The sequence below is a fragment of the Coenobita brevimanus genome, chromosome 78 (assembly GCF_032717465.1).
Source record: "Coenobita brevimanus isolate Jiangsu-jjx chromosome 78, ASM3271746v2, whole genome shotgun sequence".
NCBI lineage: Eukaryota > Metazoa > Arthropoda > Malacostraca > Decapoda > Coenobitidae > Coenobita > Coenobita brevimanus.
This window is the reverse complement of record NC_137031.1, coordinates 30,081,780-30,153,868: the sequence shown is the minus strand read 5'-3', so window position 1 is coordinate 30,153,868 and position 72,089 is coordinate 30,081,780. Positions and strand designations below refer to the sequence as shown.

The window sequence follows — 72,089 nt, the reverse complement described above, 5'->3', positions numbered from 1 at the left end:
AAGAGTGCCTGTCCATCCACTGCCATCCAAAAGGTTGCCTATGACTTTGAGGGCTGCCATCTCTACGTGAAGACCCTCAAATAGCACAATAAAGAGCTCCTCACCATAGGTTGCTGGCCATGCCCACTGAATTTGCTTTGCTCTTGCATACAGAGGTTAATCCAGCGTGATGATGGGCACTTGTTTAGGATTGAGGATATCAACTGCCATCTTAACTACATCCATTGAGTGTCGAATCATAGCTACTGAATGGGCAGAGTCGTGGAAGAATGGTAGCAAAGAAGAAATCGCCACACTGTTTTCATCATAGCTGCTTGCTGGCTGACTGTTTACATGGGATGCAGCCCAAGAAATGGTTTCGTTCACGGGCAGTTCACCCATAACTATAATCCGTGTAGCATGATCAAACCACGTGAAAAAGAAAAAGCAGGAAACATTGTAATACATATTTGTAGATTGTCAAAGTGAATTTGACTTTCATTAATTTAAATAAAAATTCCATGAAGGGGGTGCAACGAACAGCATGGTGAAATGAAGAGATGAGACAGGCTGTGGCACAAAAGAAGAAAGCATACAATGAATGGATGAGATATAGGGGCTTGGAAGAAGTTAAGAGGCAGAAGAGAGAGTTATATGTAGAAAGGAAGAGAGAGGTAAAAAGATTAATAAGAGAGAGTAAGAAGAGAGTGGATGATGAATATGGAAGGACTTTGAGTGTAAAGTGGAGGGACTGTAAGAAAATGTTCTGGAAAGAGGTGAAGAGAGTAAGACAGGGTGGCAGTGAAGTCAGTAGGGGAGTGAAAAATAAAAATGGTAGATTACTAGTGGAGAAGGGAGAAAAAGTGAGCAGATGGAGAGAACACTTCAAGGAATTGTTGAACATAGAGAATGAGAGTAATGCGAGTATAAGTGGCTGGGGAATGGCTGGGAGAAGGAGGGAGGTGAGAAGACAGGAAGAAATCAATAGGACAGAAGTTGTGGAAGCAATGAAGAAATTTAAATTGGAGAAAGCCCCAGGAATTGATGGAGTGTGTGGTGAAATGCTGAAGCATGGGGGAGAGATAGTAGTAGAATGGATGTGGAACATGTGCAGATTGGCCTGGGAGAAAGGTAGAGTCCCAGAGGATTGGAAGTCAGATGTAATTATTCCCTTGTACAAAGGAAAAGGGGAAAAAAAAGTGTATGGTAATCACTGGGGCATGTGTCTTCTTAGTGTAATAGGAAAAGTGTATGGTAGGATACTTATTGACAGAGTTAGAGAAATAACAGAGGAATTAGTTGGAGAAGAACAGGGAGGCTTTAGGAAGGGAAGAGGTTATGTAGAGCAGATATTCATTCTTAGATCTTTATTGGAAAAGTTTCTAGAGAAGGGAAAAATGTTGCATGCGGCCTTCATGGATTTGGAGAAAGCATATGACAGGGTGGATAGACAAGGATTGTGGAAAGTATTAAGAATATATGGAGTAGATGGGAAGTTATTGAATGCTGTGAAGAGTATGTATGATGGTGCTAAAGCTGCAGTGCATGTGGATGGTGAACTGAGTGAATTTTTCTCTTTGAAGGTTGGGTTGAAATAGGGATGTCATGTCTCCATGGTTGTTCAATCTGTATATGGATGGGGTAATAATTGAGATACAAGGTAGGGCAGTGGATGTTGGAGTGGCCCTAGTGAGAGGGTAGTGTTTGGAAACTCCTTGTACTGTTGTTTGCAGATGATACTGTGTTGTTAATTGAAGACGAAGGGGAGCTGCAAGGCTAGGTGGATGAGTTTGGGAGAGTATGTAAGAAACAGAGTCTAAAGATGAATGTAGGGAAGAGTAAAGTGATGGTCTTTGAGAGAGGTGAAGTCAGTGAATGTACAGTGAGGATGGATCGTGAGGAAATGGAAAATGTGAGTACATTTAAGTACTTGGGGAGTGTGATGAGTAAGGATGGAAGTTTGGAGGGTGAAGTGCTTGAAAGGGTACAACAAGGAAGAAAGGTTGCTGGTTCCTTGAAAGCAGTGATAAGAAACAGGGAAGTGAGCAAGGAAGTGAAAAAGTTACTACATGATAGTATTGTGATACCAACTCTAATGTACGGAAGTGAAGCTTGGACGTTGTTGGAAGGGCACAAGTCAAGAGTGAGAGCAGTGGAAATGAGTTATTTAAGAGGAGCCTGTGATTTCACATGGAGAGACAGGTTGACCAATGTGGATATAAAGGAGCATTGTGGTGTGGATGTTGATGTGATAGGAAGTGTTAGGAGGAACACACTATGGCCATGTGAAGAGGATGGAGGGTGAGAGACTGATGAGGAGAGTGTATGTGAGTGAGGCAGAGGGGGGGAGAGGGAGAGGGAGGCTGATGATGAGATGGAGGGATGGAGTGGAGAGGTATATGAGAAAGGGGGTGTGTGAGTTGGAAGTAGGGCAGTGAAATGGCAGGGGACAGAGCGACATGGAGGGGATTTGTTTGTGGCCACCCCATACAGGATTAAGGCATCTGGCAATAGATAGATAGATAGATAGACATTAAAGTATCATCCACTAATCACTATGCCAGTGTGCAATCTCCTTTTGAGAACTTGTAAAGGTTTGTAAGTGTTTACACATACATTTCTCAATAAGCGGTCTAAAATCACAATCAAAATCCCATCGCTTACCATCTAATACACTCACCTATATTCCCTCTGTAAGGCATCCGGTACAAGTTGACAGTCTTCTCTGTTGGGACCCTCAAGCCTTTGAATTGGTAGCTCTCGTTTTCTAAGAGCAAGAGGTGGCACATTGGTGTACGACCCTGGTAGTTTGGAGACAGACTTTTTCGTGCAGGCAATAACCATATCTTGGTTTTCTGTGTGGACTTCCCGTTGAACTCCTCTTGATTCGCTGCTTGGGTGCTGGAATAATGATATCCCAGTTCCATGGAAGGAGTCTTGTGCACTTAAGGAACTTGGGTTGAGGTCAGTATTGTCTGCTGCAGCGGTAATGAAGAGGCCACCCTTTAGGTTTGGAGGGCAGACAGCATTCTCCCTTCATTGTTTGTTTCCCATATCAGTCGAGATGCTCCGCATTCATCATATGAGATACATAAACCCAGTTTGAACAAGTGGTCTACCAAGTCACGCTTGCGTGTTTTTGTGTGAGCCATCAAGCCAAGATAGACTGGCAGATGTGTTTCTCTATGTTGGCTGTGTCTGAGGTTCCGGAGGCACCCTCCCATCTGCGTATTTCACTGTTGTTCATGAGGAGCTGGGTTATGGAAGTTGTTGCATGAGACATTGATGACGAATCTGACCGTTCTTTTATGCCGGGACCATTCAGTACCATACCAACCATTGCCAGGAGTGATGATGGTACCGATTTCTCCTGACACTGACTGTCATATGAACCACTGAAGACAACTTTCATTTTGAACATGTCTCTTTGCAGAATGCATGCTGCTCTAGCAAGATGTACAGCATCGTCATCAGCATCATGTTCATATGCCTTTTTTAAAGCATGCCCGATATCTTGCTTCATTGAAGCTAAGAAATATTTCACAGCCTTGATTGGTGGCTTTCAAGTCTGGGAAGTATTTCGGTATGCGATTCTTGAGTTTGGTGGAATGCACCCTCCCAGTGACTTGGCACCAAGCTGCTCCATTCCCTTGCTGTACAAGTTGGCCAGACTTGAGAGTTTGAAAACTGGGGCAACATTACTGTCAGTGCGGGTTTCGTCAGTGTAAGAAACTAACTCATCAAGTGCAATGCTGTGTTTTTCTGTGTCACTATTTGTTTCATCAGATGGATTAGCCTTTGAATTACTTGCAGCTGTATGCCTACTGTAAAGCGCAGCCAAACACTTGGAATGGTTTTTGGCCTCTATGGCAATCATGTTTCCTGCACTAAGTTTTGTCAACGTTGGTTTGTCCCCCAGGTCAAATGTGTACTTTCGGACACGTTAGTCCAAGTCAAACGTTGAAGCAGCATGAAGAGAAAGGCTGCCTGCTGCTTTCTCACAGAAGAAACACAGAGCCGTTGAAGTAGAGCTGCAACGTTCCTTCCTTATCGGAGTATACTTTCTGGGAGATTCTGCACATTCAACATGTGGCATCTTTCTCTTTTCTGCTCTCTGCAGTTCCATCTTGTTGTACTATAGCCTACATCTGCCATGCCACTTGGCTCTGTACTTGTACAAAGTTTCCTCAATACCTTCTTCATCATCAAGATGAGAAAGTTATATGTGGGTGGCAAGCATCCATTTTTTTGAAACCCCTAATATATGCATTGTGAATGTCTTATACCCAGCTCCCTCAGTTCCCCGTTTGGATTCTGCTGGGCACTGCTTCAGAACTGTCTTTCTGACACAAGATGCATTTTTCCCACTCTGTGTCTTTGTTGTGTGAGCCAGAAGAACTAGCCATCTGCATGTCCATCACCTTGTAGAATTTTGCCACTGTTAGTTATTATTGATTAATTGGTACAAAACTCAGTATTATAGCCACCACCAAGTACCATCACCGTAATTGATACATGCAGCATGCAGCATTTAGTTTCTGAAAATTAAAAAGGAATCAGTTAGATTCTAGACCATAGCAAGATTAAATACACAAATGTTAACAAATATGTTAATAGATATCTGTTGCTGGCATGTTGGCAATTTTTTTTTACCCCTACTTTGACATTAAAAATGGCAGGTAAAGACTTGCAAATCTTTATTACTTTAGTGCCATACATGTAACACACTAGTTTTAACATGCTTGATGAGCTACAAAGAAAGATCATGCTTCAAGGAACCAAAACATGCAGAGTGCCAACACTTCCATCTGGACTGCGATGGCCATTTTCTACAATGGCTGCCAAAGCATCCACGGGTCAAATCTGAGATGCCCCTATAGCCAGATATAATCCCAATATCATACCCTAGCAGTGTGCCAAGTCTCATGCTTTTATGATAAAAGGCACAATTCTTCTGAAAATTTCATCTATCTGCTTGGCTATCAATACTACCATGATTTATTTTTTTTACATGATTATTTATGCCCTGTGGCATAGATGGTTTCCATGTTTGAAAAAAATAATCGAATTAATTGCCCTTTTGCACTTTGGTACGTTACCTTTTATGGGATAGTTCTCTGATGCAGACAGGGTGATCAAGTGTGGGTCCCTGTGTTGTGTACCTCTGTTGCCATCTTACAGTTTTTAAACACCTGGTGGTCGAGTGGGTTTGGTTGCAGGTGCTACAGCTGGATGTGGCCTAGAAGGGGGCATTTCCCGCTGACAGTTTTGGTTTATTGCCCGTATAATGTCGTTCAGGGATGAGCAAGTGGTCATGCCTTAAATACCTGAAATGAGTCGTCAGCCTCCCAGCTACTATGCTCCTTTTGGAGTAATACTGGGCTGAGTGATAAATGGATGGAAAGAAGAAGGAAAGTGGCCACAACAAAAAAATGGAGGGAAAATTGTAGATTGCAAATGTGTAAAGACCTGTTTAATGACAGGGCCATAGGTTTTTTTTGTGTGCGTGTGTGTCGAATGAGAAGACAAGTGATGGATGCAAGAGTGTGGAGAGGGTGGGGGAATAGAATCTCAGACCATCACTTAGTGACGGCCAATGTAAGGATGCAAAGAAAATGGTTGAAGAGACGAAGGGGAAGACAGGAGGAAACAGCTCCTGTGAGAAGAGTGGAGAAATTGCAAGACAGTGAGAGAATGGCAGAGTGTAAGAGCATAGTGGAAGAAAGATTGGGAAAGTATGATTTAGAGCAGATGGAAAGGGTGGAAGACGTATGTAAGATATTCACGGAAGAGATAGGTGCAGCGTGTGAGTTGGCTTGTGGAATGAGGAGGAGATGCAAGGGTGTGCAAGGGAGAGCATGGTGGAATGATGAGGTGAAACGATTTGTGGAACAAAAGAAGAAGGCATATAGTGAATGGCTAGCGAGTAGAGGTAGGGGAGAAGAGAGAGGTATATGTGAGCAGGAGAAGGGAGGTGAAGAGATTGGTGAAGGAGAGTAAGAAGAAAGTGGATGGAGAATTTGGGAGGAATCTGAGTGTGAAATGAAGGGAGAGAAAGAAATTGTTTTGGAAGGAGGTAAAGAAAGTAAGGCGGTTGTAAAAGGGGAAATAGTAGGGGAGTGAAAGATAGGAATAATAGATTGTTGGTGGAAAAGAGAGAGAAATTGAGGAGATGGAAGGAGCACTTTGAGGATTTGTTGAATGTAGAGAGTGAGAGCAGTGCGAGTATAAGTGGTTGGGGAATGGCTGGGAGAAGAAGAGATGTGAGGAGGAAGGAAGAGATCAGTAGGGCGGAAATAATGGATGCAGTGAAGAAGATTAAGTTGGGAAAGGCCCCAGGAATTGATGGAGTGTGTGGTGAAATGCTGAGGTATGGGGGTGAGATTGTAGTGGAGTGGATATGGAAGTTATGTAGATTGGCTTGGGAAGAGAGAAGGGTTCCAGAGGACTGGAAATCAGGTATAATTGTTCCTTTATGCAAAGGTAAAGGGGAGAGAGATGTATGTGGTAACCATAGGGGTATTTGCCTTTTTAGTGTGACTGGAAAAATATATGGTAGAATACTCATTGATAGGGTTAGGCATATGACAGAGGAGCTAGTGGGAGAAGAACAAGGGGGATTTAGGAAGGGAAAAGGGTGTGTAGACCAGATATTTGTTCTAAGATGTTTAGTGGAGAAGTATGTAGAGAAGGGAAAGAAAGTGTATGTTGCCTTCGTGGACTTGGAGAAAGCTTATGACAGAATAGATAGACAAGGTATGTGGAAGGTATTGAGAATATATGGAGTGGATGGGAAATTGTTGAGTGCTGTGAAGAGTATGTATGGAGGAGCTAGGGCTACGGTGTGAGTGGATGGTGATCTGAGTGAGTTCTTTGATCTCAATGTGTGACTGAAACAGGGTTGTGTGGTGTCTCCATGGCTGTTTAATATATACATGGATGGGGTTGTAAAGGAGTTGCAAGGTAGGGCAGTGGATGTGGGGGTGGCTCTAATGAATGAGGGTGAGATTTGGAAGATTCTGTTGTTGTTGTTTGCTGATGATACAGTATTGTTAAGTGACGATGAATTGGAGTTGCAAGGTTTTGTGAATGAATCTGGGACAGTATGTAGGAAGAGGAATCTGAAAGTTAATGTAAACAAGAGTTAAGTTATGGTGTTTGAGAGGAATGAAGTGACAGAATGCACGGTGAGGTTGGATGGCGAGGATATGGAGAATGTGAATGCATTCAGGTACTTGGGTAATGTGATGAGTAAGGATGGAACCTTGGGGGATGAAGTGCGTGAAAGGGTACAGAAGGGAAGGAAGGTTGTTGGTTCACTGAAAGCAGTGATGAGAAATAGGGAGGTGAGTATGGAAGTTAAGAAGTCACTGCATGATAGTATTGTGATCCCTACCCTGACGTATGGAAGCGAGGCATGGACCTTGCAAGAGGGGAACAGTCAAGTGTGAGAGCAGTGGAAATGAGCTACTTGAGAGGAGCATGTGGAGTGGCATGGAGGGACAGGTTGACGAATGAAGAAGTGAAGGAATGTTGTGGGGTGGATGTGGATGTGGTTGAGAAGATTAGGAGAAATACACTGAGGTTGTTTGGACATGTGGAGAGAATGGAGAATGAAAGACTGACTAAGAGGGTGTATGGAGGTGAGGTGGAGGGAGGGAGCGGGAGGGGAAGACCGAGGATGAGGTGGAGGGATGGAGTTGTATATGAGGGAGGGGGTAGTGAGTTGGGGGGAGGGTAGTCAAATGGTGGGTGACAGAGCGACTTGGAGGCGTTTTGTCTGCGGCCACCCTTTGCGGGATTAGGGCGTTGGGCTACAGACAGACAGTGTGTTTAGCCTGAATTGAAAGGGAATGTAAGTGATTATGATTGTGAAAAGTGTGAAGAATGTATTGGGTTACCCTGTGGTTATGTATCATGCCGTTTATTTGATAAGTACAGTAGTTGCAATTTTGGGTGTTGGGCATTTCCCGCCGTAGGTTTCTGTATCTACCTTTGTGTACAAAGTAAACAGTTTATATCCAGTTTTAACCAAACTTGATGGAGATGTGGTCAGTTTGCCAAGGATTGACCTGTTGCCTTTTAACTAAAAACAAGTGATCAAAGGTCAGTGTCATTGGGCTTTCAAAGCTTGACCTACCAAGGTCAGTGTAAGCAGATTTTTTTCAGTTTAGACCAAACTTGGGGGAAGAGATGAGAGTAATTAAAAATTCTCTCCATCTACCTATCTGTTGCCAGACGCCTTAATCCCATATATGGGGTGGCCACAAACAAATCGCCTCCACATCACCCTGTCCCCCGCCATTTCACTGCCCTGCCCAGTTCACACACCTCTCTCATACACTTTTTCACTCCATCCCTCGATCTCATCCTTGGCCCTCCTCTCCCTCTCTCCCCCTCCACCTCACTCACATACACTCTCCTCATCAGTCTCTCACTCTCCATCCTCTCCACATGGCCAAACCACCTCAGTGTGTTTCTCCTATTGCTTCCTATCACATCCACATGTACACCACAATGCTTCTTCACATCCTTATTTATCAGTTTGTCTCTCCATGTGACACAACAGTCTCCTCTCAAATAACTCATTTCCGCTGCTCTCACTCCTGACTTGTGTCCATCCAACAACGTCCAAGCTTCACTTCCATACGTTACAGTTGGTCTCACAAAACAGTCATCCCTTAACATCCGCGGGGGTTAGGTAACAGAGACACCTGCGAATGTTAAAAATCCGCGGATATCTGCTGCCCCCCCTTAAAAACACCTCAGGACACCCCCCATTTCCTTATAGAACTAAATAAAAACCCTGTGTGCATGTTTATAACCACTTTCTTTAATACAAGAACACTAAACAACTACTTTATTTAATACAAGAACACTAAAAGTTAAAAATAATGAATAGTGTACTCCTGCATGGCCTCTTCTGACTACTGTGCTCATCCCAGCTCCCTCCAAAAGGAAGAGTGTTATAGTATATTTCATTCACTGGATAATGCCATTACTGTACTGAAAAAGCCACAAACTTTCCCTGGGATGATGTTACAGTGTCAGCAGAGTTCAGTGAGAGAGATATATATATTTTTTTTCTGTAGCCATCCGCAGATATTCAAAACTGTGGATGTTAAGGGATGACTGTATTGTCATGTAATAACTTTTTCACTTCCATGCTCACATCCCTGTTTCTTATCACTGCTTTCAAGGAACCAGCAACCTTTCTTCCTCGTTGTACCCTTTCAAGCACTTCACCCTCCAAACTTCCATCCTCACTCATCACACTCCCCAAGTACTTAAACGTATTCACATTTTCCATTTCCTTGTCATCCAACCTCACTGTAAATTCACTGACTTCATTTCCCTCAAAGACCATAACTTTACTTTTCCCTGCATTCACCTTTAGATTCCATTTCTTACATACTCTCCCAAACTCATCCACCAAGCCCTGCAGCTCCCCTTCATCTTCACTTAACAACACAGTATCATCTGCAAACAACAGTACAGGGAGTTTCCAAACATTGCTCTCTCTCATTCAGCATCCGCTGCCCTACCTTGTATCTCTCTTATAACCCCATCCATGTACAGATTGAACAACTAGGGAGACATGACACATCCCTGGTTCAACCGAACCTTCATAGAGAAAAATTCACTCAGTTCACCATCCACATGCACTGCAGCCTTAGCACCATCATACATATTCTTCACAGCATTCAACAACTTCCCATCTACTCCATATATTCTTAATGCTTTCCACAATCCTTGTCTATCCACCCTGTCATATGCTTTCTCCAAATCCATGAAGGCTGCATACAACTTCTTTCCCTTCTCTAAAAACTTTTCCACTAAAGAGCTAAGAATGATTATCTGATCTACACAACCTCTTCCCTTCCTAAAGCCTCCCTGTTCTTCTCCAACTAATTCCTCTGTTATTTCCCTAACTCTGTCAATAAGTATCCCACCATATACTTTTCCTATTATACTAAGAAGACAAATGCCCCTATGATTACCACACACTTCTTTTTCCCCTTTCCCTTTATACAAGGGAATAATTATACCTGACTTCCAATCATCTGGGATTTTACCTTCCTTCCAGGCCAATCTGCACATCTTCCACATCCATAATGCTACTTTCTCTCCCCCATGCTTCAGCATTTCACCACACACATCATCAATTCCTGAGGCTTTCCCCATTTTGACTTTCTTCATTGCTTCCACAACTTCCATCCTACTGATTTCTTCCTGTCTTCTCACCTCCCTCCTTCTCCCAGCCATTCGCCAGCCACTTATACTCGCATTACTTTCATTCTCTATGTTCAACAGTTCATTAAAGTGTTCTCTCCATTTGCTCACTCTTTCTCCCTTTTCAACTAGTAATCTACCATTTTTATAATTCACTCCCCTACTAACTTCATTGCCACCCTGTCTGACTCTCTTTAATTTAAAAATTAATGGCTTGAAATCTGAGAACACTCAGAAGTCACGGTCACAGGATAATGTCAGAGTTCAACCCGTGTGTCAGTACTAACAAAATAAAATAGATCAGTTTTGAGTTGATATGAACCAAATTTGGTGGAAGGGTAAGGATCACCCAAGAGGTTGACCTGTTTTATTTTAGAACCTTAGATCAAAGGTAAAGGTCACTTGGCAAACTAACTTAAAAGTTTTTATTTGATTTATGGCAAACTCTGGGAGGCTTCAGTGTAAGGCAAGGATACAGAGAGTCGATTTTGAACAAAAATCGAAGGTCAAAGGTCAAAGTCATACGGCAAGGTCGACTCAAATAGTTTTGATCGATTCTGAGACCAATTGGTAAAAGTTCGAGGTTACAGGGCAAAGCCATATGTTCTGCCCTATAATTGGTTATTGACATGGGTGTTGCACCGTGAGTGTCCGTTCTTGTTATTAATGCCATGTTTAGTCATTGATATTATTTAGTTTTGACATTTCTATGAACAGGGTGATTATTAGACTTAATGCAACTGCAGGAAATTATAAAATGTTGCATACCAAAGCAGAGCTTGGACATTAACACACTTGTTTTGGACTTTAGGGATTAATATTAATTGTAGTCCTGTTGATATGTAGGCCTGTGTGTTTAGAAAAGGCAAGACAGTGCCATATATTAGACAGTTATTACAAGGACTTGCATGACCTATGTAGACTTCAGCAGCATTTTAAGTAAATAACAAACTCCAACCACCCTCTGAATCGGATATACAGTATACCCATCAGGGCTCAATCTGGCAGGAGCGTCTTAACCCACTAAACCACCAGGCAACGTCTAGTTATATGGTTACCGCCCACTGTAAATGCTTTCCTGGTTAACAGAAAGTTATTTGACATGTCATTCATTGTAGTGTTGCCCAAAGGCAGCACTATATCAAGTGAGTGGATGGTGGTCGTCCCCACCTACCATACAGGCTTTTTGTTAACTGAAGGCTGATATATGTTAACCCATTCACTGTGGACATGTACTTAGTTATTGTTCCATTCAGTTGAAAGAAATTCTTAACAGTTTTCCTCAGCTTAATCGATCAGTCGATAGACTAAAATATTTGTGTGTGCCCGTGATCTTTCAAATCTTAAGTTTAAATCACCATTTTTTTTTTTTAGGGCAAGGAAGAAGGAACCAAAGGCCAAGAGCCCACAAATTGTTCCCTCCAAGGAAAAACAAAAGATCCGTTCATTTTGAGATGCCTCGACACACTGCGTTTGAAAGGCTGGAGAAGTGGAGATTGTTATGCCATGTACTCAGAGATCAACTTCTTGCTCTCTGTGTATGCGGGTCTGATATTGGGTTCTTTCTAAGACCAGGTACAGAGCATACAACCAGGGAACAGGGCTTAAAACACAGGCTAACCAGTCTTACATATATAATATTCACAAAGAATACAATGCCTTGACACAATATGATAAATTATACACACTATATGAAGTAAAAGGGTCTGAGTCTCGGACTAGTGGGCTGGTAAGATAAATGCAGGTGGCGCACAGGTGTGGGAGGTGTCTCGTTAGGTGTGTGCTCTCTGAAGGGGCACGGGACCATTATTTCACTCCTGATCGTCGGGTGAGGGCTGTGGGATGGTGTAGAGGGAGGCCTTTCGCTGGAGGGGCCTCCGTCGGTGTGTCGGCTCTCGGGGCTGTGGCCGAACAGGTCGAGTAGGCATGCTTCCTTGCACCTGCCCTTGGTGGAGGACGGTTTGCTGGCTCGTCTAGAGAAGTCTCGGCTGGGACTTCTGGGGGCGTCCCTCTGCATCTCGCCTTCGTCGGGAGTCCGACAGTGGCAGCCTGCGGTCTCTCTTCCTTCAGGAGTCCAACAGTGACTGATGACTTAGGGGTACTGGCTGTATTGAGTGTACCCCAGGACTTACCATAGGGCCACTCCAGACCCCTTCCCGTAGCGACTCCGCAGGGGAGCCTGCTCTGCCCCTGGAGGAGTGAGGTGAGCAGGGGGCATGACCCGCTCATCCTCTGGAGGAGTGAGGTGAGCAAGGGTCGTTGCCCTCTATAGGTGCTGAAGGTTCATCAGATGAGGCCCGCACCGTGGGCGCCACTGCGGTTCTGCTAGGCCCTGGGACTGCATGCTCTCCCCGACTAGCACAGTGGGCATCGCCACAGTCCTGCTCCGAGTGGGGGCTGCAGGTGAGGGAAGCACGGTGGGCATTCCCTCCCCGATGAGCTTGGTGGGCGTGGTCGCGGTCCTGCTGGTGGCTGTAGGTGAAAGGAGCACGGTGGGCATCCTTTCCCCGATGAGCACGGTGGGCATCATCATGGTCCTACTTGGGGAGTCTGCCAGCACACAGATCTTGTCCCGATTCTGTTGAGCACTGGTCCAGGTAGAGGGTAGTGCGGCAGGGCGACGTACCTATAGTGGATTCCGTTGTGGGGAAGAGGGGTGCGTGGTGGTTGGGGACGTGTGTCTGTCTTGTCCCGATCGCTCATTCTCTTCTCACGCCTCTATGTGGTCTCCCCTTGATACATCTCGCATTTCAGAGATCATAGACAGTAGGAAATACAGAGGGAGAGAGAGAGTTCTAGAGTTGACCTGTTGCATACATGAAGGACTGGGGGTGACAGTTAACTCTTGCATTTGCATTAGAGAGTCGGACAGGAAGGGGATGAGAGTTTGTTGCTTGACTGGTGCTATGTGCCTTCTTTAATGGTGGAGGGATGCAAGCAGACAGTTCAGAGGAGTGGTGACCATTGATACAGCGGCAGAAAAGAGAGGAAGGTGCAGCAGTGCGACGAAGAGACAGGTTGAAGGGAGCCAGTAAGAGGAGGAGAGTTAATGAAATGAAAATACCTTTTGACTTCACCTCGTTGAGAAGAGCTGTATGTGGGGAGCCTCCCCAGACGTGAGAGTTGTACTCTACGCAGGGGCGAATAAAACGGGTGTATAGTCAACACCTGTCCAGGACCAGGGGTAATGAAGGCACGCAGATTGTGCGGGGATTGTGCTCACTTTTGGACATCATGCTGTAAATTAACGTTCAGTACAATACAATTTTGTTTTCAGAAGGAAACTTGATTGTTTGATATTGTTATGTTTGCTGTTACCAGCAGAGTAAGATGATGTGTTCTCGAATCTCTGGTATCTTTATCAGCACTCAACGCATTTGTGTCGGCATCGTAGCTATGTCACAAAGTTTTGTACGTTGTCAAAACCAGACAGACAACTCTTTTGAAATGTATATTTTAAAAATTGTTCAGCACCTTTCAAAGGGGAACTGTAATGCTCTAAAAGTCTAAAAGTAGCCCACATGCTTACGTTTTATTTTGACGGTACAGTTAGCAGTCGCAATGAGGTGCAAACCCTCGTTCGACGTGAATACGAGTGTTCACTGAAGGCTGAGTACCTGAGTTCAGTACCCCGGTGCCCAGTGTCTGAGTTAGATGCATCCCAAACCTCTACAACTCCTTTGCATCGACCATGTTGTTGATGCTACGGTCGCTTATCAGCAAAGTTGTCTGAATGTGAAGGTAAGAAAAAGCTCGGTAAAAGCATGAAACTGAGAGTGGTAGCAGGTACAGTGTATCAGTATTTGCTTGGCCAGAGTGTACGTTTTCAAATGTAGAGTATTATGGTAGCCCAAAACAAAGCATTTGTAAAGTTACAATGTTCACGTGTATACTTAACCCCCACGTAAATATATGAGGAAAAGATACCCATGATGCTAGGAAACGAGGACCGCGTACGACCTCTGAAAAAACTGAGAAGGGTTATTCAGGAGAACACCCAGAAGCAAGATGACTGCTAAGAGTTGCAGTATGGAACTCTACAGTATAATGGGGATTACCACTATGATGTTTTGTATAACGCCATTGCGATAACTTGCTTTTGTAGTTTACTCATGCCATCGCAAGACGATTCTACTTAGGTTAAGACTTCGAATCTCAGTACGTGTAGGAACATGGGCAGGAATAGGGGAAGGAAGACAGGGGAGGGAGCGCAAGAGTGGGAAAGGGTGGGCAGGAGTGGGGCAGGGAAAACAGGATTAGGGGAGGGAGGAAAGGCGTAGGAGCAGCTAGCTGTTGTTGCTGTTTATAATGACTTCATCTGTACGGTTTTAGACAAAGTTAATGACAGGTTTTCTACAATTGCAGGTATACTTAGTAGTAGTTAATGTATCCAGGGCGGGTGACTAGACTGCAGCCTAGGGCCCCCCATTTATTAGAAAGCAGTATAAAAATATAAGCATATAGATAATGGATAGATGGTGAAAAATACAGCAGTTGGCATCATCTAATGATGTCCATTAAAATCTTTGTGAGGAGGCTCCATATCTAATTTAGATTTGGGCCCTCAAAGAGGTTAATCCGAACTTGCAAATATCCCTCTGTATCACGGTGCAGTTTATATTACGGTCATTATTATTATTATTATTATTATTTTACTTTAGAGGCATAGACGATGTTTGTAGCCCATGTGTTGCTGCTTTGTCTGCAGTAAATGAAAAAAAAAAAAAAATTGAGGGGAGGTGTCGAAGAGAGAGGGCAGGGTAGAGTAGGGAAGGGGATGTGCATGGAAGGCAGGTTAAGTGAAAGGGGAGGGTAACCAGGGTGACATGGCATTACATATAATTACATATTTCACCAATTAATGTTGTAATGGCGAACTGTTGTGCTTCTGCAAGAATATTACTTTTCACAAAGATCAGCAAATGGGATGTTTAATATTGCTAGTAACTGCCCGAAACTTGAACTTCTAAGAACATGGGAAGCTCTCTAATACTGCCAGCTTTCTGGACCCTACCTTACCGTACCTGCGGGTGGGAGAGGCGGGATGATGATGATGATGATGACTAAGAACATGGCGAGTTAAGTGGTTGTTCTTCTTTTGCAGATGATGTAGGGAAATACCCTCAGATAAGATACATTTAATTTTATTAGTGATTATACAGTAACCTCTGTGCTTAAGATCATGACTTTTTTTTTTTTTTAAAGCTAATGGAAGGAAATGGCCGCTAATGTGATGTAGCTGTTTTATTTTGTTGGTGATTGTCGAAAATTTAACCTCTAAGAACATGCCAAGTTAGGTGGTGGTTTGTCTTTTTCAGAAACTTTGGACCGGGCTGCAGCATGCATGGAAGCTGCCACCCACTGCCGTCTCTCGCTCCCAGCATCTCCTTCACGCCTATCTCGTTCACTTCACAGCAAGCCCCTCTAGACAAGACGTAACTAGGTCTCTGCTCACTCTCCTGGCTGTTAAAGCTGACAAGATCGCTTTCACTCTGCTGCAGCCAATGTTGTCGTGTTTATCCTTCTCGTCTGCATTATTCCAGTGCGAGGTGTTAACTGTAGGCCACGCACTGACCCACTTAGATTTAACGGGTGTAGATCTGGGCGAATCCACGAATGTTGTGTTGACATCTCTCTTGCCTCAGTGCCCATGTCTGACCGTGCTGAAGCTGGGAGGGAACACCACACCCCGGGTCCTGCTTGCTGCCAGAGGGTGTCCACTTACCGTCCTCCACATCTGCGAGCGACAGGTTTATTCCCCGCGAGTTACTATCCTTATTTTGATAAATACCATTCTAGGATGTAGAGACCAGACCTTGAATCAGCTTTTTGAGCAAGTGCAGTCGGGAAAGCCAGTGCTTGTTAAGCCATTTTGGCCAGGCCTTGTTGACTTGAACACTGGCTACTGTCGCCTTCCTCTTCAGCTACTTGTTCTTGTCCTCGTTGTTTACCCAGATTTGGAATACCTGTGGAGTAATATTTTTGGTCTGTTGAAAGTTATTGAGGAATACGAGCAACTCACGAGAAATTTGCCGGGAAGACGCTCACTTTCCCTAAAGGACAGAGGAGAGGTGGAGCGAGATATTAGTGCATCCTTTGATATAACACCTAGCATAGAACAGCTCCATGTGAGAACCGACACTTTGGGATACGTTGTAGGTGATGCTCTTTCTCATAAGTTCCCTGTCCTGAGAACTTTAATCATCAGCTTGAAAACCTCTCAGTATCCGTCATTTCTCAACTCCAAGGAAAATATAGCTACTGGAAGCCAAATATCAACGGTGAAGCTCATAGGCAGCAGTTATATCTCCCTTGATGTACGGGTCATCACAAGAATTGCTATTATCTTTCCTGTCCTCGAACATTTATTTGTGAGTTCATACAAGGAGTTAGTGCTCGGTCCATCGGTCGGAAGTACAGAAGTGCTGCAGTTTGTCACTGTGAAGTCATTTAGCTGTGTTTTAGAGAGGCTGGATGAACCTTTATTTTCTTCATTGCCGAAATTCCCCAAACTCCAGTCACTCTCGGTTGCCAGCAAGAATCACATTCCTTGTCGTTTCTGGGAATGTCTAAATGAGTTGCCAGATCTGAGAGTGCTGAAGTTGTCCACGCCAAAATGCTCCTTGGATACAGAAAAGCTGTGTGCTCTGCCACGAATTACAGAAGACAAACAACCGTGGGTCTTGTACAGCCCCTTGCGGTGCTTCACACACGAAGATGTTAAGCAGCTACGGAACAACGGGTGGTCATATTTCCCTCTTAATGACAGAGGGGAGTAGAGGATGCCACCGGTAGAATAGTATTATAAAGATATGCATGTATATATATGCAAATAAATCCCCTAGATCCACGTGATTCATAAACAGAGTGTATGTTTACATTTATAGGGAAAAAGGAAAGACTGAATTTCTCGAGTGTTTTTGAGTACTCACATCCGAACACAATCATATATACTGAAAATGATCCAAGGAAAGTCTTTCGTATTGGGGAAATACCATTTTACATTCAGCAGTCAGGAGTGCTACATCTCAGAGCAGAAACACAAAATTATCACAACACCATCTTCTGGCCATATGAACGCAGACCAGCAACAATGTATTGGAGTGAGAGCAGTGGAGGCAGAATGGACCAACGGCGACAAGGAGAAATTCTACCCAGCTCTTACACTGCGTGCTTCCGTACGTTAATGCTGCCATTGTATGACGTCAGGCTAACTGTAAGGTTAGATCAACATTTACAACTTCATTCATATGTTTTTCTTTTTCCAGTATCTCGAAAATTTCTCCTCATCTACCACTCTTCTCAGTAACCTCGCCCCTCCTCATTTATTCCTCTCAATACCCCCTCTTCTCTCCTTTCCTCACAGTAGCCCCATCATTTTCTTATGTCCCTCTCAGTAGCCCTTCCTTTCTCCTTTCCTCACAATAGCTCCATCATGTTACGTTCCACTCAGTAGTCTCATATCTTCTTCATTCCTCGCAGCAAGCCCCTTTAATTCTCTGCCATTCCTTTCAGTAGCCCACCCATTTTCTTACATTCGTCTCAGTAGCCCATCCCTTCTTTTCCATTCTTTTCAGTAGCCCATCCATTCTGTTACACACTATTCCCCTTCCTGGGCTTCTTTAGTAAGACGTTGATATTATGGCCGTAGATAGTGTGACAGCAAGCACTGTTAATTTACTTGAGATGGATTTAGTATGCAACATAATCTGTTTTAGGACAGGTCATTTTGCTTTAGTTCTCTTACCTTGACCCAGATTTACGTCCTTTTTCCACCCATTTCACGTTGATCAAAGGCAGAAAATGCCATGGTACTACATTCTTTCTGAAGCACTTCTTGACGAGCATCATAATCTAGTGTTAATCAATTGTTAACTCGCTGTTCAAGATGGAGGGATGACAATTTTAGGCCAAGTTAAAATGAAAAGTATTGCATAGATTATGTTGAGGCACTGTCCGAAGTTAGATAAATCGTGGATTACAGTCATAATGAATGATTAATTTTGCATCCACCAGCAGCGGCACTCAATCAGTATGACTCGCGCATGAATGGGTCTTTGAATTCTAGATGCCGGAGTACGGTCAGATTGTTTTCACGTGATGGAACTGGGTCACATCCACACCTTGAATCTTAGTCACGGTTTCATGAAAATAAATGATCCATAGTTAAGAGGAAGTTAACGTATGTCCTTACTAGTCCGCTAAACTATCCAGTCTGCCTACCTCTGGGCATCAGCTAAACTAAAAGCGGTTATGGATCTTAGGGGAAAAATCTATCTATCTACCTATTGCCAGACGCCTTAATCCCGTACGGGGTGGCCACAAACAAATCGCCTCCACATCGCCCAGTCCCCCATCATTTCACTGCCCTACTTCCAACTCACACCCTCCTCTCTCATATACCTCTCCACTCCATCCCTCCATCTCATCCTCGGCGCTACACTGATAATGAATGACGCGTGGGCAGTGATAATTATTGTTAAATACGGTATTCACACGTAGGCTACATTTGCGCTGTATTCATGCGTACCTTCATTGTCTGTTTCAAGTTGCAGGAATGGCCCAGTTCCGTCAGATAAAAACTGTGGTAAGCATTAGAGATAAGTAAGAGGATGAATCGCAGTTTAGTCTTGGCAGTTTGAGTAACAGCGTGCGGGAAGTTGGCACTTGTTCCCTTCAATATGGTGACGCTCTCTCTCTCTCTCTCTCCAAACTGTTTTACCGTACTCAGCTTACAGGAGATGTCTTGTACTGAATGGAGTAGTGGAAACATTATTTGACCTTTCCGATGCGCGGTCGCCCCTAAGATGACAAAGAACATGTAAATAAATGTCATGGGAGTGAAAGCGACTGGGCATGGTGTTGCTGCCTGGGAGGGTAAAACGTTCAGTCTGGTGTATTTTGTTTTATTCTTGCTAATTTAGAGAGGTATTCAGCTTATTCTTTACTATACCCTTTTTCACCTTGGCCCAGATTTTCGTCCTCTTGCAGCTTATTTCATGTAATTAGATGACAGAAAAGCAATGATACGGCTTTACACCCTCTCCGTAGCGCTGCTTTGTAACTAGCATCATGTGCAAGTGTTAATTTTTGGCTACAACACAGCAGTCACGATGGAGACATAAAGTTTTGACCATGTTAGTGTAAAAAGGGTATAACTGAAGGAACTTGATATTGTCTTAAGTAACTCGATAGGAAGAATGAGAAGACTAAAATCTCCTTGGGTAGGCTACAGTGGAGTATCGGGTATACGCATGCAGTGACAAAAGACATAAGAAAAAAAAAAATTAATATAGGCAGAGTCAGTAAGTTCTGTGTATTAAAGTTTAAGTAGCCATGACTCAGATAAAACCAAATTATATTGTCAAACCAACAGCCGTATATTAATGAAATTAATATAATACTAATAATATAAACAACATAAATGAACTCACTATTATCATGATTAGAGACCTTGGTGAGATAGCGGCCGGGAAGTGTTATCGCTGGGGCAACTTCATCAGCCCGTGAAACAGCGAATGGCTCATCTAAATTGCAGTTAAGGAAGACTGAAGCAGCGACCCATGTGTGAGGTACATGAAAAGTAGCTTTATACAGCATAAGTCACCATGCCATTATGTGCTGCATTGTGATAATAAATAGATGTATGCCACACAGATACAGAAAATTACCTTACACAGTAGTCATTGTTATATAAAGGCTGGCTAATAATTTAATAATAATAATAATAATAATAATGCAATGAATGACATTGATCTGGAGTTGCATATCTGAATAAATTTTTAACTGGGTACAAATTATACTGTATATTATTTTCCTGTTTCTCTGACAGTGGCTCATGGCTAGTGGTCTGTGTGGTTTAGGCAAGGGCTTAGGAGAGGCTCTACTCTAGGTGACATAAGACACCTCGTAGCGCCCCTTACTCAACGATTTATTTTGTTAGTTTATTTTTGTGTATTGCACCTTGACATTCTCTTGCATATTTGTTGCAGTGCGACGTTCAAATACTGGACAGGAGCTTGGTAGCCTAGTGCAGAGTTTTGTAGATGTCTGTGAGTGTCGTGCCTAGAGAACAAATGAAAAAAGTACGGTACAGTGACGGTATTGAGAGGTGAATCCCAGTGTGATGTTACGGTGAATGGAGAGAGACTGGAATTGGTAAGCGAGTTCAAATGCCTGGGTACAGTGATAGAAAAGAGAGGAAAATGTCCAAAGAAGTGGAAAGTAGAGTGACACAAGGAAGGAAAGTAGCTGGGGCTATGAAGGCCTTGATAAGAAATAGAGGTTTGAATGTTGCAGCTGCGCGAGGCTTACATGAAGGGGTGTTAGTGCCAACTTTAACAAACGGGTGTGAGACTATGGTGTGGCATGAAAATGAAAGTCAGGAGTAAGAGCAGTGGAGATGGAACTGCTGAGGCATGTATGTGGAGTACAGAGAGTGGATAGAATCCGGAATTATGTGATTCGTGAAAGATGCAGAGTGAGAAAGTCTGTGTACACCAAAATCGAAGAGTGTATACTGAGATGTTATGGACATGTGGAGAGAATGGAGGACAATAGAGTGGTGAAAAGAGTTATATCGAGCGAATTTGAAGGAGGAAGGAGGCGAGGTGGGCCAAAAAGAAAGTGGAAGGAAATGGTGGACGAGGAGGTATGGAAGTTGGTAAGACTAAGGGACTGACAAGAGTTCGAGCTGGCTGGATGAATTTTGTGAAAAAGCACATGACTAGGGATTTGGCACTCCTTTTTAGTGTGACGGCTTTCGGATTGGCTCTATTGGATATGCATATGTGAAGGTAGAGAACGTGGTGAAAATTTCTGGCCCATCAGATGAAGCCAGGATTCCGGGGGCCTGAATGATGAGTTAATGAAAGCGTGGCCCATTGAACTGGGCAAATTTTGGCTGTCTGGACACTGCTGCTCTTCGCCCCGCCCTAGGGTGAGAAAGGAGGTCCGGATGATGATGATGATGATAATGATGCAGGCTATTACTGACATGGTTTGCATCAGTATTATACCAAAGGATATTGAATATAATATGCAGAATAAGTCACTAGGGAAAGGATGTTACGAAATATCCAAAGCCAGACAGAATAAGAAGCTTAGAACATCTGCAGAACCTTGGCTGATCATTATGCAGAATGAACATCAGTAGCGGTGTTGCTCTGTGGCCAGGAGCCGACCCCAGCCCTGGTCGCTAAGTAGCTAAACGCTGACTTACAGGTATTACGTCCTTGTTCCACACTGCCACAGGCTCCAACAACAGTAGTTCAGTATATGAAGGACATTGCCCAGTGAGTTGTTCTTCCTATGGTCAACCTTTCAGTGTGCAACAATGAGATAAACTCAGGTGTTTTAAATAAACACTGACTTTTGAAGTTCCCTGTCTTTTTTTTCAAAATAATTACACTTAATGCTTGCCACTACACTTCACTGTTTTCACAAGTATCAGAGCTATACAATCTTCACTAACTGCACTGTGAGTGAATTAAATTCAGACTGAACTAAAACTCCTCTAGTCCCTTCCCCATCCTTATGTAAGCTTCTTATATACTAGAATGACAAAGGACATTCTAAGGGTGGGAACGTGGAATGTGAAAGGAGTGAATGATGAAGTGAAAGAGAGAAAGATTGTTCAGGTGCTTGAGGATGCAAGAGTGGATATATGTGGACTGACTGAAACTAAATGGAAAGTGAAAGGGTGAGATAAATGGGAATATGGTTTTGGAATATGTGCGAGAGTTAATGAGAATGAGAGGGCAAGAGAGGGAATATGTCTAATGATACGCAAGAAGTGGAAGGAGAATATAAGAGAGTATGGAACAGTGGGTGCAAGGATTGTATGGGTGAGGATGAAAGTAGGTATGCAAGCGTGGGCGATTGTATGTGTGTATGCTCCGATGGAGGACCAAGTGGCAAGAGTGAAAGATGAGTTTTGGGCGAGAGTAGGAGCATGTATGGACAAATTTGAGAGGAGCAAGAGAGTGGTTTTGATTGGAGACATGAATGGCAAAGTTGGGAATGTACGAGAGGATGGAGTGGTTGGTCAGTGGGGTGTGCCAGCTGAAGTAGATGGGAATGGTAGTGCTTTGGTGGACATGTGTGCTGGTAGGGGGTTGGCAATAGCCAACACTTACTTTCGGCATAAGATGATCCACCGGTATACATGGAGAGTAATGAGGAGGATGGATGGTGAACTTGTTGAACGAAAGGCAATGATGGACTACGTGTGTGTGGATGAGCGAATGAGAAGACGTGTTGGATGCGAGTGTGTGGAGAGGGTGGGGGAATGGAGTCTTGGGCCATCACGTAGTGATGGCCAAGGCAAAGCTGCAAAGAAAATGGTTGAGGAGACGAAGGGGAAGACAGGAGGAAACAGGTCCTGTGAGAAGAGTGGAGAAATTGCAAGATAGTGAGAAAATGGCAAAGTATAAGAGCATAGTGGAAGAAAGACTGGGAAGTTATGAGCTAGAGCAGATGGAAGGGATGGAAGACGTATGTAAGATATTCACGGAAGAGATAGGTGCAACGTGTGAGGTGGTTTGTGGAGTGAGGAGGAGATGCAAGAGTGTGCAAGGGACAGCATGGTGGAATGATGAGGTGAAACGAGCTGTGGAACAAAAGAAGAAGGCATATAGTGAATGGCTAGCGAGCAGAGGTAGGGGAGAAGATGGGAGAGAGAAGAGAGAGGTATATGTGAGCAGAAGGGAGGTGAAGAGACTGGTGATGGAGAGTAAGAAGAAAGTGGATGAAGAGTTTGGGAGGAATCTGAGTGTGGAATGGAGGGAGAGAAAGAAATTGTTTTGGAAGGAGGTAAAGAAAATAAGGCAGTGGGAAAGGGGAAATAGTAGGGGAGTGAAAGATAGGAATAATAGATTGTTGGTGGAGAAGTGAGAGAAATTGAGGAGATGGAAGGAGCACTTTGAGGATTTGTTGAATGTAGAGAGTGACAGCAGTGCGAGTATAAGTGGTTGGGGAATGGCTGGGAGAAGAAGGGATGAGAGGAGGGAGGAAGAGATCAGTAGGGCGGAAGTAGTGGAAGGAATGAAGATCAAGTTGGGAAAGGCCCCAGGAATTGATGGAGTGTGTGGTGAAATGCTGAGGTGTGGGGGTGAGATTGTTGTGGAGTGGATATGGAAGTTGTGTAGATTGGCTTGGGAAGAGGGAAGGGTTCCAGAGGACTGGAAATCTGATATAATTGTTCCTTTATACAAAGGAAAGGGGGAGAGAGAAGTATGTGGTAACCATAGAGGTATTTGCCTTCTTAGTGTGACTGGTAAAATATATGGTAGAATACTCATTGATAGGGTTAGGCATATGACAGAGGAGCTAGTTGGAGAAGAACAAGGGGGATTTAGGTAGGGAAAAGGGTGTGTAGATCAGATATTTGTTCTAAGATGTTTAGTGGAGAAGTATGTAGAGAAGGGAAAGAAAGTGTATGTTGCCTTCATGGACTTGGAGAAAGCTTATGACAGAATAGATAGGCAAGGTATGTGGAAGGTATTAAGAATATAAATTATGGAGTGGATGGGAAATTGTTAAGTGCTGTGAAGAGTATGTACGAAGGAACTAGGGCTACGGTGCGAGTGGATGGTGAGCTGAGTGAGTTCTTTGATCTCAATGTGGGACTGAAACAGGGTTGTGTGATGTCTCCATGGCTGTTTAATATATACATGGATGGGGTTGTAAAGGAGTTGCAAGGTAGGGCAGTGGATGTGGGGGTGGCTCTAATGAATGAGGGTGAGATTTGGAAGATTCCGGTGTTGCTGTTTGCTGATGATACAGTATTGTTGAGTGAAGATGAATTGGAGTTGCAAGGTTTGGTGAATGAATTTGGGACAGTGTGTAGGAGGAGGAAGCTGAAAGTTAATGTAAACAAAAGTAAAGTTATGGTGTTTGAGAGGAATGAAGTCACAGAATGCACGGTGAGGTTGGATGGCGAGGATATGGAGAATGTGAGTGCATTCAAGTACTTGGGTAGTGTGATGAGTAAGGATGGAACTTTGGGTGATGAAGTGCGTGAAAGGGTACAGCAGGGAAGGAAGGTTGTTGGTTCAGTGAAAGCAGTGATGAGAAATAGGGAGGTGAATATGGAAATTAAGAAGTCACTGGATGATAGTACTGTGATCCCTACCCTGACGTATGGAAGCGAGGCGTGGACCTTGCAAGAGGGGAACAGTCAAGTGTGAGAGCAGTGGAAATGAGCTACTTGAGAGGAGCATGTGGAGTGACATGGAGGGACAGGTTGACGAATGAAGAAGTAAAGGAACGTTGTGGGGTGGATGTGGATGTGGTTGAGAAGATTAGGAGAAATACACTGAGGTGGTTTGGACATGTGGAGAGAATGGAGAATGAAAGACTGACTAAGAGGGTGTATGGAGGTGAGGTGGAGGGAGGGAGCGGGAGGGGTAGACCGAGGATGAGGTGGAGGGATGGAGTTGAGAGGTATATGAGGGAGGGGGGGTGAGTTGGTGGGATGGTAGTCAAATAGTGGGTGACAGAGCGACTTGGAGGCGTTTTGTCTGTGGCCACCCTTTGCGGGATTAGGGCGTTGGGCTATAGATAGCTAGATAGATCTACTGTGTTTGCGGAGAAACGACAGTTACTAAATCAGAGACATCCAAAATATCCAGAGTTTTCTTACACTGTGTAACACTCTAAATTATTTAGCATATAATCTGTTTTTATACCTAGGCAGCTTCCCCCAAGAAAAGGAGGTAGCCGAGACAGGAGGACACACTCCCAATGTACTCATCCACACAAACACATTCATCTGCAGTGTACAGACTGAGGTAAAATTATATAAGTTAATGAACGATCACATGAAACTTTATAGAGAAAAAGAGCACAATATTTAATACTTAACTCTACAAAATACCTCCGCTCCCAAATAGCAGGCTAACTGGCAACTTTGACCTGTAACCGAAGTACGAGAATTACTGAGAACCCTCCAATACTACCTAACTAGCAAATCCCGCTTCTCAACACTACCCCCTCCCTAGTCATTTGTTGTCCCAAGAACTACACGTTGTATACAAGCATAACCCATAATTCAAACTAAACATTGAATTATACACAAAATAGTCCTTTCACTTATCAGATCTTCTCCTATGCCACTTCTGATGACATCCCTGCTCCTCCACACAGTCCACTCCTGGAATGTATTGGTCCTCTTCCTGATGTACTTGTCTTGGGGAAACTGTCACCATCCTCTTGTACTTTAGCTTCTTGGTCCTCCTCAACATCCTCGGCTGCAGGAGAGTACGATTCCTAGGAGACGTTCCAGCTGTACTGTCCTGGCCCATGGTACTGCCACAGATGATTCACATATACTACCTTTGGGCGAGACTTCCTGCCTCCCCGAATCCGGCACGTTATATCTGATAAGCAGTCCAACACAGTGTAAGGCCCGTCCCATGGACACTGCAGCTTCAGTGACTGTCCCTTCTTCCGCTGAGGATTGTATAACCAAACTTTGTCACCATCCTTGCAGCTCACCTCATTTGCCTCGACATCATACTTGCACTTCATCACTTCACCTGAAAACTTTAGAGCTTCTCGAACTTGATGATGTACCTCAGCCAGCCTAACTGGAGGTGTCTGTAGGCAGCTCTTCACCAGGTGGTCTTCCCATTAACAAGTCAACGGGTAAACGTAACTCGTAGCCCAGTATCAGTTTTGCAGGGGTGTAGCCGGCACATTCATGCTGGGATGCAGACCGATATGCCATCAGCAACGCAGGTAATTTCTGGTCCCATTCCGTTTGTTCCTATATCCAGTACATGGCCAGTTCTTGTTCCAGGGTTCAGTTGAATTTCTCCATCATCCCTCCTGACTGTGGCCTGAGTGGGTTCGTCCTGGTCTTCTTGATCCTCAGTAAATTGCAGCACTCATGCAACACAGCAGACTCAGGAAGTTTCTACCCTGGTCTGATTGTAGCTCTTGTGGCATCCCAAAACGACAGAAAAACTGGTCAACCAACACCTGAGCAAGAGTCGCAGCCTCTTGATCAGGGATGGCATAGACTTCTGGCCAATTTGTGAAGTGGTCCATGGCTTCACATATATACCGGTCCCCCCTTTCAGTGAGTGGCAGAGGTCCAGCAATGTCCACTGCGACTCTCCATTGGTGCACCCACTTGGTACAGCTGGAGAAGCACGACCACGTTTCTTGGGCCCCTTCTTGGCACAGCATACATTGCAGGCTTGACACCACTCTTCAACATCCTGATGCATGCCAGTCCAGTAGAACCTCTGTCACAACCAGCTTAGAGTTTTCTTAACTCCTAGGTGCCCACTCCTTCAGAGATCCCAGGCCCAATTTTCCTCTGAACCACCATTTGCCAATACTTGCTGAGGTCATTGGGTGTCTCTCACTAACGCTCTACTCAGTTTTTTTTTTTTTTTTTTTTATAATCGAGGTGAAGATGCACTTGACAGATTGGTGATGATTGGCTGAATGCAACATTACTTTATAATGTGGTTACTCTTTAGCATTATTAAATGACAATATATATCTGAGGGGGAAATTTAGGTTAGTAAATGTTATTCGGACATGTTGCATTCAGCCAATCATCACCAACCATTCGAGTGCATCTTCCCCTAAAAAAAAAAAAAAAAAAAAAAAAAAAAAAGCATAGTAGTTCATTGTTCAAACGAAGAAGGTCCCACCGGGCACTGACTCCAGTAGCTCTTAGTTGCTGGGCTGAATCTGGAAACCTCTTTCCAAGATGGTCGCACTGTATTCTGCTGCAGCCACTGGTTGTAAATCTGCATCCTCCATCTGTATCCTCTTCAGACACTGGCCCTGTCACCGCAGTATGGCTGCATTTCTTGCTACGATATTTTTTACTACACTGCCAGCACTCTGGGTCACACGGCTGATGACTCAGGCCGTCAGTATTGCCATGTACCCACCCAGACGGGTGCTACACCTCATAGTTGTGCTGGTCCAGCTTCCCGAGCCAGCGTGCCAGTTGTCCTTCCAGATTTTTTAACATCTTCAGTCACTTGACTGCTGCATGGCCCGTCCTGATGATGAAGTAGGACCCATACAAGTAGGGATGGAAGAAATCAAGACTCATCATCACTGCCAAGAGCTCCTTACTGGTCACAAAGTAGTTCCACTCCGGGGCTGAAGCTTCTTGCTGTAATATGCCACCACATGCTCTTTTTCATCCTTCTTCAGCGACAGGACTCCACCAATACCTGGGCTCATATGCATAAAAGGTCCTGGGACCTACGAACTAGTCGCAAGTCGTGGGAACTGATCCCAAGTCTGGTTTTGAGCATCCGCACCCTGCACCACTGTCCACAATGAATGGCAGACTCTGCTCTGGGTACGGCAATACTGGAGAGCTTGTCAATGCATGCTTGAGTTCATCGAAGGCCTTCTGAGTCACTGCTGTCCACATAAACTTCTGCATCTTCCCCTTGTGTAGAGATGCAGCTATTGTTACAAAGTCCTTGACAAAACCCCGGTAGAAGGTACACAAATCCAAGAAAGTCCATAGCTCCTTCACACAAGTTGGACCTTCCAGTACTTCCTAACCAGCAGATCCTGCTTCTCAGTTTTTTGGCGTAGAGGGAAAGATTTACTGCAGGATAGTTGTCAACACAGGGAGAAATGAAGAAATGAATTCTTCGAGCTAGACCTTGATCGATTATATAGCCCACTAGATGATGGGAGAGCGCTGTCTCCAGTGGCTGTCTCCTAGCAGGGGAGCTACCCGGGCGGCGCACGAACTCTCGATCCTTTGGTCTCGATAGTCACGCTGCCACCCCATAGTTAGGGAAAAATAGTTCAGCGAATAGTAGAGGAACAAAGGGTGCGTAGACCAGATACTCTCTGAGAGGTTTGTAAGTACGGTAATTATAGTGGGGAAAGACTGAAAGAGGATCTGGAGAAAGCAAGGATTATGGAGGTGGTGGGAAACGTTCCATCAGAATTAGTTACGAAAGGAGGTGGCACACTGGTAGGATAGCTATAGGCCCTTGGGAGACGCTTGTTAGGGAGTAGGCTACGCTGTGGATGCAGTGACGAAAATCTTAGGCAAGAGTAGGGGAATAAGCATGTCTATAAATAGTATTCCTTTTCCAGCCACTCTTATTTTTACTTTCCCCAGGGGAGGGAGGGAAAAAATACGTCCTCAGTATCCCCGTTTGTCCTATAAGAGGCGATTAAAAGGGTGGGGGGGGCTTTTTGTCGCCAGTCTTTCCGTATTGTCCTCTTCTGTGCTCTTCTTTCCTACCTGTTTTCTTGATATTTCCGTGTTTCTTCCTGCCTTTATTTTTCCTCTACTCGTAGAGTACAATATAGTCATATTATGGGTTGGTGCTAATTCTTTGTTATTCCTTACTTTTATTTTTACTATGCCAGACGAAGTTATTCAATTCTGGAATTATCTGTCCTTGTCAGATATATATATATATATATATATATATATATATATATATATATATATATATATATATATATATATATAAAGCTCGATCACCCTTAAGTGACTTTTTTGGATTAACATCGTCGTCAAACGGTTCAAACAAACTGCTGCATTAAAGAGCAGTATGGCTGATGTGTAAATATTACTGAATCAAACATGATAGAGAAGTTAACAGTATCTTCCCTGGCGATATATTTTAAATATTACGCGTCCAACATTTGCCGATAGTCCGAGTGAGTTTGGGTAACTGGATGTGCTGGACGTTGCTAACCGCATCACGGAAGATCACGGAGAGGACTGACATCAAGAAGTGATGATTTTTGTTTGTCCTGACATCTAGTTCCCAATGCGCAAGGTAGTATTTAACAGTTTTTGTGTTTTTCTCACTTTGAGATGAAGGGATGTAGGGTGAAAAAGATGGTGAAAGTCAGGGTGGCAGACGATTCATTTGTAACCACCCATTCTGGGATTAAAACATCTGTCAAGTTATTTCGCTATAGGCTCTGCTTCGTCCGATTTTTTTTTTTTTTTTTTTATCGTTACATACATGGCTCAACGGGACAGAGTGCTATGTATGACTGCATTTTCCGTGGCATATCTTGACCAGCAGTATCATATTCTAGTGTTAACGTAGTTACAACCCAAGCAGATGGACAGATGGGCAATTTGAGGCCAAGTTAAAGTGAAAAGAGTTTAGTATAACTAGAGCTTAGGAGAGATGGCAGTTTTAGTCCAAGTTCAAAGTTTTTCTGACTTGGGACCCACCCTTACCCACCATTAGGCCTGAATGATGGTAAAGTGAAAAGTGTACTGTATTGACAAAGTACCGTAAGGGTTAGCTTGATTTAAGAACAATATATATATATATATATATATATATATATATATATATATATATATATGTATGTATTTTTAATCATCCATTATGGAATCCCATAGAAACTAGGAACTGTATTACAAAAAGGTGTGAAGCGTCAAGAGCTAAAGGATATAAATGTTTGGAGGGGAGTGATATGCATGTAGATACAGAGGGAACAAGAATGCCCATGGACTTGGAAGATTTGTATGGTGATGAAGGTGATTGTATTATCAGCGCAGCAAAAATTGAGGTATTATTTACTTTTGGACATCTCAGGCTTTCTACACACAAGCAGTGTTTATGTGGTTTGAATGGTGTTGACCCTTACTTCAATTGCAAATCACTAGTTTTTGTGATTTTCGTCCTTCCCCACCTAGGGGTTTTGCTAGGGAAAAATCAGTTTCGACATGCAAACAATGGTTAGCTTCAGTTCAGTTAGGTTAGGTTAGGTTAGGGATTTAGGCTAGACATTCAAAGTATGTTTTCTGATGGTTCTTGTTGTGTTTTGAATGATTTTGACCGTTTTTATCAGAAATTGCAAGTTTCTGTGATTTTCCCCTAGCAAAACCCCTAGGTGAGGATGGGGAAAAAATCACAAAAACTAGTTATTTGCAGTAGAAATGAAGGCCAAAATCGTTCAAACCACCAGAAAAACATTGTTTGCATATTTAAATCCAGGGATGTCCAAAACTAAAAAGTGACTAAAATTAATGCCCTACCCGGTACTGATGCAGAGGGACCACTGATGCCCTATTCGTTGTTCGACAGCGTCAGGAAAAATATGCAGGTATACAGTACTTCGATAAATGATACCCCGGCTTATCGATGGGGATAGAAATACAGTAGAACCTCTCTCATTCGGACTATATGGGGGGAAGGGTTGTCCGAATTAGCAGATTGTCCGGACCATCAGGGTAATCTCCAGTTCATACCAAACTCTATCTATATATGGTATGTTTGTTAATTATTAACATATGTGGCATATGTCAACCCTACGTAACTGCAAAAGATGAAAGGGTACCGGTACTAAAATAACAAAACTAATCATGTACGATAGTTTTGTATTGCATAATTTACAGGTAAGGCCATGACAAGAAACTAGCCTACATTTTAAATTGTAGTAAGTGACTAAGGCCCATGTAGGCAAAAAAATTAATTAATTAATTAACTGTAATATTTGGAATAAAAATAAAACTTATGTAGGCAAAAAATACATTGTCATCTTTGGCTTATTGATAACACCCATATGGGCAAGAAGCTAATGTTTGATGTACAAGTAAAGCACATTTAAGTACAAAAAATAACCTACAGTAATCACTAAACACTGCAGAATATTCTGACCCATTTTTTTGTATTTTGTAAGCAAACTCCTCCTTTTAACACCTTTATTCATTACGGAAGCTACACTTGCATTAAGGAGCATGGTAAGGAGGATTAACTTTTGAAATACAGCGTAAAAATATAAATAGTTGGTGAACTAGTTGATGGAACGAATGCTAGCGTGTGTTTAAACAGGCGCCCATGTTGCGACCTAGCGTGATCCGAGACTAAACGAATGACGATCGTTTTCTGCGCCGATACTGAAAATGACTTCAGAATTACTTTCAACATATTTTTGGAGCTTATTATTTTTAAATTTTGTCCGGATTAACAGAAATCCGGATTAAAGGGGTCCGGACCAAAGAGGTTCTACTGTACCACCATACCCTCGCCAATGATGGCCAAACCCTGGTTGAATGATTGGTTTTTATTTTTTCTTTACCGATTTTGATGTTTTATACAAAAATTGTGTTTATGTTGATTTATAAACTGTTTTTAGACTTAATGTGTTTGAACCATAGGTGGGGTGAACTTTGTCATTTTAGGGCTCAGTTTACTAAGCTTGATTTTTTCCAGACTTATATTTGACAATATTCATATTTTATTTCTGGTTTTAGTGAGTTATTTACAGGTGTTAGGCTTAGGTTAGCTTCTTTTACAGCTGTTAGGCCATTTACATTGGCTTTAAACTTGTTTTTGGAGTCATTTGGGTGGGTTAAGGACTTGGTTGGGGGGAAACCCAAGGCTGAAAAACACATCCCTATGCTTTACATGCTAAATCTACCCCAATATATGATACCCTGCCTAACGATGGGTTTTTACTTAACCCCTAAGTACCGCAATTCGATCTGGCTTGTCTGTCACTGGAGCCGCAATTTGGGGTGTTTTTTTGGACTTTCACCAAGGGAAGAATCAGTATGTTCTTGCTAAAGAGGAAGAATTTACACACCTGACAGCACAGTCGGCACCCCCCTAGGTCTAATGGTTATCGCACAATCATGGGTTGAAGTTGAAAATAAAATAAAATAGTTACCCCCCAAAATTTTTGACAGCCCCCATAATTGTGATAACTAACTATTTCTATTACTGAAATAGGTCATTGCAATATCATATATCACACCAAGCCTGAGAACAGGTGTTTTGGGGTGTGGGGAGATTACTTGCTTTTTGGGAGATAAAGTACCCTATGGGGAGAAGGTTTGTAGTTATAGAGGTTGGACAAAACCATCTTTTCTCATCAAAGTAGAGCACTTTAGTTTGTTCTTGACCAGCTACTATGAAAAGAGATGTGTATGTACGTTTGGGGAGATAAAATTCGATTGGGAAGAAGGCCCACAACAATTACATTGAACCTTGGGAGATCATTTACGGTAACAATCAGTTTGGCTAGTTGAAACAAACAAAATCTATGTGATTTAGCATATCAGCCATGCAAGCAGGTGTGTTTGCAGGTGTGGGGAAATAATTCACGTATGGGGAGTATTCCTGAAGTCCCTCATAGTACTTCAGAACTTTCAGAAACACCACATGTTTATATTGCCATGTAGGAAAATAGAATATTGTTCAGTATTGTTGCAGATGCATGCAAGGGAAAAGGGAAAATGTAACTGTCTTTACTATATCGAGGTGGAAGGGTGGTGGTGGGGGGGCTGGGGCTCAGATACTTGTGATTGCATGTGTTTGCATATATAGATTAGTATACAGAGAAGCAGAGTGGGGGAGGGGAGGCGTGGGGGGGAGAGCAAGCCAAGCTGCTTGCTTGGTATTGCACGATGGTTTATTGGGGGTATGGGGCCGAAAGGGAAGGAGGGGGTAGGGTAGGTAGGGGTATACAAGGTAGGGGGCAAGGTGGGGGGGCTGGAGGGGGATGGAATGGGCCTTGTGGTTGGGGGAGGGGTAAATTTTCAACTAACAATGTCCTATTGGGGTGTACAGAAGGGTGGAGGGTCTTCCGAGAGGGTTATTACGTGACAGATGACGAAACTTTCAGGCAATGGGTGGGCCGAGAGGGAGGGTGACCCCCCTGCCCCGAGAGTGGCCAGATCCCCCAACCCGAGGCCGGAGGGATTAGTTCTCATTGACTTGAAGGGATATACGTCACAATCGGGGTGGAGCAATGTGCAGGCAGTTTTTTACAAGGCACGCTATATTGACGTGATTTGTCTGAGAGGGCTAAAGTGGTCAACACATACATTGATGTGCTTCGGTATTTAGGGGTTAACCAATGGGATCCTTACACCGGGGTATATCTGTATAGGAAAGAAAAGGGAACCGTACTTTGTTTTTGTTGGTTTGGAGAAGGCCTTTGACAGAGTCCTTAGAAAGATGGTGAAATGGGCAGTGAGAAAGCTTGGAATCGAGGAGAGGCTGGTTAGGGTTGTTATGGCCATGTATGTGGGTGCTCGCACCCAGGTAAGAGTGAATGGAGATTTGAGTGATGAGTTTTCTGTGAATGTTGGTTTTCACCATTGGTCAGTTTTGAGCCCTGTGTTGTTTATCATGGAATATACTTGAAGCCCTCTCATTTGACTTCAGAAATGGTCTCCCATATTGTATGCAGATAATTTGGTGTTGATTGCAGAGAATGAAAGGGAGATGGAGGAAAGATTTAGGAAGTGGAGAGATGGTATTTTGTGCAAGGGCTTAAGAGTAAATGCAGATGAAACTAAAGTGATGGTATCTAGGGCTTGTGGCGACACCGTCAAAGAAGAGGGGAAGTGGCAATGTATGATTTGCCACAAGGGCTTGGGAAGAAATTCCATCTTGTGCAGTGTCTGTGATCAGTGGGTGCATAAGAGATGTAGAGGTTTTAGAGGTAGACTGTGAGATAATGCTGATTTTATGTGTGCGGTGTGTCAGGGAGAGCAGAAGATTGTCAGGTGTGAAAGGATTGAACTTGCTGGTGAGTCTCTTGAGTGTGTGGAAGAGTTTTGTTATTTGGGAGACATGTCATGTGTTGGAGGTGGGGCTGGAGCTAGCTTTGTGGCTAGAGTGAGGAGTGGTTGGAAGAAGCTCAGGGAGTTCTTGCCTCTCCTGACTTTGAGAGGGCTCTTCCTCTGTGCTAAGGGATCTTTGTATGCAGCATGTGTTAGGAGTGTAATGGTGTATGGTAGTGAGACTTGGGCAGTAGAAGGCAGAGGATATTTGCAGGTTCAGACATACAGAAATAACAATGATTAGGTGAATGTGCAGAGCGTCCCTGAGTGTGAGGCCTGGGGGGGCTAAGTTTACGATGGAAGAGTTAAGGAGTAGGATTGGACTGGAGTGTATTGGTGCTGTGATGAGGAGAGATAGAGTTAGTTTGGGCATGTGGAGAGGATGGGGGATGATAATTGGGTGCAGAAAGTGAGAAGTGTTAATGTTAGAGGTAGGGGTGCGAGAGGTAGAGCAAAAAAGACGTGGGACAAGGTCATTGGGTGTGACCTCAGGGATGAGGGACTGAATAGGGAATCTACCAGAGATTAAGCAGCATGGAGAGCTGCCATTAAGTGACCAAGGCCAACGCATGCAAGCAGGTTGGAGCCTTCAAAAACAAAACAAATGATGTACAGTATTCTGTTCACTCAGCTTTGATAGCTGGAGCCAAGAAACATTTAAATTAAAGCTCTATATTGGTTAATGCAACACTGAGGAGCTTGGTAAATCTACAGCTCTTCATATTTTAACACTTGTATACTTAAAGTTGTAAAGTGCGTTCAGTGTAAGCAGCCAATTTTAATATGGAATAATTTCCAAAGCTAGAGAAGTAAAAATTAGCTTTAAAAGTGTACCATTATCAAAGAAAATTGAAGTTGATTATAAAGCTAAAAGACAATGAGTGATGTTTGAAGTAAATGCAAGCATGCATCATACACCCATACTCCATTATCCAGTGCATCGATAACTGGCGCTTCACGAGACCAAACACAAGAAATAGGGGAATAGTCCCACAACCCGAACAATTTGAATGTCCATCGCCTCGCAAGTCCGACACCCCGCCTCTCCCTAGGTTTGAAACGAGCCTTCCCCGGTTCTCCTGTCCTCCCTCCATCCCCTCTCTTCTCCCACCCCCCGTCCCTCCTCCATCCTCCACCACACTCATCACTGCCAGACATGTCTTCCTCCATCCCCCTTCCATCTCCCTACCTTCCCCCTACCCCGCTTGTCTCCGGTGTGTGAGTGAGTGAGAATGGTGAGTGAGTGAGTGAGTGAGTGAGACTAGAGGGATGAGTAGTAGGGCTCTTTGGCCTTCTTGTTTCCTTCCCTGTCTCCCCACCCTCCTCCACCCCTGCTTGTCTCCCTCCCCTCCCCATCCCTTCGTGTCCCCCTCCACCTGCTTGGCACACTGCCAGTTGCCTGCACATCCCCCGACGCTCCCCTAACGCTGCTTGTCTCCCTCCCCATCCCTCCACCCACCCCCACCCCCACCCATGCTTGCGCTGCCAGCTGCCTGCCTTTCAGTTGCCCAGAAGCATCTCGCACCACATATCCCACCCACATTACCTTTGTGCATGTGATGTTTGATGTCTCATTTTTCAGCTTTGACATTGTTCCTGAGGATAATAACATTACCCGTGGTGTCTCTGTGTCAGTCTCTCTTGATTGAGTGAGGTATATGAGAGTTTGGGTTTGTGTCTGGAACACATTCCTGGCTTTTCTGCAGTATGTTATGGGGAAAATTGCTTCAGTATCCGACATACTCGATGACCGAACACTACCACTGGTGCACAACACTGCCGGATATCAGGGTATAGGTGTAGTGTAACATCCGGACATAGGTGTACACTGTGAGTAGCTGTGGTGCAGCATGTGGATGTAGGTGTACACCTGGGTAGATAATTAATTTAGTGTTAGGTGGGGGTGCTCACCATCCACTCACTTGATGTAGTGCAGCTCTTGGGTTGCTGACCTTTCCTCTCTTCCTTCTTTCCTTCCTCCCTCCTATGTCCTTCTTTCCTCTTTCTCTCCTCCCTTCCTCCTATGTTCTTCTTTCCTCTTTCTTTCCTCTTCCTTCTGTGTACAGTTGACTGTACACATAGTGACAAGCCAAATGGTTTCCTGTACACCAGGAAACCATTTGCTATATTGGGTGGTAACCATTTAACCAAGCAATGGCACATGGTGGTTTTGTGGGTAATTAAGGTGGTCCAATCGGATTAAGCCTGTATCTGTTTATATCCAAGGGGTGGTTGAGGTTTATTTCTCACGTAATGCCACTCGGATGAGTGAGGGTGGTCACTTTCATCGTAAATGTCAGCACCAACTTGCCTAGCCCTGGGCTTCTGTGCTCCTCATGGGGCAACATAGGATTGGTTGATGAATGAAGGAATGAATTATTAATATTATTACTATTATTATTATTTATGTGTTAGCCAAGAAACCATTTACAACGCTGGGTGGTAACCATATAACCAAACCATACGTGCTCCCTACGTGTCAACAAGTGGGTTGGTGGAGGATTGGTGCCCCTCCCTGAAAAACAACTAACTTGGTGTCAAATGGCCACCCTTTGCGGGATTGTGGTGTCTGGCAATAGATAGATAGATAGATAGATTTATGTGTTCCCTATGTGTCAACAGGTGAGTTGGCAGAGGGTCAGTGCCCTTCCCCAGAAAACAACTAAGTACTATATCTAAAAAGACAAACAAAATGCCTCGGACCAGGACAGACCAATAGGTGACGACCAAGGACAGTACAAAGGACATGGTATGGATTTCAGCTTGGAATGTAAGGGGTGCAGATGATGAGGTGAGAGAGTGGGAGAGATTGTACAGGTGCTTGAGGGTGTGAAAGTGAACATTTGTGGATTGACTGCCGCCAAATAGGGAGGTGAGAGTGTGAGCGAGTGGGAGTATGGATGGGAAATATGTGCAGGAGTAGGTGAGAATGAGAGGGCAAAAGAGGGTGTATGTATTGTTTTGTGTAAGAGATAGAAGGAAAATATAAGACACTATGGATCAGTTAGCCCAAGGATTGTGTGGGTAAGATTGAAAGTAGGAATACAATTATGGGCAATTGTGTGTGTATTATAGACTATGCACCAACGGAAGACCATGTGAGCAGCTTTGTGCAAATGTGGCAGCATGCATGAAGATGTTTGAGGGGAATGATGGTGTGTTTATGATTGGAGATATGAATGGAAAAATAGGGAATGTGAGGGTAGATGGGGTAGTTGGTGAATAGGGTGTGCCTGCAGACGTAGATGAGAATGGTAGTGCTGTAGTGAACGTTTGTGCAGGGAGGGGGTTGATGATAGCCATTACCCTCATTAGGCACAAAATGATCCACAGATATACGTGGCAAATGATGACAAGGGTGGGTGGTGAACTGAATGAATGCATGGCAATGATTATGTGTGTGCAGATGAGAGAAGGAGAATGTATGTCATGGATGTGAGTGCATACAGATGTTGGAGTTGACTTTCTGACCAGCACTTGGTGGTGGTGAAAGTCAAGGTACAAATGCAGTGAATGAATTGAAGGAGAGAAGGACAGGAGGAAGTAGTCCACACAAGGAGGGTAGAAGGGTTGCAAGAGAATGGAAAAAAAGCAGAATATAAGAGAGAAGTGGAGGAGCGATTGATTAAATATGATTTGGAGCAGATGGGGTGGGTGGGAGGTGCATGGAAGATATTCAGAGAAAAAATCTGTGCAGCATGTGAGGTGGTATGTGAAGAGAAAGTGAAAGAGGGTGCAAGGAACAGCACAGTGGAATGAAGAGGTGAGACAAGCTGTGGCACAAAAGAAGAAAACATGTAGTCAATGGATGGGAATCATAGGCTTAGAGGAAGTTGAGAGATGGAAGAGAGAGTTATATGTAGAGAGGAAGAGGGAAGTTAAAAGATTAGTAAGAAGAGAGTGGATGAGGAATTTGGAAGGAATTTTGGTGTAAAGTGGAGGGAACGTAAGAAAATGTTTTGGAAGGAGGTAAAGAGAGTTAGACAGTGATAAAGAAGTTAGATGGGGAGTGAAAGATAAAAATGGTAGATTGGTAGTAGAGAAGGAAGAAAAAGTGAGCAGATGGAGAGAACAATTTAAGGAATTGTTAAACATATAGAATGAAAGCAATGCAAGTATAAGTGGCTGGGGAATGGCTGGGAGGAGGAGGGAGATGAGAAGAGAGGAAGAGATCAGTAGGATGGAAGTAATGGAAGCAGTGAAGTAAAACAAAATGGGGAAAGCCCCAGGAATTGATGGAGTGTGTGGTGAAATGCTGAAGCATGGGAGAGAGGTAGTAGTAAAATGGATATGGAAAATGTGCAGTTTGACCTGGGAGGAAAGGAAGGTCCCAGAGGATTGGAAGTCAGGTATAATTATTCCTATGTATGAAGGAAAAGATGAAAAGGAAGTGTGTGGAAATCATAGGGACATTTGTCTAAGTGAAATACGAAAAGTATATGGTAGGATACTTATTGTCAGGGTTAGGGAAATAACAGGGGAATTAGTTGAAGAAGAACAGGGAGGTTTTAGGAAAGGAAGAGGTTGTGTAGATTAGATATTCATCCTTAGGTCTTTATTGGAAAAGTTGCTAAAGAAGGGAAAAAAGTTGTATGTGGCCTTCATGGATCTGGAGAAAACCTATGACAAAGTGGATGCACAAGAAATATGGAAAATTCAGGCATTCTCTTGCTGTACAGTCCATCGCTATACTGTATAATACCCCGTTGCAGTGATGTGAAAAAATTAACATCTATCCTGCCTGTTGATGGCCAGTCCCTGGTTATCTGATTTTTTTTTTTTTTTTGATGATACAGGTACTGTATTTTAGACTTATCATCATCATCGTTGTCGTCATTGTCATCCGAACCTCCTTCCCCCACCCTAGGACAGGGTGAGAAGCAGCAATTTCCAGACAGCCAAAGTCTGCCCATTTCAATGGGCCATGTTTCAATTCACTCATCACTCAAACCCTCAAAATCCTGGCTCCATCGGATAGGCCCAAACAATTTCATCAGGTTCTGTAGCCTCATCTGATAGAGCCAATCTGATCACTGCCATGCTAAAATGGGGTGCCAAATCCCAGGTTATGTGCTTCTCTGCACAAATAATAATAATTATCAGCAGCTGAAAATGGGAAAACATCTGGGGTTGATGAGGTGTATGCAGAGATGATTAAGTGTAGTGGAGAGAGCGGAATGAAGTGCTTGTTGGAGATATATAAGAAGGCATCGATGTGTAAAACTGTGCCAGCAGAGTGGAAAAAGGCTGTGATTATGCCTCTGTACAAAAGTAAAGGTGAGCGAATTGATTTCAAGAATTATCATAGCATAAGTTTATTGAGTGTGGTAGGGAAGGCATATGGAAGAATTATTATAGAGAAAGTAAGAGAGATATCAGAAGTCCTAGTGAGTGATGAACAGGGTGGCTTTAGGAGTGGCACAGGATGTGTGGATCAAATATTTGCAGTAAGACAGATAATTTAGAAGGCTTGTGAGAAGGACTGTAAGGTGTTTATGGCATTCATGGATCTGGAAAAAGCATATGACAATGTAGATAGAGAAGGATTGTGGAAGATTTTGCGCATGTACGGTGTAGATGGTAAGCTGCTGGGTGTTGTCAAGAGTTTTTATGATGGTTGTGAAGCATGTGTAAAGGTAAATGGGCATCTTGGTGAATGGTTCATGATCGGTGTGGGCATGCGACAAGGTTGTGTGATGTCCCCATGGTTGTTCAATATATATATATATATATATATATATATAGATATATATAATGTACAGTGAGTATATATATGGATGGGGTGATGAGAGAAGTAAAAACACAAGTAATGGAGTGAGGGATGGTGTTGGTAATGAATGGTGACGGATGGAATATCTCAGATTTGTTGTATGCTGATGTTGCAGTACTACTTGCAGATACTGGACAAGAACTTGGTTGTGTAGTGCAGAGCTTTGCTGATGTCTGTGAGTGTCGTGCCTTGCAAGTAAATGAAGAAAAAGAGTAAAGTGATGGTTATTGAGAGAGAAGGTGACTCCCAGTGTGATGTTACAGTGAAAGGAGGGAGACTGGAATTGGTGAGAGAGTTCAAATACCTGGGTACGATGATAGAAAAGAGAGGAAAATGTGCAAAAGAAGTGGAAAGTAAAGTGACATAAGGAAGGAAAGTAGCTGGTGCTATGAAGGCCTTGATAAGAAACAGAGGCTTGAGAGTTGCAGCTGCATGAGGCTTACATGAGGGAGTGTTAGTATCAACTTGAGCATATGGGTGTGAGACTATGGTTTGGCATGAAAATGTAAATCCAAGTAAGAGCAGTGGAGAAGGGACTGCTAAGGAATGTATTTGTAGTACAGAGAGTGGATAGGATACGAAATAGTGTGAATCGTGAAAGGTGTGGAGTGAGGAAGTTTGTGGACACCAGAAGCAAAGAGAGTGTACTGAGATGGTATGGTCATGTGGAGAGAATGGATAACAATAGAATGGTGAAAATGGTATATCTGAGCAAGTTTGAAGGAGGGAGGAGGCAAGGTAGGCCAAGGAGAAGGTGGAGGGATATGGCAGATGAGTGTGTAAGGAAAGAGAGGTATGGAAGTTGGTCAGGCTAGGGAACTGACAGGAGATCGAGCTGGCTGGATGAATATTATGAGGAGAAGTGCACAGTCAGGGATTTAGCACCCATTTTTAATGTGACAGCATCTGGATTGACTCTGTTGAGTACGTTTATGTGAAGCTACAGAATTTGGTGAATGTTTTTGGAGTATCAGATAGAGCCAGGATTCTGGGGGCTTGAATAATGAGTGAATGGAAGTGTGGCCTATTGGACTGGGCAAATTTGGGATGTCTGGACGCTGCTACTTCTCACCCTGCCCTAGGGTGGGAAAGGAGGCCTGGATGATGATGATGATGATGATGATGATTTTTATTATTATATTATTAGTATTAGTATTACAAGAGGAATGGTCCATTGAAGACGCAAGAATACTGTACCAGAGTGTTTAACCTTTGCAGTGTGCCTGAATCTGCTGTATAGTCCCTTGGTAATGCGACTGTATTTCCACACCTGTGAGACCTGCTGTTGTCTCGTGGTTTTCCCCAACCCCTCACATACTATTGCCTACTTTGCTGTAGCAACAATCAGTGGGCATTATATTGATAGTTCTCCTTCTGTCTGGTTTTTCATGCTCCCTGGTCCCTACCTCACTCCATTCGGAAGTGAGAAAAATAGCTCACCATGATGATGATTTTGAATCTTTTCATTCAGGAAGAATCCAGTGAAGAGGAGAATTATGAAGACATCCCAGTACCAGAATCATTAACCTGTGCTGTGTGCCTGGATCTGCTGTACAGCCCTCTGGTAACCCGTCCGTGCTGCCACACCTTCTGTGAGCCCTGCTTGCGCCGTCTGGCCCGCCCCAACCCCACACACACTCAGTGCCCACTTTGCCGCAGAGTTATTGGACACTGCATGCCTGCCCCTGGTTGGTCTACAAGGCTCTTTGTTGTTGTTGTTGATGATGATGATGATGATGATGATGATAATGATGATGCCATGACCTAAATCCCATATGGATGTAAACTTAGTGGACTGCAGGCTGAAGTTGCTTCTTAGAAATCACGCTTGGAATTCATCCATCCATCCATCCATCATCCAATTCTACATTGCCCCATGAGGAGCGTAGGAGCCCAGTGCTAGGCAGTTGGTCTCGACATTTAAGATGAGGGTGACCAGCCTCACTCATCCCTGAGTGGCTTTACATGAGCAATCAACCCCAACCTCCCCTTGGATATAAACCTTCACCGGCTCAATCCGACTGAAGCACAATAAATACCCACTAAACCACCAGGTGCCAAAATTTGGCTATATGGTTACCATCCAGCATAGTAAATGGTTTCCTGGTGTACAGGAAACCATTTGGCTTGTCACTCAGTGTAGAGTCACCCACAGGCAGAAGGAAAAGGAAAGAATGAAGGAAATAAAGACAGAAGAGGGAGTGTAAAGTCACCCGTAGGCGGAGGGAGAAGGAAAGAAAGACAGAAGAGCATGGAAGGAAAGAAGGATGGAAGAGAGGAAAGGGCAGACACCCGAGAGCAGCACTACATCGAGTGAGTGGATGGTGAGTGCCCCCACCTACCACAATTATGTGTTTTCATTTCATTTTGTTTTGTTTTTAAAGGCACCAACATACTTGCATGCATTGGCCTTGGTCACCTAATGGCGGCTCTCCATGCTGCACGATCTATTGCAGCCTCCCTGTCCAGTCCCTTAACCCTGAGGTCACACTTAATGACCTCGTCCCATGTCTTTCTCAGTCTACCCCTCATAACCCCACCCCCAGTATTAACACTTCTCACCTTCCTCACCCAACTGTCATTCCCCATCCTCTCCACATGCCCAAACCATCTCAATATACCTCTCCTCATCACAACACCAATACACTTCAGTCCCATCCTATCTCAACTCTTCCATCGTAAACCCAGCCCCCCCAGACCTTGCATGCAGGGACGCACTACACATCCACCTAATCATTGTCATTTCTGTATGTCTGAGCCTGTGAATATCCTCCTCCTTTACTGCCCAGGTCTCACTACCATACAGCATTACACTCCTAACACATGATGCATACAAAGACACCTTAGCACGTATAGGGAGAGTCCTCTCAAAGTCAGGAGAGGCAAGAGCTACCTGAACTTCTTCCAGCCACTTCTCACCCTAGCCACAGAGCTAGCTCCAGCCCCACCTTCAGCACACAACATGCCTCCCAAATAACAAACTCTTCCACACACTCAAGAGATTCACCAGCAAGTTCAGTCCTTTCACGCCTGACAATCTCCACCTGCTCTCTCCGACACGCCGTGCACATAAAATCAGCATTATCTCGCAGTCTACCTCTGATACCACTACATCTCTCATGCACCCATTTATCACAAACACCGCACAAGATGGAATTACTTCCCACGCCCTTGTGGCAAACTGCAATTTGCCACTCTCCCTTGTTTTTGACCATACTACCACCAACCCTAGATATCATCACTTTTGTTATATCTGCATTTACCCTTAAGCCCTTGTGCCCCATACCATCTCTCCACTTCATAAACCTTTCCTCCACCTCCCTGTCGTTCTCTGCAATCAACACCAAATCATCAGCATACAACATCTCCCGTGGGAGTCCGTTTCTGAAGTCACGTGAGAGGGCTTCAAGTACCATGATATACAACATGGGACTCAAAACTGACCCCTGATGCACACCAATGTTCACGGAAAACTCATCACTCAAATGTCCATTCACTCTTACCTGGTTGCGAGCACCCACATACATAGCCATAACCACCCTAACCATCCATTCCTCCAAGCCAAGCTTTCTCATTGCCCACTTCACCACTTCCTAGGGACTCTATTAAAGGCCTTTTCCACATCAGCAAAACAAAATATAAATCCCTTTTCTTCTCAATATATTTTTCCTGAAGCTGTCGAACAATGAATATGGCATCAGTGGTCCCCCTACCTTGCATAAACCCAAACTGCATCTCATTAATATTCACTCTTTCTCTAATCATACCTTCTGAAACTCTCACCATTACCTTCATTACATGATCTTAAAGCTTTATACCTCTATAATTTCCTCTTTCCAGGGGACCACCCTTCCCTTTATACACATTTACAATTACACTCTTCAGCCATTCATCTGGGACAACACACTCATAAATAATCATATTATATCAGGTCAGTGACTAACCTCACCTCTATATCTCCTGAGGTCTTCAACATTTCACCAGTCAACCCAGACACACCTGCTGCCTTCCCAACCATCATCATGCCTATTGCCTCACTCTCAGTAACAGTGTCAATCAAAGGCCAAGGGTGAAACACTGGATCTGCTGGCTCCAAACCTTCCCTTTCCCAGTCAAACTCCTCATTCAACAACTGGCTATAATGCTTTCTCCATGCATCTTTAATATCCTCACTGTTCACCACTACTCTTCCGTCATCATTCTTCACACACTGCTCACCTATAATATTCCGATTATCCCTTTTCATCTGATTTGCCACCTTCAATATCATATTTTTCCTTTTTCCATGATTTAGGTTATCAAGTAAAAGTCTCTGCAACACAGACTTCACCCTGTATACCTCTCTTCTAGCCCTACACTTGGCAGTCAAGTATTCCTCCTTTGCTACCACCCTTCTTCCATTGCCTGAAAAGCCTTCATTTCTCCTTAACTGCAGCTTCCACACCCTCGTCCCACCACCAAGTTATGTTATGTCTTGGTGGTCCTCTTGTCCAGCCGCATATTACATCAGTAACTCCCAAGAGATTGTCCTTGAGGGGTCTGTACTGTTCATTAACGCCTCTGTCTACGGCTTCCTGTTCAGCCACCACTCTCCTCATCTCTCAATAGAAGGCATCCCTTACTAGATTTTCCAGCTTCCATATTTTCCTCTTAGGTACATAAGTCCTCTTTTTCATCACTCGTTCTTTAAGCACCGTATCACAAATCAATAGTTTGTGCTGCTGCACACACTCCTTACTTCCTGTAACTTTTAACATCCCTCATTAACCTCCTATCAGCCCTCCTAACCAGAAAATAATTTATCTGACTGCTATTTCCCCCAGACTCATACGTAATTAACCTACTCACTCTTTTCCTAAAATACGTGTTACACACAGTCATGTCCATTGCCTCCCCAAACTCGACTATCCTTTCCCTTTCCGCATTCCTTATACCATACGCACATCCCCCATGTACTCCTTCATAACCTTGTGCTGCTTCACCTACATGACCATTTAAGTCCCCTCCTAAAACCACTATCTCATCATCCCGCATACCACCTACTACACATATTAAATCATCCCTAAATCTATCTTTCTCTACTTCATCCAATCCTGCCTGTGGAGCATGTGCCAATAGAACTGCAGTTATCTTTCTGCTGAGCAGAATTTTCATTACCAATATCCTATCGTCTACTCTCATAACATTCATAACATATTCCACCCATTTCTCTGCAACCATCACACCAACACCCCCATATCCGTCTGTCCCCCCCTGCCAAAACAACTTATAGTAACAGTCCTTCCCAACAATCTTTCTGGCTGATCCACCCCTGTACCGGACTTCCTGCAAACATGCCACATCCACGCACCTCCTACTGAATGCCTCAACGACTTCCCCCACTCTTCCCCTCAAACTTCCCACATTCCATGAACCCACCCTCATCCCCCTGGGTGATTTACTGTCCTCAGGCTTGCTTTGAAACTTATTTTTGTATTTTGTCATAGTACGTGAAAGGGTACAGCAGGGAAGGAAGGAAGGTTGTTGGTACACTGAAAGCAGTGATGAGAAATAGGGAGGTGAGTATGGAAGTTAAGAAGTCACTGCATAATGGTATTGTGATCCCTACCCTGACGAATGGAAGCGAGGCGTGGACCTTGCAAGAGGGGAACAAGTCAAGAGTGAGAGCAGTGGAAATGAGTTACTTGAGAGGAGCATGTGGAGTGACGTGGAGGGACAGGTTGACGAATGAAGAAGTGAAGGAACGTTATGGGGTAGATGTGGATGTGGTTGAGAAGATTAGGAGAAATACACTGAGGTGGTTTGGACATGTGAAGAGAATGGAGAATGAAAGACTGACTAAGAGGGTGTATGTAGGTAAGGTGGAGGGAGGGAGAGGGAGGGGTAGACCGAGGATGAGGTGGAGGGATGGAGTTGAGAGGTATATGAGGGAGGGGGGGTGAGTTGGGGGGAGGGTAGTCAAATGGTTGGTGACAGAGTGACTTGGAGGCGTTTTGTCTGCGGCCACCCTTTGCGGGATTAGGGCGTCGGGCTATAGATAGATAGATAGATTAATAAAGGGGGATAGACATACCACTGGCCCCACTCACTGCACAGTCCAGGGTCCAGGCAATGGATCTGGGTCCCCTAGCCCACCAGTTTACCAGTGGCTGTGGTAGTGGCCTCGGAGTACCCTGTCAATACAGCTGCAGGGACACCCTCCAAGTGCGCCTTGGCACTGCAACTGTCCCGCCATTGTACACCCACTGATAGGGCAGCCTCCTGGGGTGCTACTCCCAGGTTCGGGCCCCTCTCTTTTGGGCGGAAGCGGCAGCCTAGGAACCGCAATGCCCTGTACCCTCTAGCACAGGCTCGAGCCCCATCTCCCCCAGCACCCATGATCTATGCCGGTGGAACCCCTGTCATGTCTCCCCCCAGAAGTCCGCCGCTAGGTATTATATTTATTGCCGCCTCAGGACAAGTGTGTTATATTACTGTATATTATTGCTTTCTCTTGTCTTGCTTGCCTTCATTCTTTCCTCTTCCTAATGCATACGGGTGACTTTACACTCCCTCTTATGTCTTTCCTTCACTTATTCCTCATCCTTCTGCCCATGGGTGACTCTATACTGAGTGACAAGCCAGATGGTCTTCTGTACACCAGGAAACTATTTACTACGATGGTTGGTAACCAAATAACCAGACTATGGCGCTTTGTGGCTTAGTGGGTAATTAAGGTGCTCCAATTGGATTGAGACTGTGTAGGTTTATATCCAAGGGGTAGTTGGGGTTTATTGCTCACATAATGCCACTCAGGATGAGTGAGGCTAGTTATACTAATTTCCTAGATGTGCTTTAATGTGATAAATGCAGGAAAACATTACTATAGAAGCCATGAAAGCATACTGGGAGTGACAGCATTCATCACATATTTACAAGTCTCTAGCTGAACCTTTTGTTTGAAACCCATATAATTTAGTTTTCTAAAAGAACAATGCTTCAACTCCAAAATGCTAAAGAAAATATTCAGAGTTTTTGACATGAAAATTGTACAATGTTTTAAGCCGAAATCGTGCTGAGACGAAACCACTGGCCAAAATTCGACGATGCCGAGGGCTCCAAAATACTGTACAAAAAGTCAAAACAACACACCAGCAGTGTACCCTGAGCAGGGTATTCCTCTAGACTTCAGGAAAAACTTCAGTCTAGGCACTGTCCATTTTTCTACGCAATGGTTTTCCATGATCTTTGTCCAGCAGGTCCAGTGGGGCAGTAGACACACATGAGTTTTTTATTGTTTGTGATCGTAACGTATGATATTCATCTATGTCATGCTAATACAGTATTTCTTAATGAAGAATTGTTACATGTTTTTCATAACACGTTATTTTGGTTTTGATGGACAAATACATGAAATGGATATAAAATAAAGCTTATCGATATTTAAGGAAGAACAGAATAATAGCCGTCCCAAAGCCGAGATGGTAGACTCAGCCCGCCAATTTTTTATTCTCTTTGACTGTACTACAGCAACTTTTCCTTGTAGCAGTGAGTAAAATAGTGTTGTTATAATTTCTCCCTTCCTTTTAGTGACACAGAGGACACATAAAATGTGCGGGGTTTAGTTGACCGACTTTGATGTCGAAAATTAAATAATCTGGGGAAGAGTGGCAGTTTTTCCTTGGTTAGTGACATTGGGAACTGTAGCTGTGACCCCAGGTTCATCAGGACATGGGAATTGTAGCTGTGACCACAGGTTCATCAGGACATGGGAATTGTAGCTGTGACCCCAGATTCATCAGGACATGGGAATTGTAGCTGTGACCCCAGGTTCATCAGGACATGGGAATTGTAGCTGTGACCCCAGGTTCATCAGGACATGAACCTGGTAATGTGAAGACTTAAGCTTTCATTTTTCATGTAGTCTGCCATCCTCTTATGGAGGATTGGGAGGGAAGTAAAATAACTTTAAAAAAGGACCAAGCTTTGTCCACCATAGCTTGGCCCAGCTTTTTTTTTTTTCCCTTGTGCAGCTTTCTTCTCATACAGAAAGGCAGAATAAAGGCAGTACTACATCTCTACATTCTGTCCATAGCACATCTTTGTTACTAGCATTATATTCAAGTGTTAATCTCCATTTACAGCTCAGTATTTAATATAGAGAGATGGGAATTATGTGGCAATTAAAGGGAACACTGTGTATTTGTACTTCCACAGTAGTTGTCACCATTATGATGAAATACCAATTATGAATTGATACCATGTAGTCATTTTGTTTCAAGGTTCTGAAGAGTTGATGGTGAATGAATGATAGTATAGCTATTTCAGTTTAACAGACATTGGGTTAGAATTTCCTCCTATCACGTTTTTTCTGTACTTCACCCCATATTTAGGTGGGAAGAGAGGTGTAGATGATGATGAAGATGGTGATGATGATGATCATGATCATGAAAAGGCTGGATAGGGGCAAATTAAAGTAAACAGCATAATCAAGTTTTCACTGCATCCTCAGAACTTGGCAGTGAAGCACGTGAAAGGTTTCCACAGATATACCAGCAACGGCGACACTTTGAACTTCAGCACAGCAGCAACCATCTGCCCTTACCCTGGCTGAGGAACTTCAGGTAATGGTGTACAGCCAATAGCGGACATTTTCTGCAAGTATGTGATATAAGCCAGTAATCCAGTCACACTATAATGAGAAGCTGACTGTTTCCAATGGCCAGTTACCAACTTATTCAGTTCCGTGACATGTTTTATTGATTTATTCTTGCATCCTGGTACACAAATATCAGGTAACCAAATACAAATGACATACTGTATTGGGTATGTGGTTGGAGCAAAATTCTGTTCGTGACTGTACAAGTTTGGGGACTATGTTTTTGTTGCTGTGTTGAGCCTGAGTTAGATATAAACCTCAAATATATACCCTTTCACAGGAAGAGTGTAAAGAAACAAAAAGGCATTTTTGTGTATAATATTTAGAGATTACATCCATCCATCCATCATCCAATCCTGCCTTGCCCCATGAGGAGCATAGGAGCCCGGGGCTAGGCATGTTGGTCATGACATTAAAGATAAGAGTGACCAGCCTCACTCATCCCTGAGTGGCATTATGTGAACAATAACCCCAACCATTCCTTGGATATAAACCTTCACCGGCTCAATCCGATTGGGGCACCTTAATTACCCACTAAACCACCAGGTGCCATAATTTGGTTATATGGTTACCACCCAGCATAGTAAATGGTTTCCTGGTGTACAGGAAACCATTTGGCTTGTCACTCGGTGTAGAGTCACCCATAGGCAGTTTTCTCTAAAATGGTCTTACGTATTTTTGAAAAGCATATGACCCATTCCACTTTCTGTCGCTTAAGTACTTTCCCTGTTAACAGACAGTTCTCTGATGCCAGCAGGCAGATCAAGGATGGACTTTCATGCTGTGTAATGGTACAGTACTTTAATCCTATTGACCTCATACCGTTCTTTAGAGGCTTGGTGGTCTAGTAAGGGGCTCCAACTGGGTATGGCTCATTAGCGTCTCCTTCCAAGAGGTGGTTGGGATTTATTGCTCACCTTGCCACTTACAAGCAAGCAACTAGTCACTTTTATCTTCAGTGTTTGAATTAAGTAGCCTAGCCCTGAGCCCTACACTCCTGATGGAGCAGTACAAGGTTAGATGATGATGATGATAATGATGATGACCCTCACTTTGATTAGGTGAAGTGTATGAAGGATGGCAGAGTAGAGTGGGATGTACAGGGGTGTGGTAGGTTTTGACAGTGTTGACACACAGCATCCCATATGTGTGTATGCACATAAGTACTGATAGGTAATGTGAAGCATGTAAGTGTGGGTGCTTATGCCTGTGAGATGGATTCAGGATTCAAGGAACTTGTATGGTGAGTGAATGAATGTTTAACCCATTTCAGTGGGCTTGCTGCTTCACTCCCTCAGCCATGTTTTTTTCCTGCTTTTTAGACCCAATGTCACCCCATGCATGGGTGGAAAAACAACAGGATGATGACTCGTCATCATCATCATCGGGACCTCCTTTCCCACCCTAGGGCTGGGTGAGGAGTAGCAGTGTCCAGACAGCCCAAGTTTGCTCAGTCCAATGGGCCTTGCTTCCATTCACTCATCATTCAAGCCTCTGGAATCATGGCACTATCTGATATTCCAAAAACTCACCACATTCTGTAGCTTGACATAAACGTATCCCATAGAGTCAATCTGAACGCTGTCACGTTAAAAGGGGTGCCATATCTCTGATCATGGACTTCTTCTTGCAACATTCATCCAGCCAGCTCGATCTCTTTGTCAGTCCCCTAGCCTCACCAACTTCCATACCTCTCTTCATTACACATGCATTCACCATATCCCTCCACCTTCTCCATGGCCTACCTTGCCTCCTTCCTCCATCAAATTTGCTCAGATGTACCTTTTTCACCACTTCATTGTTATCTGTTCTCTCTACATGACCATACCATCTCAGAACAGTCTCTTCAGTTCTGGTGTCCACATACAGTACTTCCTCACTCCGCATCTTTCACGAATCACATTATTTCATATCCTATCCACTGTCTGTGCTCCACCTTCATTCCTCAGCAGCCCCATCTCCACTGCTTTCACTCTTGACTTTTCATTTTCATGCCACACCATAGTCTCACATCCATATAAAGTTGTCATTAACACTCCTTCATGTAAGCCTCGTGCAGCTGCAACACTCAAGTCTCTGTTTCTTATCAAGGCCTTCATAGCACCAGTTAATTTCCCTCCTGCTGTCACTCTACTTTCCACTTCTTTTGCACATTTTCCTCTCTTTTCTATCAGTGTACCCAGGTATTTAAACTCTTTCACCAATTCCAGTCACTCTCCATTCACTGTAACATCAAACTGGGAGTCAGTAAATTTGTCTATTTATGCCTGTAAGGTGGAATAAGGATTTTGAATGCTTGAATTGTGAGTGAATGAGTCTGTGGCCCATTTCACTGGGCATGCTTATGTTCTTCCTCTGTCATGTTTTTCTTTCCCTTCTTGCTTTCTAGATCCTATCTCACCCCATGCATGGGTGGAAAAAAGAGACAGGAAGGTAATGATATTGATAATGATGTACAGGGCATGTACTTTCCACAGGTTTGGCAAAGTGTACAAAAGTGGGCAAATCTTGGTCGTGAAGGGGGGTGGCAGTGATGATGTCACTGAACATTCTGGTCATTGGACTCCTGTATGTATCTTTGATGTTGATAATAATGTACATACATATGTACTTTCTACAGGTTTGGCGAAGTGTATGAAAATGGACAGAGCTGGGTTGAGCGTGCACGAGGGTGGAAGGTGGTGGCAGTGATGATGTCACTCAACATCCTGGGCATTGGCCTTCTTCTGTATCTTGGACGACCGGTCAAGGTGGAACCTGACCCTCACCTCTACCCAGCCTCAACTTTCAGTCTCCACAACTCTTAAGCCTTCCAGGTTGATGACATATACCGTAAACTGGGGTGAATTCGGACTCGGGGCGAATTCGGATATTATTGCAATAAAAAGTTGTTTAAATTAATTAATAATTAATGAATAAACATATTAGAAATCTGTTTGCTCCCAACTGTTTGTAATTCTTTACTGTACTTCCGTGTATTAAGATACTTAATATATCACGTGACACATACCAAATATATACTAAAAAGCAAACATACGTAAAAAGAATAAAATTTGTAACATTGGCAAACTTTCTTTGGCAGAAATGTTAATGAATAGATGCAGGAAAATCTTCGATGCCCGGATGTACTTTCATGCATAGTGTGAAAGTGCAAAGTAAGTAGTTGGCGTTATCTTCTCAATTAATCTCTTAACTGGGCATTTAATGAAATTTTTAAAATTTTAATGCAAATTGGAGTCAGTTCGGACATGGGGTGAATTCGGACAGGGGGAGTATGAACGAAAAAGTAACACTTTTTACAATGAACAATTGCTTATAATTTGCCAGACGTGGATACTGTGTGTAATTGGGTTCATATGTATTATTTACAGGTATACTCTTGAGCTTTTATGGTACTACCTGTTTAAACAAGGTCACCAAATGACTCGAACATTTAAGAAAAGAACTGGTGGAGATCAAGGTCCTTATCGTAGTGAAAAAGGCAAACAAAAAATTGGTAAAGCCAAATATTCATGTTAAATATCACCTGTAACTTATAATCCATCAGTCTTCCAAAAACGGAATTATCAGTCAAGAAATGATTGTTCCATATACAGTACTAAGGTTTGTAGCTAGATTTATCTTATCTACATGTGTTCTAATATGTTTTATTTAAACCAAGGAAAAAAATAAAATTGCTGTTGTGTTCATATCTCATTATAGTCATTAGCTTATTTTGTCAGGGAGTGGCATTGTTTTTGTACTGGAAGAACATTTTTTTAAAAGCCCCAGAGCGTCAGAAATGGCCCCACATACGTCCGAGACTAAACTGGGAACCCAGGGTAGTCATATGCATTCATTTTCTATTTATGTACGAATTTATACAGTGTGTCCGAATTCACCAAAGTTTGAGTACAAATTCGGACATCCATTACTATATTTGCTATAATTATATATGAAACATTTTAAATTTTGTACTGCTATGATTCGATACCCTAGTGGACCAGCTCAACATACAGTACTTAAGATCTTGGACTGAATTAAAAACTAGATTACATGGCACAAAAAAATGAAAAAATCGTCCGAATTCACCCCAGTTTACGGTATTTTGTTTTAAATCTTGCATTATCCAGAAGATTTTATTTAAAGTAGAAAAAGATTAGATGGTGGACAGATGGACATAGTAATCCCTGTAATAACCAGATGCCCAGTTCCCGGACATCCCAGTTTCCAGACATTTTGCCCCCCCAAAAAAAAAAGACTTTTTTTTTTCAACCGTACTTTGAACTTCATGCACGGTGCTGAACAGCTCTGTTTTCTCGCGTAGTAGGGCGGCCGCCTGCTTCCTCCCCTCCCCAGTTACTGCCTAACTACCATCCTGACTAGACGCTCATCACAATGGCTGCTGCACGTGCTCGTTTTTGTGAATAAACAGTGAATTAACTGCAATACTTTGCCACTAGACCACATGGGAATTTACGGTGTTGTTCAGTGTAAGAAGTTAGAATTCAGAGTGCAAAGGGTTAAGTGCAGAGTGCAAACTGGTGTGTTGCAGCTGGTGTGGTGCAAGTAAGAACAGAATGTGCAGTGTTAAACAGTTATAATTCACAATGCAAAGGATTAAGTGCAGCACAACATTGGATTACTGTACATGCTTCAAGGGCATTTTCACCACTGCCAGATCCATAGAGGAAGCGGGCTAATCTTCATAACGGGCACGGACATGTTGTAAGTACCCTGTACAGTCAGAAGAAAAACTATTGTTACTCTTCAGAGCTGTGCACTATGATACAATGATGAAGTGTTGTGGAATGACGGGACAGGAAAGTTGATATTGCAAATGCGTCAATGTCGGTTATGTGAGACACAGATATTAGAATTTGTGCCAGACATAATAAAAGCTAATTAGATCGTTTGGCCTCTGTGCATAGAGACAATATGTTTCGTTATCCGGCACCGAATTCATTAACCCCCCCCCATCCCGACATTTTCTGGGCAGTGGTACGCCCCAGTCCCGACATTTTTGGACCCTTTTTTTTTTTTTGGCTCAAACATCCGCTTTTGGTGAGAAACATCGAAAATTCATAGAGAAATCGCTCACCTGAGGTTTAAAATACTCGATCCAGGTAGGAGTACCTCCTTACCTTACAGGGTTTTCTATCAGGCTGGCTGCAAAGAAAACGAGTTCTATGGGAGGATAACTATTCCACACCACTCATAAACGGTATTTATTTATTTATTTGGTAAGAATTTATATGTAGTACGAGAGTATATTGGTTTTCAAATGGTAATATAGGCATTATAAGCATTGTTTCACTCACTAACTCATCACCATTCCTGACCGTTTTTTGCCACATTACCTGATCATCATTTCTGACTGTTTCTTCCTCTAATGTTTGTCCTCCACATTGTCATCAATTGGGGAATCACTCTGGTCCTGAATTTCGCACCGTGGCATGACATGGCTTTACTGGCCAGGTCACTGATAACAGGTGAATTGCTGAGAAAAGGGCATGCAGGGGGGGGGGAGGAGGTCATGCTGGGTAAGGCATTGTCCCTGCCTGGCATCTTGTAGAGGAAGGTGTCCCGTGTATACATGCCAAAAATCACTCGTGAAAATTGAAAATTTTGCAAATTAAATTGAAAATTGTACAAATTAGGGACCTTGCAATGTTGCCGCGTTAATTTACGTCTCCGGGATATGAGTGCACATCATGTGAGGACGTGAATTCACGTCTCTGGGACAGGTCGGGTTAAATAAAAATATACGGTAACAGAATGGTGTACAGTCAGCAACACACATGCAGACGGGCAATGAGTTTGTGCACCCATGCCAGACGTATGATAGTAATTCAGCTGATACAAGCCAAGTTAGTAAATTTCAATGTAATAATGATATGTATTGCTTTCTACATATAATAAATGCTGAGTAGGAGGAAAATAATAATACGTGTTCATTCTCATTGCTTTAATATTTTGTATACCCACCCCCTGCTTCCAAAACAACCTCTAGATGTTGGCACATGGATGCCACTAACTGAAGCATCCATCAGAAGATATTAAGCACCCATCTAGAGCAAACAAATGAACTCGTGCACCCCTGCTATCATTTAAAAAAAAAAAAGTCGATGCCTATAGATTTAATACACTTCAAAATGATTTATTTGTTGTATTTTTCATTGATTCATTCATCATCCAATCCTACATTGCCCCATGAGGAGCGTAGGAGCCTGGGGCTAAGCAGTTGGTCTCGACATTTAAGATGAGAGTGACCAGCCTCACTCATCCCTGAGTGGCATAACATGAGCAATCAACCCCAACCACCCCTTGGATATAAACCTTCACCAGCTCAATCCGATTGAAGCGCAATAATTATCCACTAAACCACCAGGTGCCAAAATTTGGTTATATGGTTACCACCCAGCTTAGTAAATGGTTTCCTGGTGTACAGGAAACCATTTGGCTTGTCACTCAGTGTAGAGTCACCCACAGGCAGAAGGAAGAGGAAAGAATGAAGGAAAGAAAGACAGAAGGGGGAGTGTAAAGTTGCCCGTAGGTAGAAGGACAAGGAAAGAATGAAGTAAAGGAAGACAGAAGAAGATGGAAGAAATGAAGGATGGAGGAGAGGAAAGGTTTCTGTAGATAATAAGTGATGAATAGTAGGATAATAATAAATGTACTGAGTTTCATTATTAATCCCTGGCGGGGTGCTCAGGGTAATGCAAACACATCCTATATATTTCCTCACATATAGCTCATTCTTGCTCATTATTCCAACTCTTGTAATAGGATTGTGGTATGGCAACTCTAGATAGGGGAGAGGTGAACAGCAAGGACCCGCCCACATAGCCCAGCTAATGTTTGTTTTGCATCGAACATTCCTGTGGGTAATGATAGTTCTTCTTATGACTGTACACTGCTAAATATTTTCCATACTCACTCCTAATTCCTCACCCTGCCCTTGGGTGGGAAAGGAGGTCCGGATGATGATGATGACTTCTAATTCCTCATTCTCTGGTTCCTTTTCATTTATTTCATGTGTTCTGTCCCTTATTTTTGTGAATAGGGTCTTAAATAGATGCTATGCATGTTTGGTAGGGAATTATGTAGGTGGTTTTCTGAGTTAGGCTGGGTTAGGGTCCATAAGTACCTGTCCAGGAGGCATTTTCCCAGTGCCCAGACAAGCCCAATTTCCAGACATGCCTTTGGCTCTATTACATTGGTTATTTGAGGGATTACTGTACTGTATTAGTTTATTAAATGGAACTGGGAATTTCTGAGGTATGAATGATAAATGTTTGGGTGGAATGGATATACCATATACAGGTATACTGCGGTTTAACAGTACAATTGGTTAAGTAAAAACCCATTGCTAGGTGGGGTATCATATCTCGGGGTAGATTTAACATGTAAAGGAAGTGTTTTTGAGCCTTGGGTTTCTCCCCAAACCAAGTTGTGAACCCACCCAAATGAGTAAAAAAAAAAAAGTTTCTAGCTAACTTAACCCTCAAATAGTTTTAAAACAAGATAAACTAAGCGTAAAAGCAGTTTATAACTCACCTGAACCCAAAAATAAAGTCTGAAAATCATCAAATGCAAGTCTGGAAAAAATCAAACCTGGTAAACTGTACCCCAAAATGACAGTGTTCACCCCACCTATGACTAAACACATTAATCTAAGTCAAAAAAGTTAAAAATAAACCTAAACACAAAATTTAAGTCTATAATATCATAAAAATTGGTAAAAAACATTCAAAACCCATCATTAAACGAGTTTGGCCATCGTTAGGTGGGGTATGGTGGTATTTCTACCCTGTCGCTAAGCTGGGGTATCCTATCTCGGGGTATACCTGTATCTCATTTCTGTAGGTATATACTCTGTTCATAGCGTCTTTTACTTTCATATTATCCTTTTCCTGTTACTGTACTAGATTCCATCCTCCTCAGTAAATGTATGGAAAATAATAATAAATTATAAATTATAATAAATGAAAAATAATGGAAAATTGGTTTAGAATGGTAGTGGTAGGTGGTGGCGACCATCATCCACTCACTTGATGTAGTGCTGCCTACTTCTTCCTTAGCCTTTATCATTCTTTTTCTGTGCCTGCCCTCCTCTTTTCCTATTTCTCCCATCTTTCCTGTCGCTACTTATTGCTTTTCTTTCCGTTACAGGTGGCTTTACATTGAGTGACAAGCCAAATGGTTTCCTGTAAGCAAAGAAACCATTTACAACGCTGGATGGTAACCATATATCCGAACCATACGTGCTTCCTACGTGTCAAGTCGGTTGGTAGAGGGTTAGTGTCCCTCCCTGTAAAACAAATAACTCAAGAGTCAAATGGCCACCCCATACGGGATTATGGTGTCTAGCAATAGATAGATAGAGTGTTTAGAACGATGATGTGCATATGGTATGTAAAACAGTACACAAGTGTCCTTCTGGCCTTTCAAATAGACAGGATATTTAAATGTAATACAGTAATTAAGTACTATTTGAATCATGGATCTTTATGGTTTCCATCCATCCATGCATCATCCAATCTTACGTTGCCCCATGAGGAGCGTAGAAGCCCAGGGCTTGTCAGTTGGTCCTGACATTTAAGATGAGAGTGACCAGCCTCACTCATCCCTGAGTGGCATTACATGAGCAATAAACCCCAATCACCCCTTGGATATAAACCTTCACCGGTCAGTCCGACTGGAGCACAATAATTACCCACTAAACCACCAAGTGCCAAAATTTGGTTATATGGTTACCACCCAGCTTAGTAAATGGTTTCCAGGTGTACAGGAAACCATTTTGGCTTGTCACTCAGTGTAGAGTCACCCACAGGCAGAAGGGAGAGGAAAGAATGAAGGAATGAAAGACAGAAGAGGGAGTGTAAAGTCACTCGTAGGGAGAAGGAAGAGAAAAAAAATGAAGGAAAAAAAGACAGAAGAAGATGGAAGGAAACATGGATGGAGGAGAGGACAGGGCAGACACCCGAGAGCAGCACTACATTAAGTGAGTGGATGGTTTCAAGTGTAGATTTTAATTTGATGCTTCATAATTAATAACAAATAAAGATGCTTATACTGTATTGAAGAAATAAACATATGCAGTACAGTACAGTATTTATGTCTGAATATATTCAAATACCTAACTTCCTTAGCTGTACCTGTGATAGCTGTTACTGAAAGTTCTTCCTGACAGATATGGCTGGTGTAAGTGCCTGAAAAATGGGAATGCAGCTGGGGTTGATGAGGTGAATGCAGAGATGATTAAGTATAGTGGAGAGAGCGGAATGAAGTGCTCGTTGGAAGTATGTAAGAAGGCATGGATGAGTATAACTTTGCCAGCAGAGTGGAAAAAGGCTATGATTGTACACCTGTACAAAAATAAAGGTGAGCGAAGTGAGTGCAAGAATTATTATGGCATAAGTTTACTGAGTGAGGTTGGGATGGTATATGGAAGAATTATTAGCAGAGAAAGTGAGAGAGTAACCAGACGTCATAGTGAGTGATGAACAGGGTGGCTTTAGGAGTGGCAGAGAATGTGTGGATCAAATATTTGCAGCAAGATAGATAGCAGAGAAGGCTTGTGAGAAGGACTGTAAGGTGTTTAAGGCATTCATGGATCTGGATAAAGCATATGACAAAGTAGACAGAGAAGGCTTGTGGAAGGTTTTGCATATGTACGGTGTAGATGGTAAGTTACTAGGTGCCATCAAGAGCTTTTATGATGGTAATGAAGCATGTGTAAAGGTAAATGAGCATCTAAGTGAATAGTTCATGATCGGTGTGGGCATGTGACAAGGTTGTGTGATGCCCCCATGGTTGTTCAATATATATATGAATGGGCTGATGAAAGAAGTAAAAACACAAGTAATGGAGAAGGAGATGGCATTGGTAATGAATGGTGATGGATGGTATATCTCAGATTTGTTGTAAACTGATGATGCAGTACTATTTGCAGAACTTGGTAGACTAGTGCAGCAAAAACTACTTGCAGAACTTGGTAGACTAGTGTAGAGTTTTGCTGATGTCTGCGAGCGTCGTGCCTTGAGGGTAAATGTATAAAAGAGTAAAGCGATGGTTATTGAGAGAGAATGTGACTCCCAGTGTGATGTTACAGTGAATGGAGAGAGACTGGAATTGGTGAGAGTAAAAGTATGGTACCTGGGCACAGTGATTGAAAAGAGAGGGAAATGTGCAAAAGAAGTTGAAAGTATAGTGACACAAGGAAGAAAAGTAGCTGGTGCAATGAAAGCCTTGATAAGAAACAGAGTCTTGAGTGTTGCAGCTGCACGAGGCTTACATGAAGGAATGTTAATGCCAGCTTTACCATATGGATGTGAGACTATGGTGTTGCATGAAAATGAAAAGTCAAGAGTAAGAGCAGTGGAGATGGGGATGCTGAGGAATGTACGTGAAGTACAGAGGGTGGATAGGATACAAAATAATGTGATTTGTGAAAGATGTGGAGTGAGGAAGTCGGTGGACACCAGAGTCGAAGAGAGTGTACTGAGATGGTATGGTCATGTGGAGAGCATGGATAACAATAGAATGGTGAAAAAGGCATACCTGAGCAAATTTGAAAGAGGGAAGAGGCGAGGTAGGCCAAGGAGAAGGTGGAGAGAAATGGTGGATGAGTGTGTGAGGAAGAGGGGTTTGGAAGTCGGTGAGGCTAGGGAACTGACAAGAGATCGAGCTGGCTGGATGAATGTTGTGAGGAGAAGTGCATGATCAGGGATTTGGCATCCCTTTTTAACATGGCAGCATTCGGATTGACTCAGTCGGATACGTTTATGTGACACTACAGAACGTCTATCTACTACTACTACCTACTGCCAGACGCCATAATCCCGTAAGGGGTGGCCATTTGACTTTGAGTTATTTGTTTTAAGGGGAGGGGCACTAACCCTCCACCAACCCACTTGTTGAGAACGTGACGAATGTTTTTGGCGTATCCGATAGAGCCAGGATTCCAGAGCTTGAATGATGAGTGAATGGAAGCATGGCCCACTGGATTGCGCAAATTTCAGATGTCTGGACACTGCTACTCCTCACCCTGCCCTAGGGTGGGAAAGGAGGTACAGATAATGATGATGATGATTGAAATACTGGCACTGGTAATGCTATAAGTCAGACAAATTTGAAATTTAGACTAAAGGTCATATCCTGGGTGGAATGGAAGGCATTGTAGCACATCTTTGCACTTTTCATCTTGTTATTGGCTTGTATGCTAGACAAGTCTTTCTAGTATTGATGTAGTTTGCATCAGTAGTATACAGTATAATGTCTGAGAATTTGAAAATAAATTGATCTTGAATTATGCTTAATATTTTTCTTTATTTATTGGGGGAAAAATATCTTTACTGGCTTTTATTCATAGATTCTTATTTCTTACCCTCCCCCCAGAAAGCACATACAGTATATCATTAAGATAATGTAGTAAGGAACCATCCAATGCAAAGCAGAATACAACTTGCTATGATGATGTTATGCTTTATTATTTAATCATGAGTACGAACGTCGCTCCCCCTTGGCTAATACCCATATTCAGTCCTTTCCTGAGAGCTTGTAATGAAGCCAGTGAATATAAAAAAAGAGATGAATCTGATCTTCAGCTGTTTCTCTCTCTGCTTTTTGAAGGAATTGTAAAATTATCGTGCAAAAAGAGAGTGTATGTGAGTGAGGTGGAGGGGGAAAGAGGGAGGGGGAGGCCGAGGATGAGATGGAGAGATGGGGTGGAGAGGTATATGAGAGAGGGGGGTGTGAGTTGGGAGCAGGGGAGTGAAATGGCGGGGGACAGGGCGACTTGGAGGCGATTTGTTTGTGGCCACCCCAAATGGGATTCAGGCGTCTGGCAATAGACAGATAGATATTTCCAGATTCCTCTGTCCACTGAGACCCAAACAAATCGCCTCCATGTCGCCTTGTCCCCAGTCATTTCACTGCCCTGCTCCCAAGTCACACCCCCCTCTCTCATATACCTCTCCACTCCATCCATCCATCTCATCCTCGGCCTCCCCCTGCCTCTCCCCGTCTTAACCTCACTCACATACACACTCCTCTTCAGTCTCCCATCCTCCATCCTCTCCACGTGGCCAAACCACCTCAGTGTGTTCCTCCTAACGCTTCCTATCACATCCACATCCACACCACAACGCTCCTTTATAACCTCATTTGTCAGCCTGTCTTTCCACGTGACTCCACAGGCTCCTCTTAAATAACTCATTTCCACTGCTCTCACACTTGACTTGTGTTCATCCAACAACGTCCAAGCTTCACTTCCATACTAGTTAGAGTTGGTATCACAATACTGTCATGTAGTAACTTTTTCACTTCCATGCTCACTTCCCTGTTTCTTATCACTGATTTCAAGGAACCAGCAACTTTTCTTCCCTGTCGCACCCTTTCAAGCACTTCACCCTCCAAACTTCCATCCTTACTCATCACACTACCCAAGTACTTCAGCGCACTCACATTCTCCATTTCCTCATCATCCAACCTCACTGTACATTCACTGATCTCACCTCTCTCAAAGACCATCACTTTACTCTTCCCTACATTCACCTTTAGGGTCCGTTTCTTACACAGACTCCCAAACTCATCCACCAAGCCTTGCAGCTCCCCTTCGTCTTCACTCAACAACACGGTATCATCTGCAAACAACAGTACAGGGAGTTTCCAAACACTACCCTCTCTCACTAGGGCCATTCCAACATCCACTGCCCTACCTTGTATCTCTTTTATTACCCCATCCATATACAGATTGAACAACCATGGAGACATGACACATCCCTGTTTCAACCCAACCTTCAAAGAGAAAAATTCACTTAGTTCACCATCCACACGCACTCCAGCCTTAGCATCATCATACATACTCTTCACGGCATTCAACAACTTCCCATCTACTCCATATATTCTTAATACTTTCCACAATCCTTGTCTATCCACCATGTCATATGCTTTCTCCAAATCCATGAAGGCTGCATACAACTTCTATCCCTTCTCTAGAAACTTTTCCACTAAAGATCTAAGAATGAATATCTGATCTACACAACCTCTTCCCTTCCTAAAGCCTCCCTGTTCTTCTCCAACTAATTCCTCTGTTATTTCCCTAACTCTGTCAATAAGTATCCTACCATACACTTTTCCTATTACACTAAGAAGACAAATGCCCCTATGATTAGGAGACACTTCTTTTTCCCCTTTTCCTTTGTACAAGGGAATAATTATACCTGACTTCTAATCCTCCATGACTCTACCTTCTTCCCAGGCCAATCTGCACATCTTCCACATCCATAATGCACTTTCTCTCCCCCATGCTTCAGCATTTCACCACACACACCATCAATTCCTGGGGCTTTCCCCAATTTGACTTTCTTCATTGCTTCCACAACTTCAATCCTTCCGATTTCTTCCTGTCTTCTCACCTCCCTCCTCCTCCTCCCAGTCATTCCCCAGCCACTTATACTCGCATTACTTCCATTCTCTATGTTCAACAATTCCTTAAAGTGTTCTCTCCATCTGCTCACTTTTTCTCCCTGTAACTGGGAAGTTACAGTACATAAATAGCATCAAGAGGGGAGAAAATTGGTTGCTTAAGGAAATACTAAGAATGATGAGGGAAGATAGATTGAGTAAATGGTAGATGAAGGTAGAAGAATCTATCTATCTATCTATCTATTGCCAGACGCCTCAATCCCGTTTGGAGTGGCCACAAACAAATCGCCTCCAAGTCGCCCTGTCCCCCGCCATTTCACTGCCCTGCTCCCAACTCACACCCCCCTCTCTCATATACCTCTCCACCCCATCCCTCCATCTCATCCTCGGCCTCCCCCTCCCTCTTCCCCCCTCCACCTCACTCACATACACTCTCTTTGTCAGTCTTTCACCCTCCATCCTCTCCACATGGCCAAACCACCTCAGTGTGTTCCTCATAACGCTTCCTATCACATCCACATCAACACCACAATCTATCTATCTATCTATTGCCAGACGCCTCAATCCCGTTTGGGGTGGCCACAAACAAATCGCCTCCAAGTCGCCCTGTCCCCCGCCATTTCACTGCCCTGATCCCAACTCACACCCCCCTCTCTCATATACCTCTCCACCCCATCCTTCCATCTCATCCTCGGCCTCCCCCTCCCTCTTCCCCCCTCCACCTCACTCACATACACTCTCTTCGTCAGTCTTTCACCCTCCATCCTCTCCACATGGCCAAGCCACCTCAGTGTGTTCCTCATAACGCTTCCTATCACATCCACATCCACACCACAACGCTCCTTTATATCCTCATTCGTCAGCCTGTCTCTCCACGTGACTCCACAGGCTCCTCTTAAATAACTCATTTCCACTGCTCTCACTCTTGACTTGTGTCCTTCCAACAATGTCCAAGCTTCACTTCCGTACGTTAGAGTTGGTATCACAATACTGTCATGTAGTAACTTTTTCACTTCCATGCTCACTTCCCTGTTTTCTTATCACTGCTTTCAAGGAACCAGCAACCTTTCTTCCCTGCTGTACCCTTTCAAGCACTTCACCCTCCAAACCTCCATCCTTACTCATCACACTACCCAAATACTTAAACGTACTCACATTTTCCAATTCCTCACCATCTAACCTCGCTGTACATTCACTAACTTCACCTCTCTCAAAGACCATCACTTTACTCTTCCCTACATTCACCTTTAGGTTCCGTTTCTTACACACTCTCTCAAACTCATCCACCAAGCCTTGCAGCTCCCCTTCGTCTTCACTCAACAACACAGTATCATCTGCAAACAACAGTACAGGGAGTTTCAAACACTATCCTCTCTCACCAGGGCCACTCCAACATCCACTGCCCTACCTTGTACCTCTTTTATTACCCCATCCATGTACAGATTGAACAACCATGGAGACATGACACATCCCTGTTTCAACCCAACTTTCAAAGAGAAAAATTCGCTTAGTTCACCATCCACACGCACTGCAGCCTTCGCACCATCGTACATACTCTTCACAGCATTCAACAACTTCCCATCTACTCCATATATTCTTAACACTTTCCACAATCCTTGTCTATCCACCCTGTCATATGCTTTCTCCAAATCCATGAAAGCCGCATACAACTTCTTTCCCTTCTCTAGAAACTTTTCCACTAAAGATCTAAGAATGAATATCTGATCTACACAACCTCTTCCCTTCCTAAAGCCTCCCTGTTCTTCTCCAACTAATTTCTCTGTTCTTTCTCTAACTCTATCTATAAGTATCCTACCATACACTTTTCCTATTATACTAAGAAGACAAATGCCCCTATGATTACCACACACTTCTTTTTCCCCTTTTCCTTTGTACAAGGGAATAATTATACCTGACTTCCAATCCTCCGGGACTCTACCTTCCTCCCAGGCCAATCTGCACATCTTCCACATCCATTCTACTACTATCTCTCCCCCATGCTTCAGCATTTCACCACACACTCCATCAATTCCTGGGGCTTTCCCCGATTTAACTTTCTTCATTGCTTCCACAACTTCTATCCAACTGATTTCTTCCTGTCTTCTCACCTCCCTCCTTCTCCCAGCCATTCCCCAGCCACTTATACTCGCATTACTTCCATCCTCTATGTTCAACAATTCCTTAAAGTGTTCTCTCCATCTGTTCACTTTTTCTCCCTTCTCCACTAGTAATCTACCATTTTTATCTTTCACTCCCCTGGTAACTTCACTTCCACCTTGTCTTACTCTTTTCACTTCTCTCCAGAACATTTTCTTACACTCAAATTTACACTCATTCGTCAGCCTGTCTCTCCATGTGACTCCACAGGGTCCTTTTAAATAACTCATTTCCACTGCTGTCACTCTTGACTTGTGTCCTTCCAGCAATGTCCAAGCTTCACTTCCATACATTAGAGTTGGTATCACAATACTGTCATGTAGTAACTTTTTCACTTCCATGCTCACTTCCCTGTTTCTTATCACTACTTTCAAAGAACCAGCAACCTTTCTTCCCTGCTGTACCCTTTCAAGCACTTCACCCTCCAAACCTCCATCCTTACTCATCACACTACCCAAGTACTTAAACGTACTCACATTTTCCAATTCCTCACCATCGAACCTCGCTGTACATTCACTAACTTCACTTCTCTCAAAGACCATCACTTTACTCTTCCCTACATTCACCTTTAGATTCCATTTCTTACACACTCTCTCAAACTCATCCACCAAGCCTTGCAGCTTCCCTTCGTCTTCACTCAACAACACAGTATCATCTGCAAACAACAGTACAGGGAGTTTCCAAGCACTATCCTCTCTCACCAGGGCCACTCCAACATCCACTACCCTACCTTGTACCTCTTTTATTACCCCATCCATGTACAGATTGAACAACCATGGAGACATGACACATCCCTGTTTCAAACCAACTTTCAAAGAGAAAAATTCACTTAGTTCACCATCGACACACACTGCAGCCTTCGCACCATTGTACGTACTCTTCACAGCATTCAAGAATTTCCCATCTACTCCATATATTCTTAACACTTTCCACAATCCTTGTCTATCCACCCTGTCATATGCTTTCTCCAAATATATGAGAGCAATTAATACAAACTTTAATTAAGTAAGTGTTGAGAGTAAACAGGATATTAAAGAATTAGTGAAGTGGGACACAAAGAGATGGGAAGGAGAATAAGAAGTAAAAAAACTGTAGAACTATACTTGGAGAGGAAAGAGGAGATTAGAGAGGAAAGCTGATATGATATAGGCAATCATCAGTAATAATGTTTAGAGCAAGAAGTGGAAGTCTACCATTGATGGAGAGAAAAGTAAAATGTATGGGAGATGGAAATTGTGAGCTATGTGGGGAGGATTAAGAGGATATTTATAATTTTTTGTTAGAATGTGAGGCACTGGTAGAAAAAAAAGTAGAAAATACAAGACTTTCAACAGCCATATATAGGGAATAAAAATAAAATTGTAGGGGATTTCCTCTTTAGTATGGAGAGGATAACAGAAAAGGAGGGAATATACTCGATGTGGAGCGATAGGGGAGTAAAGCTGAGAGTTAGGCCAGAACAATGAGCAGAGAGACCAGTAAGACAACTTGTGAAACAAATAGCAAAACAAAACTGAGGAGGCGCTGTTGCAAAGGCAAAGCCTCCGACAAGCATCTGAACTGAACTGAACTAAACTGTCCATTTATACAAACATCCCCAAAAGGAGGATAGTGGAATGCAGATGAGGGCAGCTTCAGCATGCAGGTTATATGCAAATGTGGCAAGATTGGCCTGATGGCCAACACTGGGTGAGACCATATGTTATTACTATGACCCTCAACCTCATTTGGAACTGAACCCAGTGAACTGCAAGCTGAAGTTACCCTTTTCCTTCAATTTACCATTCTCCTTTTCAGGGGATAGGGATGGACTTGAGGGATGTTTGTATAACTGGGCAGTAGAGCCTCTTACGGAGGGAGGAGATATTGTACAAGGAGAAGGGAGAGGGGATGGAGTGAGAGGGATGCAAAGAAGGTTGAAAGTTTCTCTGGTTCTTTACAAGAATTTGACCCAGAGTGTCCTCCATTGTTTCACATAGATTAGTGACATAAGAACAGAACTATGTGGCTCAATAGCTTATCCACAGCATTTCCTTCTGACTAGTACCATATTGCTGGGTTAATATAGTGTTTCAAATCATCATTCAAGATTGAAAGATGGCAATATTAGGCCAGGTTAAAGTGACAAAAGCATAATTATAAGGGCAATAGGTTTTCAAAAATAAACTCATCGGTCTTTTCACCATCATATCATTTTCATCCAGACCCTCTTTTCCCACCTAAGGATGGGGTTAGGTAGGGCCTGGCCCTGAGAGCAAGAAGGAACTTGACTGAAGGAGGAGCCATCCAAAACTCTGCCCAGTTAAATGGTGTACACACACATTCTTTCACCATTCATGCCTTGGAACCCTAATCCCACCTCACGGACATATGCATCCACACTTTTGCACTAGTTCTTGCAATTTCCAGACAACTTTCAGAGTAGGACAGACTTTTTGACCTGGGGAGAACTTCTATACTATCCGTGTCATATTTCAAATTTAAATTCAGTATATAAATTCAAATGTACTTTAGTCACTTGTAGGAGCTGAAGAGGCAACTGGCCTACTGCAGTAATCCTGGCCTACTGCAGTATTCATTATGTTCTTTGATTTGTTCGGCAGAGATACAATGTTTAAAATACCATCATATGACGAACACCATCACAGCTGACGACCGTAGTAACGATACAAAGGCAATGACAATGACGAAGGTCTAGGAATACGGCCGTAGTTATAACTGATGTTAATTTGATGGGAGATTTTTTTTTTTTTTTTTTGCTATATTCTAGCGGTTTGGGATAATTTGATCTGGGAACACTGGACGGGACCCAGGGTTGCCATTTGGTATTTTTCATTACCAAATGTGGGCCAATTTGGTAATGAAAAATTCGTTCGGTAATGAATCAGCATTATCCATTACCAAACTGATTTTTCACATGTGTGAAGATACAGAGGATGGAGATGGTAGATTGTCTGCCCTCTTGGATTAATCTGCTAGCCCACATAGCACGAAAATAATCAACATGCTGCTAATTATAAGGAGAGTGATTTTTTTGTATATATAATTAGTGAAGGATAAATGACAGCTTTATGAATTTGGTAGTGAAAAATCAAATTTGGTAATGAAAATTGAGGAGTTTGGTAATGTACTTGAGTTCAGATCTGGCAACCCTGACGGGACGCGCGGGAGCTCTCTTCTGCCACGAACTGCGAAGGTGAGTGGTAATCCCACAATTTATCTCACTGTAGTGTAGAATATCGTGGTCATCGGGCCTTTATCCGCAGCTGTGAGTAAATACTGATGTGGGAAAAGGCAATTGTATCTATCTACCTGTATTTTAAGGTAGATGATGAAAATAGTAAGACTTTTAGACCGGCCTTGCTGTCGTCTTCCTTAATGTTTATGTTTTCGTGTGGCCATGTTCATCGGTGTGGAATGCAGGCTAAGAATTTTTACGGTCGTTAGGAAACGGTTGTGGTTATTAGATATGGTCAGGTTGGGAGATAGGGAACAAGTCGAATATTTAACATGGCATCTATGAAGCTTGGCGTAATCGGTGCATCCATGTGAAGGCGTTTCTCAAAACTCTTAGATCTCGAAAAGTAATGTAGTTTGGAAGGTCACAAACTTTGTTCGCGTACCTAGAAAAAAAGAAACGCAATTTGCAGCTTGTTTTACATTTAAGACGATTCGGATTTAAGGTGGCAACACATAATCTAGTGTTTAGGCATGGGACGTTGTATGGTGCTTTTGTCTTAACTAGGCCAGCTTGTTGATGAATGGATGGTATATGTTACTCAGTGGGTAGATGGTAGGCCTGCGTGTAATAGTAAACAGTTGTGGAGCTTGGAAATCTGTGAAATAGCAACCACATAGAATTCAGTCAGGCTGTACCGGTAGAGTACCCAGTAGTTGTTTCAGCCCTACAAGGATCTAAATGAACCAGGTGGATGGCAGGCGCAAGTTGCCCTCCTGTAATTTATGTGACAATCCTCCTTTTGGGGGATGAGAATGAAGGTAAATATGAATGACAGTGATGCAGGGATTCAAGCTATTTGCTTACGATCAACATTGTTATCCAAAGTAAAACCAACATTTTTATCCAAATTAATTTTAGTGCTAGTTACATACGGGTAATTAACATTTAATTTTTGACAAAATAAATGAAGAGAACAGGTAAAATATACCTCATCATCATCACCACCACCATCTGGGCCTCCTTTCTCACCCTAGTGCAGGGTGAAGAGTAGCAACATCCAGACTACCAAAGTTTGTCCAATTCAATGGGCCATGCATCCATTCACTCATCATTCAAGCCCACAAAATCCTGGCCCCATCAGATTGGCAAAAAAAAATTTCACCACATTCTGTAACTTCACTTAAACCTATCTGAGCCAGTCTGAATGCTGTCGCATAAAAAAGGGGTGCCAAATCCCTGGTCTTGCACTTTTCTGCACAAAATTCATCCGGCCAGCTCAGTCTCCTGTCAGTCCCTTGCCCTCACCAACTTCCACACCTCTCTTCTTCACAAAGTCATCCACCATATCTCTCCACCTTCTTGGCCTACCTCGCATCCTCCTCCTTTCAAATTTGCTCAAATATACCTTTTCCACCACTATTGTTATCCAGTCTCCTCATAACCATACCATCTCAGTAGAGTCTCTTTGATTCTGGTGTCCACAGACTTCCTCATTCTGCATCTTTCGTGAATCACATTATTCCTTGTCATGTCCACTCTGTGTAGCTACTCCACATAACATTCCCCAGCAGTCCTCCAGAGCTATTACTCTTGACTTTTCATTTTCATGCCACACCATAGTCTAACATCCGTATGTTAAAGTTGGCACTAACACTCCTTGTACAAGCCTTGCACAGCTGCAACCCTTAAGCCTCTGTTTCTTATCAAGGCTTTCATAGCATTAGCTACTCTCCTTCCCAGTGTCACTGTACTTTCCATTTCTTTTGTATGTTTTCCTCTCATTCTTATCACTGTACACAAGTATTTGAACTCTCTCACCAATGCCAGTCACTCTCCATTCACTGTAACATCACACTGGGAGTCATCTTTCTCAGTACAGTACTGTTCAGTATAATCTCGAATTTCAATTATTCAGCTTTCGATGGCATATCACTAGGTACCCCGTCACCAATTTCAGCACAAATATTGCCAATTTCAGTGTGTTGCAAAGGGGGGAAAATTCCAACACAAGCTGATTTTTCACTTGGCAGCGGCCATTTTGCTTCATTGGAGAGGCTAAATACATCCAACAAAGGCGGGTATCACAGGGGGATCCGTGGACATTGTGTGCAGCACAAAATGGACATCCAAATTGAGCTTGAATGTTCATTCGCTATCACACGGTGGACGTCCATGGCCACCTCCTTCTTCTTTTATCGAGTTCATCCCACGCGACAGGGAGGTCATTTGTTCCGACTCCCTAGCAGACGACGTGTTTATCATCAACAAGAATGGACGTGAATCAGTCAGCAACTTTTGCAACATAAAAACATCTATCTATCTATTGCCAGATGCCTCAATCCCATTCAGGGTGGCCACAAACAAATTGCCTCCACATCACCCTGTCCCCTGCCATTTCACTGTCCCGCTCCCAACTTTCATCCCCCTCTCTCATATACCTCTCCACCCCATCCCTCCATCTCATCCTCGGCCTCCCCCTCCCTCTTCCCTCTTTCACCTCACTCACATACACTCTTCGTCAGTCTTTCACCCTCCATCCTCTCCACATGGCCAAACCACCTCAGTGTATTCCTCCTAACGCTTCCTATCACATCCACATCCACACCACAACGCTCCTTTATATCCTCATTTGTCAGCCTGTCTCTCCATGTGACTCCACAGGCTCCTCTTAAATAACTCATTTCCACTGCTCTCACTCTTGACTTGTCCTTCAAACAACGTCCAAGCTTCACTTCCATACGTTAGAGTTGGTATCACAATACTGTCATGTAACTTTTTCACTTCCATGCTCCCTTCCCTGTTTCTTATCACTGCTTTCAAGGAACCAGCAACCTTTCTTCCCTACTGTACCCTTTCAAGCATTTCACCCTCCAAACCTCCATCCTTACACATAACACTACCGAAGTACTTAAATGTACTCACATTTTCCAATTCCTCACCATCCAGCTTCGCTGTACATTCACTAACTTCACCTCTCTCAAAGACCATCACTTTACTCTTCCCCACATTTACCTTTAGATTCAGTTTCTTACACAGACTCCCAAACTCATCCACCAAGCCTTGCAGCTCCCCTTCGTCTTTACTCAGCAACACAGTATCATCTGCAAACAACAGTACAGGGAGTTTCCAAACACTATCCTCTCTCACCAGGGCCACTCCAACATCCACTACCCTACCTTGTACCTCTTTTATTACCCCATCCATGTACAGATTGAACAACCGTGGAGACATGACACATCCCTGTTTCAACCCAACCTTGAAAGAGAAAAATTCACTTATTTCACCATCCACACGCACTGCAGCCTTAGCACCATCATACATACTCTTCACAGCATTCAACAACTTCTCATGTACTCCATATATTCTTAATACTTTCCACAATCCTTGTCTATCCACCCTGTCGTATGCTTTCTCCAAATCCATGGAAGCCGCATACAATATCTTTCCCTTCCCTAGAAACTTTTCCACTAAAGATCTAAGAATGAATATCTGATCTACACAACCTCTTCCCTTCCTAAAGCCTCCCTGTTCTTCTGCAACTAATTCCTCTGTTCTTTCTCTAACTTTGTCAATAAGTATCCTACCATACACTTTTCCTATTATACTAAGAAGACAGATGCCCCTAAGATTATCACACACTTCTTTTTCCCATTTTCCTTTGTACAAGGGAATAATTATACCTGACTTCCAATCCTCCGTGACTCTACCATCCTCCCAGGCTAATCTGGACATCTTCCACATCCATTCTACTACTATCTCTCCCCCATGCTTCAGCATTCACCACACACTCCATCAATTCCTGGGGCTTTCTCCAATTTAACTTTCTTCATTGCTTCCACAACTTCTATCCTACCGATTTCTTCCTGTCTTCTCACCTCCCTCCTCCTCCCAGCCATTCCCCAGCCACTTATACTGGCATTACTTCCATCCTCTATGTTGAACAATTCCTTAAAGTGTTCTCTTCATCTGCTCACTTTTTCTCCCTTCTCCACTATAGTCTCACCAATCTAAAACCAAGGTTTGGGTGGAGTCCAGCCGGGGATTTCCCGGCGTACAGCGTTGCCTTGTTTCCTATACTCTGATTGGCTAGTGGCTGACCTGACACCATTAGAACTCGCCGCTCACATCTCACCACCTGGCCTGACATGACTTAACCCACTTCTGTGTGTGTGTGTTTGTGTATGTGTGTGTGTGTAAAGACAAACTAATTTAAGTTATAAATATAACCAAAATAATGAATTTAAAAATCGCATTCTCTCTCTCTCATATAATTTATGATTCCTAGTATGGGCCTGGATGTTGCCGTTCGTGAGTGTTTTAACTTATTTATTTCTATTAAGAAAATAGCGTATGTTCTACTGATTCCTTCAAATTATATTATAAACGTAATTGTTACATTACTTACCCAACTTAGAACTACCATGAAAGTCGGTGAAGGTAACTACATTTTTTTCAGCAACACTGTAAAATATGTATGCCACGTTTCTTTATTGATGTACGTGAGCCATGTGCATTACAAGTTTACCTTCCTTTGATATGCTAGAATACTTACGTTTATAATGTATTAGTATGTGTGTACCTATCTGTGATGCCTATTACATACCGGTATATAACAGAATCTACTCATCGCTCGTTTAGGAAGTATGGCATGGCTGCACCCAGCGCCAGACCCCACCCAAACCTTGGTTTTAGATTGGTGAGACTATAGTAATGTACCATTTTTATCTATCACTCCCCTGCTATCCTCACTTCCACCCTGTCTTACTCTCTTCACCTCTTTCCAGAACATTTTCTTACAGTCCCTCCACTTTACACTCGGAATTCCTTCCAAATTCCTCATCCACTCTTTTCTTACTCTCTCTTACTAATCTTTTCACCTCTCTCTTTCTTTCTACATATAACTCTCTCTTCCGCCTCACAGCTTCTTTCACACCTCTATTTCTCATCCATTCATTGTATGCTTTCTTCTTTTGTGCCACAGCCTGTCTCACCTCTTCAGTCCACCACACTGTTCCTTTCACCCCCCCCCCCGTCTTCTCTTCCTCCCACACACCACATCACATGCTGCACATATGTCTTCTGTAAATATCCTGCACACACCTTCCACGTCCCCCATCTGCTCCAATTCATATTTGCCCAATCGTTCCTCCACTTCGCTCTT

General features: G+C 43.2%; 2 protein-coding genes across 7 annotated transcripts in view; both read left to right on the top strand.

The window, feature by feature from the left end:
• Nucleotides 1-28,900: 28,900 nt before the first annotated feature.
• Nucleotides 28,901-57,234, top strand: LOC145408858 (E3 ubiquitin-protein ligase RNF180-like). Of its 4 annotated transcripts, none has more exons than XM_080279502.1 (6): nucleotides 29,216-29,226; nucleotides 30,163-30,300; nucleotides 41,011-41,227; nucleotides 48,031-48,142; nucleotides 50,798-50,927; nucleotides 56,332-57,234. In XM_080279502.1, the coding sequence occupies exons 2-6, from the start codon at nucleotides 30,259-30,261 to the stop codon at nucleotides 56,344-56,346; spliced, it is 516 nt and encodes a 171-aa protein (XP_080135628.1). In that variant the 5' UTR covers nucleotides 29,216-29,226; nucleotides 30,163-30,258; the 3' UTR covers nucleotides 56,347-57,234. The 4 variants fall into 4 exon arrangements, with proteins under 4 accessions (XP_080135626.1, XP_080135628.1, XP_080135625.1 ...); XM_080279499.1 differs by having other exon boundaries at nucleotides 50,798-50,993; XM_080279500.1 differs by lacking the exons at nucleotides 29,216-29,226; nucleotides 30,163-30,300 and adding an exon at nucleotides 28,901-29,009 and having other exon boundaries at nucleotides 50,798-50,993.
• Nucleotides 57,235-66,918: 9,684 nt separating this feature from the next.
• RpL40 (ribosomal protein L40) overlaps nucleotides 66,919-72,089 on the top strand; it is a 52,662-nt gene continuing 47,491 nt past the window's right edge. For 2 of the 3 annotated variants that reach the window (XM_080279486.1, XM_080279485.1), the window contains exon 1: nucleotides 71,571-71,624. In XM_080279486.1, coding sequence (XP_080135612.1) covers nucleotides 71,577-71,624 — 48 coding nt within the window. In that variant the 5' untranslated portion in view covers nucleotides 71,571-71,576. Of the gene's footprint in view, nucleotides 66,944-71,570; nucleotides 71,625-72,089 lie in introns of those variants that run through there. The other variant, XM_080279487.1, reaches the window with a different exon arrangement.

What these genes read in the sequence shown, in the direction of transcription:
- LOC145408858 (XM_080279499.1), top strand. Translation starts at nt 30,259, where the DNA reads ATGCCCTATTCGTTGTTCGACAGCGTCAGGAAAAATATGCAG. An exon ending in ACACTGCATGCCTGCCCCTG is followed by an intron (nt 41,228 to 48,030) that starts GTTGGTCTACAA and finishes CTGCATCCTCAG; the next exon opens with AACTTGGCAGTGAAGCACGT. An exon ending in CCCTGGCTGAGGAACTTCAG is followed by an intron (nt 48,143 to 50,797) that starts GTAATGGTGTAC and finishes TACTTTCTACAG; the next exon opens with GTTTGGCGAAGTGTATGAAA.